General features: G+C 43.6%; 1 long non-coding RNA gene across 1 annotated transcript; it reads left to right on the top strand.

Moving 5' to 3' along the window:
• The first annotated feature begins 35,769 nt into the window (after window positions 1–35,769).
• Window positions 35,770–71,475, top strand: LOC130290283 (uncharacterized). Its single transcript, XR_008847555.1, has 3 exons — window positions 35,770–35,905; window positions 67,515–67,627; window positions 70,925–71,475. It is a non-coding gene; the product is annotated as an uncharacterized LOC130290283 (long non-coding RNA).
• Window positions 71,476–72,089: the final 614 nt, after the last annotated feature.

The following is a 72,089-nucleotide window of genomic DNA, read 5'->3' as shown; positions in this document are numbered from 1 at the left end:
TTAAACGACTCAAGTCTGCCTTTTCTTCGGCTCCCGTGCTCTCCAGACCTGACCCTTCCAAACCCTTCCTATTGGAGGTTGATGCCTCCTCAGTGGGAGCTGGAGCTGTTCTTCTACAAAAAAATTCTTCCGGGCATGCTGTCACTTGTGGTTTTTTTTCTCTAGGACCTTCTCTCCAGCGGAGAGGAACTACTCCATCGGGGATCGAGAGCTTCTAGCCATTAAATTAGCACTTGAGGAATGGAGGCATCTGCTGGAGGGATCAAGATTTCCTGTTATTATCTACACCGACCACAAGAAGCTCTCCTACCTCCAGTCTGCCCAACGGCTGAATCCTCGCCAGGCCCGGTGGTCTCTGTTCTTTGCCCGATTTAATTTTGAGATTCACTTTCGTCCTGCCGATAAGAACATTAGGGCCGATGCTCTCTCTCGTTCCTCGGATGCCTCAGAAGTTGATCTCCCTCCGCAACACATCATTCCACCTGACTGCCTGATCTCCACTTCTCCTGCCTCCATCAGGCAGACTCCTCCAGGAAAGACCTTTGTTTCTCCACGCCAACGCCTCGGAATCCTCAAATGGGGTCACTCCTCCCATCTCGCAGGTCATGCGGGCATCAAGAAATCTGTGCAACTCATCTCCCGCTTCTATTGGTGGCCGACTCTGGAGACGGATGTTGGGGACTTTGTGCGAGCCTGCACTATCTGTGCCCGGGATAAGACTCCTCGCCAGAAGCCCGCTGGTTTTCTTCATCCTCTGCCTGTCCCCGAACAGCCTTGGTCTCTGATTGGTATGGATTTTATTACTGATTTACCCCCTTCCCGTGGCAACACTGTTATTTGGGTGGTCGTTGATCGATTCTCCAAAATGGCACATTTCATCCCTCTTCCTGGTCTTCCTTCTGCGCCTCAGTTGGCTAAACAATTTTTTGTACACATTTTTCGTCTTCACGGGTTGCCTACGCAGATTGTCTCGGATAGAGGTGTCCAATTCGTGTCTAAATTCTGGAGGGCTCTCTGTAAACAACTCAAGATTAAATTAAATTTTTCCTCTGCATATCATCCCCAGTCCAATGGACAAGTAGAAAGAATTAACCAGATCTTGGGTGATTATTTGCGACATTTTGTTTCCTCCCGCCAGGATGACTGGGCAGATCTCCTTCCATGGGCCGAATTCTCGTATAACTTCAGGGTCTCTGAATCTTCCTCCAAATCCCCATTTTTCGTGGTGTACGGCCGTCACCCTCTTCCCCCCCTCCCTACCCCCTTGCCCTCTGGTCTGCCCGCTGTGGATGAAATTTCTCGTGACCTTTCCATTATATGGAGAGAGACCCAAAATTCTCTCTTACAGGCTTCTTCACGCATGAAGAGGTTCGCGGATAAGAAAAGAAGAGCTCCCCCCGTTTTTTCCCCTGGAGACAAGGTATGGCTCTCTGCTAAATATGTCCGCTTCCGTGTCCCTAGCTACAAGTTGGGACCACGCTATCTTGGTCCTTTCAAAATTTTGTGTCAAATTAATCCTGTCTCTTATAAACTTCTTCTTCCTCCTTCTCTTCGTATCCCTAATGCCTTTCACGTCTCTCTTCTCAAACCACTCATCCTCAACCGTTTTTCTCCCAAATCTGTTCCTCCCACTCCTGTTTCCGGCTCCTCGGACGTCTTCTCGGTCAAGGAAATTTTGGCTGCCAAAAAGGTCAGAGGGAAAAATTTTTTTTTAGTAGACTGGGAGGGTTGTGGTCCTGAAGAGAGATCCTGGGAACCTGAGGACAACATCCTTGACAAAAGTCTGCTCCTCAGGTTCTCAGGCTCCAAGAAGAGGGGGAGACCCAAGGGGGGGGGTACTGTTACGCCGAGCGCTCCGGGTCCCCGCTCCTCCCCGGAGCGCTCGCTTCACTCTCTCCGCTGCAGCGCTCCGGTCTCGTCCTCTGACCCGGGGCGCTGCGATTCCGCTGCCAGCCGGGATGCGATTCGCGATGCGGGTAGCGCCCGCTCGCGATGCGCACCCCGGCTCCCCTACCTGACTCGCTCTCCGTCTGTTCTGTCCCGGCGCGCGCGGCCCCGCTCCCTAGGGCGCGCGCGCGCCGGGTCTCTGCGATTTAAAGGGCCACTGCGCCGCTGATTGGCGCAGTGGTTCCAATTAGTGTGTTCACCTGTGCACTTCCCTATATCACCTCACTTCCCCTGCACTCCCTTGCCGGATCTTGTTGCCTTAGTGCCAGTGAAAGCGTTCCTTGTGTGTTCCTTGCCTGTGTTTCCAGACCTTCTGCCGTTGCCCCTGACTACGATCCTTGCTGCCTGCCCCGACCTTCTGCTACGTCCGACCTTGCTTCTGCCTACTCCCTTGTACCGCGCCTATCTTCAGCAGCCAGAGAGGTGAGCCGTTGCTAGTGGATACGACCTGGTCACTACCGCCGCAGCAAGACCATCCCGCTTTGCGGCGGGCTCTGGTGAAAACCAGTAGTGGCTTAGAACCGGTCCACTAGCACGGTCCACGCCAATCCCTCTCTGGCACAGAGGATCCACTACCTGCCAGCCGGCATCGTGACAGTCACCCAGTGCTCTATGCAGGTGGAAATCATGTCTGACCAGTTCCCATCTGAATGTGCTAAAGTGGCTTTCGTGGTGAGCCTTCTTTCCGGTAAGGCACTGGCCTGGGCTACTCCTCTCTGGGTCAAAGGTGATCCAGTGATGACCAATCTGCAATCTTTCCTTTTGGAATTCCGCAGTGTCTTTGAGGAGTCATCACGTTCTTCCTCGTCAGAAACCGGGCTCCTGAACCTCCTTCAAGGTGATTCCTCCGTAGGCGACTACGCGGTCCAATTCCGTACTCTAGCTTCTGAATTGGATTGGGATGATGCAGCCTTGTGTGCCACCTTTATGAAGGGACTTTCTAGCAGGGTAAAGGATGCCTTGGCCACACAGGACCCACCATCTTCCCTGACTGAATTGATTCTTTTACCTACCCGCATTGATGTGCATTTTGCCGAGAGGCAAGAGGAGCTCCGTCAAGAACGTGAACCTGCTCGTTTACGTAGTCTTCCCCATTTGGCTATGGTGTTTCAGTGGCCACCTCTGCCTACTTCTCCTTTCTGATGAAGAGCCCTTGCAGGTGGATCGAGCTCAACTATCTCCACAAAAGAGGACACGCCGACGGGAAAAGAATCTGTGTCTGTACTGTGCCAGCCCGGAGCATTTTCGCAATAACTGCCCTCTTTGGCCTCAGTGACCAGGAAACGCATGCACTTAATGCATGTGGGAGAGGCGTCTCTAGGTGTGAATACTCCCTCTCCTCGCTTATAAATGCCTGTCCGGCTCTTTTCCTCTTCTGGTTCCTCATTTCTGCTTTTGTGGAACATCATGGATGCCTCTCTGGTCCATAAATATCATCTCCCAGTCACACAGCTTGCTAAGCCTCTGTACATCTCCACTATCAACGGAGAGTGCCTGAATTCTGCTGTAAAGTTTATCACTGAACCTCTGAAAATGCAAGTGGGCACTATACACAAGGAGTGGATCAAGTTCTATGTGCTTCTGCACTTTTCTTCCTCGGTTCTCCTCGGTCTGCAGTGCCACGCCCCCGGTTCTTGATTGGCGCTCTGGAGAAGTCTCCCGTTGGGGCCAGGATTGCTGAAACCGATATCTGGTGACAAGTCAACTGAAGCATCCTAGTCCTTCTCCCTCTCTGCTGGATCTGCCTACCCCGTATCAAGACTTCGCTGACATGTTTTGCGAGAAGCAAGCAAAGGGTATTCCTCCTCATCAACCCTATGATTGTCCAATTGATCTTCTGCCAGGTTCTTAGCCCCCTTGGGGAAGAATCTATCCTTTGTCAGCTCCTGAGACACAGGCCATGTCTGAATACATCAGCGAGAACCTACAGAAGGGCTTCATTCAGAAGTCTACCTCTCCTGCCAGAGCTGGTTTCTTCTTTGTGGTGAAAAAGGACAGTTCTCTCGATCCCTGCATTGATTACCGGGGACTTAACAAGATCACCATCAAGAACCGTTACCCCCTTACTCTGATCTCTGAACTATTTGATCGCCTACGGGGAACCAAGATTTTCACCAAGTTGGACTTGCGAGGGGCATATAACCTTATTAGGATCCGGGAAGGAGACGAGTGGAAGACGGCTTTTAAGACCCGTGATGGACATTATGAGTACCTAGTGATGCAGTTTGGTCTTTGTAATGTCCCTGACGTTTTTCAAGAATTTGTCAATGACATTTTCAGTGATCTCCTTTACACTTGCGTTGTGGTATACTTGGACGACATCTTGATCTTCTCGCCGAACTTGGAAGTTCATCGCACTCATGTGCGTCTGGTCCTGAGACGCCTTCGGAGCAATCGCTTCTACGCCAAACTCGAGAAATGTCTCTTCAAGAAGTCGTCTCTACCAATTCCTTGGCTATATTGTCTCTAACCAAGGCCTCCGAATGCATCCTGATAAGCTGTCTTCGGTTCTAACCTGGATGCGACCTTCTGGTCTGCGGGCTATACAACGCTTCCTTGGCTTTGCCAACTATTATCAGCAGTTCATTCCACATTTCTCCACCCTGGTAGCTCCGATTGTGGCTCTTACTAAAAAGGGTGCCAATCCCAAGTCCTGGCCGTTAACAGCGGAAGAAGCTTTTTCTTGTTTGAAGTAAGCATTTGCCTCTGCACCTGTTCTGATGAGACCAGACCTGGATAAGCCATTCTGCCTTGAAGTGGATGCCTCTTCTATGGGTGCCGGAGCAGTTTTGACTCAAAAACCCTCCAAGGGCAAAACGGTGACTTGCGGCTTCTTCTCTAAAACATTTTCTCCTGCTGAGAGGAATTACACCATCGGTGATCGAGAACTCTTGACCATTAAGTTCGCTCTGGAAGAATGGCATCACTTATTAGAGGGAGTAACTCATCCTATCAATATCTATACGGACCATAAAAATCTTCTTTATTTACAGTCCGCTCAACGACTGAACCCTCGGCAGGCCAGGTGGTCACTTTTCCCGGTTTAATTTTCTCATAAATTTTCGACCTGCACACAAGAATGTCAGAGCCGATGCCCTCTCTCAAGCTTCCAATGTGGTGGGACAGGAACCTTTACCTCCTCATATTGTGCCTCCTGATCGTTTGGTTTCAGCAACAGCGGTCATTCTTCTGCAAGTTCCCCCGGGAAAGACTTTAGTACCAACTCGCCTTAGGATTAAGGTGCTTAATTGAGGACATTCTTTCTTATTGGCTGGTCACCCAGGAATACGGAAGTTTACTTTGCTCATCACCCGTCATTACTGGTGGCCGAACCTGGAGTGCGATGTCGCTGACTTTGTCCGTACCTGCGCATGACAAGACGCCTCGTAGTAAACCGGCGAGTCTCTTACAGCCTTTACCCATCCCTGAGTCTCCGTAAACCCACATTGCCATGGATTTCATCACTGATTTGCCATCCTCCTCCAGTTGCACGGTCATTTGAGTGGTCATTGATTGTTTTTCTAAGATGGCTCATTTTGTACCTCTGCCTGGACTTCCTTTTGCTCCTTAGTTGCCAGATCAATTTTTCCATCTTATTTTCCACCTGCATGGTCTACGTCTTCACATCGTTTGTGACAGAGGGGTTCAGTTCATTTCCAAGTTTTGGCGGGCCCTCTGCTCGTGCCTCAAAGCCAAATTGGACCTACCATCCGCAAACCAACGGCCAGTTGGAACTGGTGAACCAAGTACTTGTAGAATATCATCGCCATTTCGTTTCTGTCTGGCAAGACGACTGGTCCGATCTGGGCTTAGTTCTCTTACAATCATTGTGACTTTGAGTCTACAAGTACTTCTCCATTCTTTATTGTTTACGGTCATCATCTTTGTCCTCCTCTACCTCTCCCCGCTTCTTCTGGAGTACCAACAGTTGATGTTTTGGTTCGGGACTTTCAATCTATTTGGTAGGAAACCCGTGTTCTTTAGCTGTCGCCTCCTCCCGCATGAAGTCCCAGGCTGACAAGAAGAGGAGGTCTCTACCAGTTTTCCCCCTGGAGACAAGGTTTGGCTCTCTGCGATGTATGTCCGTCTGAAGCAACCTAGTTACCAATTGGGTCCGCGCTTCTTGGGTCCTTTTAAAGTCCTACACCGCATCAATCTGGTTGTGTACAAGCTACATCTCCCTCCTTCCACGTCTCCATCCTCAAGCCATTGGTCCTTAACCGGTTCTCTCTGAAGAATATCTCCCCTTCCCCTATTACCGGGCCTCTGATGTGTTCGAACTTCAGGAGATACTTGCCACCAAGACCATCAAGAGGAAACGTTACTTTCTGGTTGATTGGAAGGGTTTTGGTCCTGAGGAGAGGTCCTGGGAACCTGAGGAGAACATCTTAGACCAGGATCTCTGGCCTAAAAAGAGGGGAAAACCAAAGGGGGGGGTACTGTTAGGAGTCGTACTGTGGTCAGACATGCTGGCCGACACTGCACGTACTGCGATTTGCATCCTGCGATGTGATCGCATTCTGCTCCTCACCTCCCTCGTCGTCCCCATGTGCTTCCTCGTGTGCTTCGCCTCCTACGGCGCGTGCACGCTGGCTCTGTGAAATTTAAAGGGATAGTAAGGAATTAATTGGTTCTTGCTGCCCCATGACCCTATAAGTACAAGCACTTCCTTTTGACCCTTGATCTTTGTGCCTTATCAGCCTTAGAGAAAGCGTTCAGTTTTGTGTCTTGCCTTGCCATGTATCTGACCTTTTTGCTACGTATCCTGACCTTGCTCCTGTGCCCCCTGCCCACTGACCTTTTGCTATGTGACCTGACCTTGCTACTGTGCCACCAGCCCTGACCTTCTGCCTGTCCAGACTTCGTGTTGCCTCTTCCTTCCTGTGCCACGTTACACCTCGGCCGCCTGTGTGGACAAGTCGTATCAGGGGTAGCGACCTGGGTGCTGCCTGCCGCAGCAATCCATCCTGCTTTGCGGTGGGCTTTGGTTAAAACCAGCGGCACCTTAGACTCTGCTCCCTGGTACGGCCCACGTCATCATCCACACATGTACAGCGGATCCACTTCATCGCCAGTCGTTACAGCCACATCATAGAGACATGACAGTTGTGATCTCTAGAATGAAGGAACATTAGTACTCACCAGAGAGGACCAGTGTACAGGCTGCCTAGGCAGGCTTTTCTTTTTTTTTTTTATGTTGCAAATTTTGTGCAAAAACTACCATAAAAGTCGTAAAAATACACCAACCTAGACTTAGCTTAGGTGTATGTGAAGAGTGAAATTTCAGAAAATATGTACCTCCACAAAATTGATCAAAAGCCCTGAAACCATTTAATAAATTTAGTGCTCCGACACATTATCAACACTGAAATAAAAAGGGAAAAAATGCTTCACTTACACCTACAAGGATAAATTCCCCCATATGTTTTTAAATTGGACTGAACAGTGCATTGCAATCTAATGATTGCTATTGAGTGCTTTGCTTGTTACTCTCTACACCCGTTATTCCCCCCCCCCCCCCACACACACACACATAGGCTCTCATGTCACAATGAAGATGTTTACATATTCAGGAAGGGGGCAAGCAGGGCAAGGAATATTCATGAGGCAGGGGAGCTGGGCGAGCAAACTCCCCGCCTCCATTATGCAAAGCTGTAAAACAGCCAGGACACAGGCAAGATTTAGTAAAAAAAAAATGTGAGTATCCCTTCACCTGCACTGTAGCACAGTATACTGGGTTTAGTGCAGATGAACTAGCTGTCAGCTTAGCTTTAAAATAAAAGGTCACAGGTGTCATTACAAAATATAACTAGTCCTGCAAAAAAACAAGGCCTCATTTGGCTTTGCCGATGGACAAATAAAAGATTTATGTCCCTAAAAGGCGAGGAAGAAGAAAACGAAAACACTAAAATGGAAATGGGCTGTGTCCTTAAGGGGTTACGGAATAGCTATTTATGCAACAAATGAAATGATTTCTATGCAGGGCTAATCTTTAAACCTATTGGGCAGAGAAGGTAGGACCCCTGAATATTTGCATTCACACATTATTGCTGTTCAGATCATATCCCAATCAAAGTTTTTCCTGGATTTTACAGAGAGATTACCTTGAAACATTTTGGCAGCGGCTGTTCTTGCTGATGTGGCACAAGCTGTTGATCCCCTTCATAAACTCTCAAGCAGTTTCAACAGATGTTCCAGTCAGCGTGCCATAATGAAACAATCAAATCATCACTCAGCAAGTTATTAAAAGAATTCATAGAATTATATTTACACGTAAGGACATTGTTGTAATACACAACTGAAGTTATCAGTAATGCTGAAAACTATATACTTACTGTATAAGAGAACTAATGTACAGTGCAATGAATATCTGTGGCATATATTACACATGTATTATAACACTAATGCTTACTGAGGCAGCATCTCAAAGTATATTAACCCCTTTCCAACACAGTAAATTTTTGCGTCATTGTTAACCCCTTATAGATGCAGCCTATTTTGGCCATAGCACGTTAAGGACCAAGGGCATAGGGGTACGCCCTCAGTCTTTGGTTCTTAAGGACCAAGGGCGTACCTGCACACTCTGGTCCCGTTACTGGGTTTGAAACATGCTCACGAGCTTCATACTGCGTTTCATACCCGGTGGGTCTTGGTTGTTCTGAGAAGCCAGGACCCAGTGGTGTTGCAAGGGTTGGTGTCACCCGGTGCGGTAGAAAATGGTGTCACCCCATAACACCCCTGTTCCACCAAAGTAATATTTTAGCCTGTTGTGAGAGACACCAACGTGCATCGCAGAAAAGTGTTTCCAGTATAATAATCAAATATACCAATTTCCAAGTAAGGGGAAGGCACTAAAAAAGCTTTTACAATGTAAAACTACAGGTCCCAGTAGGATGTAACCAGTGATAAGGGGATTCTGGGAGTTGTTGTTTCACCCATCATTACTGCAGAACTTACAAGTGTCTACAGCTCTGATGGGTTATAGTGCGGTACAATGCACAATAATATAAAAGTTATTACAGGTGACATCTTCTCTTTAGTCTTCCCTCATCTAATTCAGATGGTACACACTGCCAGGACTTCATCCAGCAAAATCTTCTCTCTGCAGAACTTGATGCCCAGATGGCTCCTCACTTTGTCAGCACATTCTAATCCTCTATTTGAAAACAATTATTAATATAATAATGCCAGACATTGTTGCCTTTGAATATAATACTACCACACACTGAACCCTCTGAAAATAATACTGCCACACACTGCGCCCCCCCCAAATATAATACTGCCACACACTGCGCCCCCCGAATATAATACTGCCACACACTGCCCCCCGAATATAATACTGCCACACATTGTACCCTCTAAATAGAAGACTGCCACACACTGTGCCCCCTAAATATAATACTGCCACACACTGCACCCTATGAATATAAGACTGCCACACACTGTGCCCTCTGAATATAAAACTGTCACACACTGTTCCCTCTGAATAAAAGACTGCCAGACACTGTACCCTCTGTATATAAAACTACCCAGCAGACACAGTCTGTCAGTACATGCTGGGAGTTGTAGTTTAGCAACAGTTGGAGGCACAATGGTTTGAAAATACTGAGTTAGGTAACAGAACCTAACTGAAGGTTTTCCAACCAGTGTGCCTCCAGCTGTTGCAAAAGTACAACTCCCAGCATGCACAGTCTGTCAGTACATGCTGGGAGTTGTAATTTTTAAACAGCTGGAGGTTTGCCCCCCCATATGAACGTACAGGGTACATTCACACGGGCAGGTTTACAGTAAGTTTCCTGCTTCAAGTTTGGGCTGCGGCAAATTTTTCGCTGCAGCGCAAACTCCTAGCGGATAACTCCCCGTAACACGCCAGTGCGGATGTACCCTAAAAAAAAACTACACTACACTACACTAACACATAATAAAGGGTAAAACACTACATATACACCCCCTTACACCGCCCCCCCAATAAAAATGAAAAACGTATTGTACAGCAGTGTTTCCAAAAAGGAGCCTCCAGCTGTTGCAAAACAACAACTCCCAGCATTTCTGGACAGCCACTGGCTGTCCAGGCATGCTGGGAGTTTAGCAACAGCTGGAGGCACCCTGTTTGAGAATCACTGGCATAGAATACCCCTATGTCCACCCCTATGCAATCCCTAATTTAGTCCTCAAATGCGCATGGCGCTCTCTCATTTTGGAGCCCTGTCGTATTTCAAGGAAACAGTTTAGGGCCACATATGGGGTATTTCCGTACTTGGGAGAAATTGCACTACAAATTTTGGGGGGCTTTTTCTCCTTTTACCCCTTATGAAAAGGAAAAGTTGGGGGTTACACCAGCCTGTTAGTGTAAAAAAAAAAAAAAATCATTTTCACAAGCAGTAAAAGGAAAAAAAGACCCCAAAAATTTGTAACACAATTTCTCGTGAGTATGGAAATACCCCATATGTGGGAGTTAAATGCTCTGCGGACGCACAACAAGGCTCAGGATTGAGAGCGCACCATGTACATTTGAGGCCTAAATTGGTGATTTGCACAGGGGTGGCTGATTTTACAGCGGTTCTGACATAATCGCAAAAAAATAAATACCCACATGTGACCCCATTTTGGAAACTACACCTCTAACGGGACGTGACAAGGGGTATAGTGAGCCTTAACACCCCACAGGTGTTTAACGAATTTTCATTAAAATTGGATGGGAAAATGAAAAAAAAAAAATTTTTTCACTAAAATGCTGGTGTTACCCTAATTTTTTTATGTTCACAAGGGAAAATAAGAAAAAAGTCCTCTAAAATTTGTAACCCCATTTCTTCTGAGTAGGAAAATACCCCATAAGTGTATGTAAAGTGCTCTGCGGGCAAACTACAATGCTCAGAAGAGAAGGAGCACCATTGGGATTTTGAAGAGAAAATTTGTCCGGAATTGAAGGCCACGTGTGTTTACAAAGCTCCCATAGTGCCAGAACAATGGACCCCCCCATATGTGACCCCATTTTGGAAACTACACCCCTCACGTAATGTATTAAGGGATGCACTGAGCATTTACGCCCCACAGGTGTCTGACAGATTTTTGGAACAGTGGTCCGTGAAAATGAAAAATTCTGTGAGGGGTGTAGTTTCCAAAATGGGGTCACATGTGGGGGGTCCACTGTTCTGGCCCCACGGGGGGCTTTGTAAACGCACATGGCCCCTGACTACCATTCCAAACGAATTCTCTTTCCAAAAGCTCAATGGCGCTCCTTCTCTTCTGAGCATTGTAGTTCGCCCGCAGATAATTTTACGTCCTAACATGGGGTATTTCCATACTCAGAAGAGATGGGGTTACAAATTTTGGGGGCATATTCTCCCATTACCCTTTGCAAAAATGGTAAATTTGGGGAAAAACTGCACTTTAGTGAAAATTTTTTTTTTTTTCATTTACGCATCTGATTTTAACGAAAAGTCGTCAAACACCTGTGGGGTGTTAAGGCTAACTGGACCCCTTGTTACGTGCCTAGAGGGGTGTAGTTTCCAAAATGGTATGCCATGTGGGGTTTTCTGCTGTTCTGGCACCATAGGGGCTTTCTAAATGTCCCCCAAAAACCATTTCAGCAAAATTCACTTTACAAAATCCCATTGTCGCTCCTTCCCTTCTGAGCACTCTACTGCGTCCACCGAACACTTGACATACACATATGAGGTATTTCCTTACTCGAGAGAAATTGGGTTAAAAATTTTGGGGGGCTTCTTCTCCTATTACCACTTGTAAAAATTCAAAAACTGAGTCTGCAAGAACATGCGAGTGTAAAAAATGAAGGTTTTGAATTTTCTCCTTCACTTTGCTGCTATTCCTGAAGGGTTAACACACTTACTGAATGTCATTTTGGATACTTTGAGGGGTGCAATTTTTATAATTGGGTCATTCATGGGGAATTTCTAATATGAAGGCCCTTCAAATCCACTTCAAAACTAAACTGGTCCCTTAAAAATTCAGATTTTGATAATTTTATGAAAAATTGGAAAATTGCTGCTGAACTTTGAAGCCCTCTGATGTCTTCCAAAGGTAAAAACATGTCAACTTTATGATGCAAATATAAAGTAGACATATTGTATATGCGAATCAATATATAATTTATTTGGAATGTCTATTTTCCTTAAAAGCAGAGAGCTTCAAAGTTAGAAAATGCAAAATTGTAAAATATTTCATCAAATTTTTGAATTTTTCACCAAGAAATGATGCAAGTATCGACGAAAATGTACCACTACCATAAAGTAGAATATGTCCCGAAAAAACATTCTCGGAATCAAAATTATAAGTAAAAGCATCCCAGAGTTATTAATGCTTAAAGTGACAGTGGTCAGATTTGCAAAAAATGCTCCCGTCCTTAGGGTCATAATGGGCTCCGTCCCCAAGGGGTTAAACAGGACTCTGGACAAATTCTTCTGGTGGACAAACAGCAAGAGTCTGAATAGGGCTCTGAAACACAGGTGCAAGTTTAGAACTCCACTTTGCTGTGGCAGCCAGGCAGGCAGAATGGGGCAAACTGACACTAAAGATAGCGTCAGACATAGCAGAGCTAAACAGATATTTGTTAGCTGTGAGAACAGCTAGCCAAGATGGCTACAGGTGCAGAAAGGATCAGGAACACAGGTACAGTAGACAGGGTTCAGAGACCTTAGCAAAGCTGGAAACACAGCCTTGCTGAGGCATTTACATAGGGAGTGCTAGGCAGGGATAAATGGGGGATCCATTACACACTGTCTCTATAAGATCTGCTTGCACATGGATCCTAGAGGACAGAGCAGGAACTGCAGCAGGAGACACTCCAAAGCAGCAAGACCAGGAAGCCCGGCACAGGGGATGTTGTCTGACGCTGGTAAGGACCAGGACACATGGAACACTGGTGGTTGCCAACCAGCAGCGTTAAAAACCATAGGTTACATACTTTTTTGTCTAGCTTTTGTATGTTTATGTTCTGAATTTAACTCCTTCCTCTGCCATTAACCCCTTAATGACGCAGGGTATTTTCCGTTTTTGCATTTTCATTTTTTCCTCATCACCTTCTAAAAATCATAACGCTTTAAATTTTGCACCTAAAAATCCACATTATAGCTTATTTTTTGCGCCGCCAATTCTACTTGGCTGTGACATTGGTAATTTTTCCCAAAAATCCACAGCAAAACGAAAAAAAATTATCATTGTGTGACAAAATTTAAGAAAAAATGCAATTTTTTAACTTTTAGGGTCTTCTGTTTCTACGCAGTGCATTTTTCGGTAAAAATGACACATTCCCTTTATTCTGCAGGTCCATACGATTAAAATGATATCCTACTTATATAGGTTTGATTTTGTCGTACTTCTGGAAAAAATCATAACTACATGCAGGAAAATGTATACGTTTAAAAATGTCTGCTTCTGACCCCTATAAACTTTTTTATTTTTCTGCGTACAGGGCAGTATGAGGGCTCATTGTTTGCGCTGTGATCTGACATTTTTATTGGTATAATTTTTGTTTTGATTGGACTTTTTGATCGCTTTTTATTCCCTTTTTTATGGTATAAAAAGTGACCAAAAATACGCTATTTTGGACTTTGGAATTTTTTACGTGTACGCCAAAGACCGTGCGGTTTAATTAACTATATATTTTTATAGTTCGGACATTTACGCACCCGGCGATACTGCATATGTTTATTTTTATTTACACTGTTTTCTTTTTTTATTGGGAAAAGGGGGGTGATTCTGACTTTTATTATGGAAGGGGTTAAATGATCTTTATTAACACTTTTTTTGCAGTGCTATAGCTCCCATAGAGAGCTATAACACTGCACACACTCTCTGCACATACTCTCATCACTGCCTGGCAACAGACGGGTATTGATCAGTATTATCGCCACTCGACTGCTCCTGCCTGGATCTCATGCACGGAGCAGTCATTCGGCGATCGGACATGGAGGAGGCAGGTACGGATCCTCCAGCTGTCATGCAAGCTGTTCGGGACACCGCGATTTCATCACGGCGGTCCCGAACAGCTCCACTGAGTTCACCGGCAACTTTCACTTTAGACGAGGCGATCAACTTTGATCGCAGCGTCTGAAGGGTTAATACCGCGCATCACCGCGATCGGTGATGTCCGGTATTAGCCGCGGGTTTCGGCCGTTGATGGCCGCAGAGACCCACGCGATATGACGCAGGGTCAGCGTGTGTCCCCGCATTCTATTGCGGGAGCCCGCTCATGACGTATGCATACGACATATAATGGGAAGGGGTTAAGGTACTGCAAAACTGAAAAAAAAAATATCTGTGGTCTGAAATTGGAAAAAAAAGGCTTGTAATTCAGCAAATTTCATGCCATTCACTTTGCAGTAAAACTTATATGTAATCTTCATTCTGCAGTTCAGTAAAACAATATTCAAGTTGATCCTAATTTTTATAATTTTTTTCAGATTTGTAACACTTTTTTTTTTACACTTTTTTTAGTGCCTCCAAGTAGACTTTTATAGGCAATTTTTTTTGATTGCTTATATTGCTTATATATTTGCTGCCTTACTATTGAATAGCAGTGAACTGTCAAATTGGCAATGTTCCAGTGCAGACTTTCTGGAGAAGGCTGTACAAGAAAATTTGCCCTGGCAGGAATGGAGGCATTCAGAAGGCCTCAGGCTGCCATTGTAACTGATGTGGCTGGGGTACTGATCGGACTCTAGATAGGTGCAACAACTGTCAATTCAATCTTTACATGCCAAGATTGCTATTGATCGTGGCATGTAAGGGGTTAACCTGTCAGGCCGAGTTCACACAAATGGCATCCACTTAGAAGTGCATTGCTGTCTGTGAGGACATCAATCATTCTCCGTGGTCTAAGTTCTGACTACTGTCGTCACTGGCTGCCCTTGGAATCTTTCGGCCGGAGATTCAGTTCGTGTAAATCCTTAGGATCGGACTGACATCCGGTAGTTGCAGCGAGGTGTAAAATACAGCTAACACCTGTTATGTAGAAAGTGTGCTCAACTCCTGAGACTTCTCTATATTCAATGATTGGCAAGCCATTATAAAAAGGGGCATTAGCGTTCATTAAGTGATTAATTGTAACGTTTATGGGCTAAAATTTATACTATTATCTTGACCACAAGTCTCATTTAGGATACCCAAAGTGGACCTAAAGTAGAGGGGGTGGTGGTAATTTGATAATATGCTAAAAACCTCTTAAAAGACTGGCAAGTTTATGACTAGTATACTGTGTTTTATAAAAATTGTTTTTTATGCTCCATTACCATTTACAGGGGACAATGTAGAATGTTTTAATTACTGTGCTTTAGGGTGAAAGTTCATGTGTTGTCTATGGTGAAGGACATTCTTCAACCAGACAACTCTGGCGGTAGCTTATCTCTCTCATATAAAAGGGTCGGGGGGCAGATATCCAAGTGACCCAACCAATCTCTTTCAGAGACACGCATAGATGCCGGTGGAGGTGGGTTTGCCTGACTTTAATATAAGGTCACCTTTAATATGGGCACTTAAAAGAGGTAAATAAAGAGTTAAAGTTTGCACTAAAATTCTTACTGATCAGAAAAATGTCAGAATGCCAAAACTGATGGAAAAATCAACATATTTATTATCATAAGTAACATATTACCGTAAATGTAAGATGTCTCCTAGAAAAAATCCATTACTTTACTGTAAAGATAACAATCAATAGAGACATAGCTGCACAATCTGAGATGGTCATGAGTTTATGGTTATTGTAGGAAGATCTTTATCCAGGCCAAGTAAACACAACAGTCACTGAGTCTCTTAGAGAGGCTTAACATTCTTCAATAATGCATACGATTCAGCAATTCAGCTGATTATTGGATAACATCTTCAAATTTTATTTAGGATAGTGGATAAGATGTCTAGGAGCAGAGTACCCTTTTAAGTAAGAAAGTGCACAATACTGGATGTTTTTGACAACATCCCTTTAAATTACAAGCAGACATATTGTACTATATGTACAATGATTTGCAGATATTAGTGCTCAAAATGTTTAGCACTAAAGATTTGCAATTGTAATTTCGATTATATCAATTCAACAAATTGTACACATTACTGGCATGTGTAAAACTCATTCTCAGGGGCTTGAGTTTCTGACCTCTGATGATTTAGCCCTAACGGTCGTTACGCCCTCTCCCATAGACATGAAGGGAGGGGGCGTGACGTGACGTCATGAGGGGGCGTGGCGTTACATCACATCTCCAATTCTGAAAACTACCGGTTTACGAGCCTGGTGACGCAGCTCCGCGCAAAATGCTGGTGCTGCAGGGAGATCAGACATCTATCCAAAGGATAGGGGATAAAATGTCTAAAGCCGGAATACCCCTTTAAGACTTTTTGATCTGAATTTCTCGCATGTCTTCTGTAATTTTATGTGACAAAAAAAAAAACTAATTCTGGCATTGAATTTTTTTTTACAGTGTTCATTGTTATTGTCATTGCAAAAAAATTTACATTTTCACAAGCTTTAATATTAAATATGTTATTTTTTTGTCATTTAGATTTGTAAAAATTTTTTTATGTATAGCAGGCTATACTAGCAGGTCTGACATGGCAACCACTGAGGCTTTCAGAGGACCTTTGGCTACTTTGACAAACAGCTGCATTGTGGGCTACAGATCAGCACTGAGACAGGAACAGCATCTATTAAATAACTCCTGAGATGCCATGGTTACTATTAACACAAAGGGTCTGTAACAACTGGCACTCGTCTGATCATTGATGCTGGCTGCACACAGTGGTTGTCAGCTGCATATAGCAGCCAACACCAACCATAAATAGAGAAGTCTCAGCTCCTGAGCCCACTCCATACCTCCAGACCTAAGGAATGACATATCAGTTCATAGGGCCAAATTACAATGTCAGGAAGTAGGAGTGCGCAAGAAAACATCTTCGGCCTTTCAGGAGTTTAAGCATGCCTTCTCCTCCTCTGCCATTCTTCTGCTTCTTTCTCCAACGGCCTGACTCCAACAATCCATTCTATAGCCTAGATTTATTCAATTCATGTGATTTTGTTGTTGATTTCCCTTTTGTGTTTGTGCACTTTGCTCTTGTGAGATTTAATAATCTTGCTCAAGTCTCTTGGTAAATGCTGTCACATGACAATGTTGTCCACCGCCACACCTATCCCATCATACATTAATGACATACATTAATGACGTGCACGCGTCTCGCCCGGCGTGAATTCCAGGGGTGAGCTCTGCCTCCCTCCGCAAGTGCCCGCTCAGGCAGGATGCACGCACATCATTAACAGCAGGAGTGCATACACTGAGGACCTGTGTGTATTACACAGCATTCCCAGCGCTGACGTAGATGGGACAGTCTTGGCGGTGGCAGGGCTTTGCGAACCTTGGCCACGCCTATCCGACTGTTGCTGACCACCAAAGTAAATAGATTTTCGGGCCGAAAAAGTGAGGAAAAGCTCAGCCAAAAGGTATGACTGCATTGCATTTGTTGTCACCAGTGCTATTATGGTAGTAGTCTGGGGGGCTCCAAATTGATGACAATTGTGCTTTAAAGCACACTGAAATGTTACATATCCAAAGATACAATGTAATGTATGTTGTTGTAAACATTTTTAATTTGAAAGTAATGGGAATAAAAAGAAAAAAAAAAAGTGTAAAAATACCCAGAAATCTGTGTAAATTAAAGGAGTAGTCCAGTGGTGAACCCAGTGGTGAACAACTTATCCCCTATCCTAAGGATAGGGGATAAGTTTGAGATCGCGGGGGTCCGACCGCTGGGGCCTGTACAGATCTCCTGTATGGAGCCCCGACAGCCCGCTGGAAGGGGGCGTGTCGACCTTCGCACGAAGCGGCAGCCGACACGCCCCCTCAATACAACTCTATGGCAGAGCCGAAGCGCTGCCTTCGGCAATCTCCGGCTCTGCCATTGAGATGTATTGAGGGGGCGTGTCGGCCACCGCTTCGTGCGTAGGTCGACACTCGCTATCTGGCCGGAGAGCCTGGCCCCCGTAAGGAGAGATCGCAGGGGGCCCCAGCGGTCGGACCCCCCGCGATCTCAAACTTATCCCCTATCCTTAGGATAGGGGATACGTTTTTCACCACTGGACTACCCCTTTAAAAGAAATATTGTAGAACAAAATGTAATTTTTTTTTTTTATAATTTGAAAAACATGTAGAGAAAAATTGGGATACTTGACCATATACATTGTAAAAAACATGGGTTTCATTTTAAGCAACACATAAAATGTAAAGCTTCTTAACTTAAGTAGCAGTTAAAAAAAAGACATATATACAAATATATGTACATATATATATATATATATATATATATACATACATATATATATATATATATATATATATATATATATATATATATATAAAGGCTAAATCCCTTTAGCCTGTATTTGTGGGAGGGGCAGTGGTACTTTTAAGAACACGTGGTTGGCGAAGGTCCTGTATGCCGCGGGTTCTTCACATTGTCACATCAGCAAGTCAGCTGACCGGAACTTGGGGTCAGCTGACCAGTATTAGTCTTTGGGTAACAATTTTGTCAGTTTCACGATAATCATGTGGGGAGGTATCAGTGATACTCAAATCTAAGGATATCAGGTTAAACCGTAAACGATCCTTAGCCGAGTTCAGTATGGCTTTTTCCATATATAGAGACATCTTCTGTTCAGTTAGACCAGAAAGATGGAAAAAAGTCGATATGTATCTTTATAAGGTTACTGAGCTCTCACATAAGTATGGGGGACACGTTTTTTTACGACTATCACAAGTCATTTACTGCGAAAGCTGCTGCTGCACTCGCTCAATACAGCTACATCATGAATTGGGCAGTCATCGTTACAGAAATCTTTTGCAACCATTTTGCCGGTCTTAAAGCACCGGTTTGTGCACGATGTCAGTCTATAGTGCATACTACCGAATGGTGCAGTACTGTAAACACTGTATCGGAAGATGTACTTCCAGGAACGTCCTCATCCGTCCCTCAGTCCAGAAATCAAAAAATGTCTAGTTTAGTTGATAAACTCGGCAGACCTATCAAATGTCTTGGGAAATCCCAGATATGTAAGAACTATAACTATGCCGTATGCAACTACAATCAGTGGTGGACGTGACATTCCTGGAATTGTTTTTGCAGGATCACCCTGACCGTCAGTTTGTGAATTTCTTGATGAATGGCTTTCTGTCAGGCTTTCACACAGGTTTCGTGATCCTACCAGGGGGTACTTATGAGTGTGATAATTTAAGGTCTGCTCTGAGAAATCCGGAAGCAGCAAATACTTTGATTCAGGCCGAGATTGACAAGGGCTTCATTATAGGTCCATTTGATGTCTCCCCTTTTGATGTATAGCGAATTAACTTTGTGGGTTTAGTTGCAGGGAAATTCAGTAATAAACTGGGACTCAATTATGACTTGTCCGCACCTTATTCCACATCTACACCTAGTGTTAACTCCCTCATTCCTGCAAAGGAATTCGCATTAAAATACGCTTCTATAGACAAAGCTATTGCTGTTATTCTGAGCATGGGGGGAGGAGCTTTGTTATCTAAAGCAGATATATTGAATACTTTAAAGCTCCTTCCCATAATGCCGGAGTTGTGGAAATGGGACGGGATAAGATGACGCCACAAATATTATTTTGCAGTTAAGTTAACATTCGGGTCCAGGAGCGGCCCTTGGCTTTTTAACAAGTTTGCTTAGGCCCTGCACTGGTTGCTTGAACATTAGTGTTGCTCGCGAATATTCGCAATGGATTTTATTTGCGAATATCGCATATTCACAAATTCGCGAATATTCGCGAATATAGCACTATAGCACTTTCTTTTTTTTTCACAGTACACATCACAGTGATCACCCCTCTCTGCTTCCAGCTTGTGTGGTGTAAAGAAGGCTCTAATACTACTGTGTGAGACTGGCGTACGAATTTTCGCATATGTGAAAATTTGCATATGCTAAAAATTTTACACGGATATTATGAATATGCGAATTTAGCGTATATATGACGAATATTCATCCATATCTTCACGAAATATCGCGAATTCGAATATGGCCTATGCCGCTCAACACTATTGAACATAGGTTTGATTGTTCTCATGTGATACATTACCTGGATGACTTCCTGTTGATTGAACGTGGCAATAGTCGTCTTAGAGACCTTGACGTGTTGTTGGCTGTGTTTGAGCAGTTAGCTGTCCCAGTCTCTAGCAAGATGGTGGAAGGTCCCAGCAAATCCCTGACGTTTTCAGGCATAGTACTTGATACGCAGGCCATGAAAGCTAGGCTGAGGGTCATTCCTCAGGGCAGAACATTGATATCTAGGCTACTTTAAGTCCTGTCATCTTTTCCAAGTAAGGACGATGTGGTACAATTGGATAGACACGCGATAGCAAATCTTGCTATGTGGGGCACGTTTTTTTCAGGGTGGAATGGAGTATCATTTGTTCCAGGAGTCGACAATCAGTGTCCTCTGATTTTCTCAGATACAGTTTCTACCCTGGGGTTTGCTGCTATATGGGAGAATCATTAGTTAGCCAGCATCTAACCCCCAGAGGTTTATCAGCTGTCGGGTTATAGCAAGAACTCGGCATTGTTTGAAATGTACCCAATAGTGGCTGCGGCAAGTGTTTGGGGGCATAGGTAGCATAAAAGAACAGTCCTCTTCATCTCCGACAATGTAGCAATGGTTGATATCTTGCTAAAGTGTAGATACAAATCTCCAGTCCTCATGTTCTTAGCCAGGAGGTTGGTTTGGCTTTCTTTGTGTCACAAGTTTAATTTCACGTGTGCTCATATAAATGGTGTCAAAAATACTGCTGCTGATGCTTTATCTAGGCGTAATTTTGCACTCTTTTTCCAGGTGATGCCAGAGGCTTATCCTGCAGGGTTTCCAGTTTCTCCCTCCCGGGCATTAAAAGGGTACTCCAGGAAAAAACGTTCTTTTCATATAGTTAAACAGGAAAAAACTTTTTTTTAAATAAAGTTAAACAGATTTGTAAATTACTTCTATTAAAAAATCTTAATCCTTCCAATAATTATCAGCTGCTGAAGTTGAGTTGTTCTTTTCTGTCTGACAACCGTGCTCTCTGCTGACATCTCTGCTTGTCTCGGGAACTGCACAGAGTAGAAGAGGTTTGCTATGGGGATTTGCTTCTACTCTGGACAGTTCCCAAGACAGGTGTCATCAGAGAGCACTTATACAGAAAAGAACAACTCAACTTCAGCAGCTCATAAGTTCTGAAAGGATTAAGATTTTTTAATAGAAGTAATTTAAAAATCTCAGTGTGAATTCGGGTAGCAAAACAGACATGGTGCACATCTACAATCTTGTATAATGATCTGATTGCTTCTCAGCATAATATCAAAAACTAACAGGTTGTTAGTATACATTTTTGATCAAAAAGTACAAGCCCACTCGCCACCTTAAGGCCACCTATTTAGAGTGGGTCCCTAACGTCCCTAGCATAAAATGGCGCAGCACCGGGCGGCGACCACCATCGCTGCGACACCAATGCCCACAGGGGGGAACGACCCACCAGCAGAGCGGCCCCAATGCCATTCAAACCAGTCCATGGGCCGCACCCCCCGCAGACATGGCGCCACGGCAGCAATGGACACCGCACAGCACCACACCAGTGTGAACAAGGTGTAATGGCTCACTTACCATGCTCTCCCAGTCAGACTGGGAGGCTGCTAGGAAAGAAATGACCCATGTGTAGCTAACTACTACTTATATAGGGTTGGGCTGAGGGGGTGGGGAAGAGTGCAGCACATGTTCAAACCAAAAAAAAGAGGGGATAGAAATCACAGTGTGAATTCGGGTAGCAAAACAGACATGGTGCACATCTACAATCTTGTATAATGATCTGATTGCTTCTCAGCATAATATCAAAAACTAACAGGTTGTTAGTATACATTTTTGATCAAAAAGTACAAGCCCACTCGCCACGTCAAGGCCACCTATTTAGAGTGGGTCCCACCACATTGTGCTGAGAAGCAATCAGATCATTATACAAGATTGTAGATGTGCACTATGTCTGTATTCTACTCAAATTCATATTGTGATTTCTATCCTTTCCTTTTTTTTTTTTTGAACATGTGCTGCACTCTTCCCCGCCCCCTCAGCCCAAACCTATATAGGTGGTAATTAGCCACACTAGGGCCATTTCACTCCTAGCAGCCTCCCAGTCTGACTGGGAGAGCAAGGTAAGTGAGCCATTACACCTTGTTCACTCTGGTGTGGTGCGGGGCGGCGTCCGTTGCTGCCGTGGCGCTGTGTCTGCGGGCGGGTGCGGCCTATTGACTGGTTTGAGAGGCATTGGGGCCGCTCTGCCAGTGTGTGCCCCCCCCCCCCCCGTGGGCACCTGTGTCGCGGCGGTGGTGGTCGCCGCCCGGTGCTACGCCATTTTATGCTAGGGACGTTAGGGACCCACTCTGAATAGGTGGCCTTGACGTGGCGAGTGGGCTTGTACTTTTTGATCAAAAATGTATACTAACAACCTGTTAGTTTTTGATATTGTGCTGAGAAGCAATCAGATCATTATACAAGATTGTAGATGTGCGCTATGTCTGTATTCTACTCGAATTCATATTGTGATTTCTATCCTTCCCTTTTTTTTTTTTTGAACATGTGCTGCACTCTTCCCCACCCCCTCAGCCCAAACCTATATAGGTGGTAATTAGCCACACTAGGGCCATTTCACTCCTAGCAGCCTCCCAGTCTGACTGGGAGAGCAAGGTAAGTGAGCCATTACACCTTGTTCACTCTGGTGTGGTGCGGGATGGCGTCCGTTGCTGCAGTGGTGCTGTGTCTGCGGGCGGGTGCGGCCTATTGACTGGTTTGAGAGGCATTGGGGCCGCTCTGCCAGTGTGTGCCCCCCCCCCCCCCGTGGGCACCTGTGTCGCGGCGGTGGTGGTCGCCGCCCGGTGCTACGCCATTTTATGCTAGGGACGTTAGGGACCCACTCTGAATAGGTGGCCTTGACGTGGCGAGTGGGCTTGTACTTTTTGATCAAAAATGTATACTAACAACCTGTTAGTTTTTGATATTGTGCTGAGAAGCAATCAGATCATTATACAAGATTGTAGATGTGCACTATGTCTGTATTCTACTCGAATTCATAATTTAAAAATCTGTTTAACTTTCTGGAGCCAGTTGATATATATATATATATGTTTTCTCCGGGATAACCCCTTTAATCATGGATTGAACGCACATCTGTCAGTAGCTAGACATCTTATTGATAGTTCATTGTCACAAAATAATCATAAGGTTTACAACACTGCATGGAACACCTCTACTAGATTTTTTAATAACTACCCGAATGAGAACCCACATACCAATCCCATCATGTTAGCTTTTATCGTGTTTTGCCACTCTTCCCTACAACTGGCACATAACACCATCAAAATATACTTATCAGGCAGCCAACATTTCTTTACTTTGTCATATCCCGATAAGGCATCTATTTTTTCCTCTCACGCAGTTAAGGCAACGTTGAAGGGGGTGCAGAAAAGTCAGATCCACAAACCTCCCTTACGGCAACCTTTGTCGGGGCATTTGTTCAGGATGTTCTGGATCGGGCCCCATTTGGTCTAAATGACAGCTTGTCACTGAAGGCGGCTTTGTTCCTGGGATATTATGGGTTCTTGAGACCGAGTAAGTTCACATGCAGTTCTGACAAATCTCAGTGCCTACGACGTCATCAGCTTTATTGGGATTCAGATCACTATGTTTTGAAGTTGACTAGTACGTAAACATCATTGCCTGGTCAGGAGGTATTAGTGAGGTATTTTCCCACTTCACATAGATGGTGTTCGGGCAAAGTATTACATGTGCTGCTCACCAAGGTGCTAGTCATGACAGCTCGTTGCTGTTATTCGGCTATTCGTTAAATACTTACGTGTTTTGGTTAAATCCTCAGGTTGGGACCCAACCATCATATCCGGTCATTCTTTACGGATTGTTGCTGCTGCATCTGCTCCTCGTCACGGTATTCCTGCCCATGTTATCAGGAAATTGGGAAGGTGGAAATAATCCAGCACTTATATGAGATATATTCCCAATCCTAGATCTGAAATGTGCAAAGCTCATCAGTCGCTGGTTATGTAATTTGTTGTAATAAAGCTTTTCTGTTCTGATATAGAGTCTTACCCTCTATTTTTCAGGTATACTTGTACGCAGCAGTATATGGCACAACTCTAACTGCCTAGTGGGGGATTGGTTATTACAGAATGGTATAGTTTGATTATAGGGTTAGGTAAGTTAGGTACGCTAATCATGTGAGCACCAACCGCAAGTGAGAAGACTAAATCCCTTTAGCCGGTATTTGTGGGAGGGTCAGTGGTACTTTTAAGAACCCGCGGTCGACGTGGGTTCTGTACACCGCGGGTTCTTCGCAACCCACCCTATCCTCCCTTCACTTCTGCTACTTTTATTTCTCACTCTAGGGTATGCCCTCTATTTTTCAGGTATACTCGTATGCGGCAGTATATGGCACAACTGTAACTGCCTAGTGGGTATGGGGGGATTGGTTATTATAGAATGGTATAGTTTGGTTATAGGGTTAGGTAGGTTAGGTACACTATTCATGTGAGCACCGACCACACATATATATAGTTCTCTTTCACACCGTTTTGGTGTGTTATGCTCCAAATGTGTGCACCATAAACTGCATTTCAAAGTTGACAAAATATGTATCATTTTGTTTCTTGTGGTGAGCAAGTCAGATATTCCCTTTTATAGGTTTTTATTTGGTCAATCTGTCTGCTTTTTTGTGCTGCAAAATATTTCCACAATATACGCCAAAAAAGAGTTGCGGTTCTAGTTAGTACATCTGGGAGTGTGTGTATGCCAAATGTTACTGTAGTTTAGTTTTTTAGACTATTTCTTCTTCTGAAAAATAAATGGATGGACCCTTATCTCCATATCTCTTCTTCTGCAGCTACTTCATCCACCTTTTCATCAAACATGTTTTCTGCCTCCATTTGCTCCTTAAAGAGTAGCTATCACTAAATTAAATTTCCCTATTCCCCCTCCCCATCTGTCCCTGACACTAACTACATCTATCCCTGTCTGAATTTCTGCCCTTCTGCCCAAATCCCTATAAAAATACCTTTGGAAAAACGGCTGCGGGAGCTCAGAGTTGAGCTCTCTGGTGAGGGCAGGAAGTGGGCGGCCCCGGCAGGCGCGAGGTCATCTGAAGCCTGGCCGGGGCTCGTCTCCTCTCTCTTTCCTGCAGCTCGCGTGCTGCAATGAATGAGGAGAGGGAGATGCAGGGGGCGGGGATATAAACATTTTGCACGCCGCGCGCACACGATCGCTGTACTCGCTCTCTCTGCCTGTATAGGAAACAGGCAGAGAGCAAGCACAGTGCTCGTGTGCGCGAGGCGCGCCAAATTTAAATATCCTGCCCCCCTGCATCTCCCTCTCCTCATTAAAGTGAACGCGCGTTTCGGACCACGCTGGGCCACGCTGCTCGGCCAGTGTTGGTCCGAACGTGTTTAACGTCACGGGGGGGAAAAGTAATGCTGAGCCATATAGGGTGACACCTAGTGGCCAGGTTTACAAACGTAAAAAAAACACATAAAACATGATTTTTTAAAAATAAAAGACATTAGAAATTTTTCTTTTTACATAATCTATTTAATAAAACATTTTTTTTTTTAAATGAGAGTACCCATTTAAAGGGGTACTCCGGTGAAAACCTTTTTTCTTTTAAATCAACTGGTGTCAGAAAGTTAAACAGATTTGTAAATGACTTATATTAAAAAATCTCAATCCTTCCTGTACTTATTAGCTGCTGAATACTACAGTACCCCTTTAAGTATTAGGTATCTTACTGGGGAATTTAGTTTACTTCCAAGTTCTAGCAAGTACTCTGCAAATAGTTTGCAGTCAAACTAGATTTTATCTATCAATTAGTCCTTATCATCAGTGGCTAAACTAAGGCTAGGTTCAGACTACGGAATCTCCAGGCAGAAAATTTCCGCCCGGATATTCCAAGTGCGGCCAGGCTGAATCAGTCGGCGCTAGGACCGCGCGGACACTGCAGTCTCCAATAGACTGCAATGTGTTCCGCGCGGATTTCCGCCTGGAGAAAGAGCAACACCTTTCTTCAGGCGGAAATTTCTAAGCGGATTTTCTAAGCGGATTTTCCACTTCACAAATTCCGAAGTGTGAATTTGTGAACGGAAAATCATTCACCACACTATACATTTTAGAAAGCGGAATTTCCGCCTGCAATTTCAAAGCAAAATTGCAGGCAGAAATTCCGTAGTCTGAACCTAGCCTTAGAGGTCTATTCACACGGCTGAATTTCCACTTGTGGAATTCCGCTTGCAAAATTCTACCTCAAATTAAAGCCCATAGACTTCTATGGGATTCCGCACTCCCATTCATACTTCTGAATTTCCGCTTGTGGCAATTCAGAAGTGTCAATGGGGGTGCGGAATCCTATAGAAGTCTATGGGCTCTAATTTGAGGCGGAATTCCGCTAGCAGAAATTCTGAAGTGTGAATGGAAGTGCGGAATCCCATAGAAGTCTATGGGCTTTAAATTGAGGCAGAGTTCCACTAGCAGAAATTCTGCTGTGTGAATAGACCCTAAGGCTAGGTTCACACTGCGGAATCTCCAGGCAGAAAATTTCCACCTGAAGATTCCGAGAGCGGCCAGCACCCATTGAATCAGTCAGCGCTAGGACCGTGTGGACACTGCAGTCTCCAATAAACTGCAATGTGTTCCGCGAGTATTTCTGCCTGAAGAATGAGCAACACCATTCTTCAGACGGAAATTTTCAACTGCATTTTCCGTTCACAAATTCCGCTTCACAAATTCCGAAGTGGGAATTTGTGAACGGAAAACCATTCACTATACTATACATTTTAAAAAGCGGAAATTCGGTTGTGTGAACCTAGCCTAAGGGAATAAATAAGATTCCTGGTCTCCCCTCAGAAGGACAACTATGAATATGCTTCCATGGGCAGAGATTGCTAATAAGTATCACACTAGAAATTCATCCAAACTTTGCCCTTTCTCATTGTCTATGGAAACATGCTTCTTCCTTATTTCATGCCTCTGGATTTTCTGCAGCCAAATTCTGTTAGATAATCTACAAATATGGCAAAAAACAAAAAAAAAAAAAAAACAAGGACCCTTTATGAATGCAGACGACAATGTGGACAAGAAGCTTAGGTCTCCTCAGTTTTTGCCTGGAAACAAAGTCTGGCTTTTATCCAAACACATCTGCCTCAAGACCCCCACTTACACGTTTCCTCCTTTATTCCTGGCTTCTTGTTTGAAAAAACAAATCAATGCAATGTGTTACAAACTTTGCATTTCAGTATCTTTGCAGATATCGGATTCCTTCCATGTTCAAACATCTCATTTTTAACTTCTCTTTCAATAGTTCAGAAACCCTCCTGGTGAATTCATCTGGTCTTGATGCTGTATATGAGATATGAGGATATTCTGGACCTCAAGAAATCAAGAGGCAAGTTGTTTAATCTCAGAAAAATAAAAGTTATTTCCCAATGAAAAATCGGTGCCCTGCTCTAATCTGTGACTTTCCCCAACAGTTGGATCTCAATGACTGGTTTTGACCCAGCTTGACCTGCCTCAACCAATGCACTGACTGACTAGATCTTCTCGCTGGGTACTGTGGCTCGGTATTCTGACCTGATCTTTATGCTGTGCCTAGACATCAGCCATTGATAAACCAGACTACATAGTGGGTAGTGACCTGTGTTCCTTGTCCTAGTAACAGAGAAGAACACATATTTTCTTAGTCCCTTCTCCTTAGTTTTGGTCAAGTGCATGAGCAGCCCAGTGGGTAAACTTCACCTGTTGACTTTGTTACATATAATGCTCTTTATATCTGTGCATACAGCTTTTCTGCCTTGGTGAATGACTCATGTAGCTTAATGTGTACTTTCTTAATTTTGTGTAAAAAAAATGTTGGACTATTACTAGTTCAGGCACCTATTCCTCATAAGCTTTTGTGAGCAGGGCCCTCCCTCCTAATGTCTGAATTTTCTATACGTTTCTTAATTTTGATTGTACATCATGTAACCAGACTGGTAGGAGCTTAAAGTTCAGGGATCCTGCTATATGGAGAGATAGCAACAGGAGTACACTCACTATTCCAAGAGTACCCTTATTCTTAGAGGTAGCTTGAGCTCACAGAGGAAGCGAGATTAGCAAGACCACCCTGCCATGACACTATTCTACACTTTCCCAGAGAGACTACTACCTTGGACTACTTCACCTATCCTGCTCCTGGACTCCCCACACAGACAACCTCTTTCTAGAGAAAGCTGCCCCTAGTTAAACCAGTCTAAATTAGTTTCCTATCTTTGGGAAGGGAGAGGCTGGGCTAGTGTAGACTCCTCCCACAACTAGAATGTTCCTGATGTAGTGCTATAAGCAAATGCACATGAATTTGCTCCCTCTCAGGCATTATCACGGTGCAAAACAGTACACAACAGCACCATCAGACACAAACAAGCACCATCAGACACAAACAATAGTGCAACATCATAAACACTTATGCGCTCCGGCCGCACACGCTGGCTGTGAGCGCATGGTCCTGTTACCTGCTGCTGCCGGCGGGGCTGGGACTCGCATTGCAGGGCGTGCCCGCATTTGAGCCCCAGGCCGTCACTCACGTGGTGCTTCTCCTGCCCCAGCCTCTGCCACTCTGCTCCGGCACGCATGTCCCCGTCCCCTAGGGCACGTGCGGAACGGAGCTTTAAGATTTAAAGGGCCAGTGCGCTCATTAGTGTAATTCACCTGTGGCTCATTGATAAATTCCTCCACCCTCCTCAATTCCCTGCCGGATCTTTGTTGCCTTGTGCCTGAGAGAAAGCATTCCTGAGAGTTGCCTTACCGTGTATCTGGTCCTTTGCTCTGTGACTTGACCTTGCTCCTCTGCCGCCTGCCCACTGACCTCCTGCTTCGTCCTGACTACTCTACTTTGCCGCCTGCCTTGACCTTTTGCTATCCTGACTACGAGCTGCCTTTTCCCTCCTGTGTCTTGCATCTCCTCAGCCGCCTGTGTGGTCGAGCCATGCTAGGGGTAGCGACCTGGGTGCCGCCTGCCGCAGCAAGTCCATCCCTCTTTGCGGAGGCACCTAAGACTCTGCACCCTGGTACGGTCCGAGTCATCTGCCACACAGGTCCAGCGGATCCACAGGTTTCAGAGTTCCTGTCTCTCTGAAACATGAGTGTTACAATTTATCAGCAATAAACAAAAAACGTCTGACAACCAATACTCATATGTATCCCACAGGGACACACAGTAGGGCACTGCACATATGGCCTCGTGGAATTCAGTCTCACTATTTAGTGACACCTGAATATCATTCAATGTGTTTTCCTCACATAATTGCATGCCCAGCTACCAATTCATTGAAGATATTAGTTAAGACTCCCAATTCCTTAGGGGCATTATGTTAAGCAGCCACTTGATGAGTGTAATTATGCTAGTGCCAACGGTCTGTTTAATCAATTGAAAAACCACTTGTGCTGAATATATTTAGTATATTTAAGTTATTAAATTTAATTATTGTTCCAAAAAGAATACATTTATGTTATTAGAGGGCTTTGTGTACGTGCCACGCTGTAAGTTTTTATTAAATTTCAAATCTCTTTCTGACAAGACTAATCCCTATTGTATGCCATGCATAGCCATGGATTATTATGTCTTCAATAAAGTAAAGGACAATCCACATCTCATAGAATGCATTCGGTGCCAAAATATGCAGCTAGAAAACTGATTTATGTTTATGAAATTCTGTTAAATGCAGTGGAAATATTCACTGTAATCCTGGAATAAGGGTGCATTCTATGGGCATATCAAATCAATGGTGAAGTGTGTTGTCTAGTCAGACCAAAAGGATCCAGGCATAGGCTCAAGTAATACAAGCCAACACCAGTAAGTGATAAGATGTTTTTGGTGAAGAACAAAAAGCTTCCCTAGAAATTTGCAAAGAATAGGTCTAGGTGATGTTGTCCTGTACACGGTTATGACACCCCATAGTCCAGGCACCCCCCAGTGCATACAGCAGATGTTGGTGAATCTTAATAGTGTCACCATGCCCATGCTGGTTGATGACACCATTGCTAGTTGTAGCCTTGCATCGGACTTGTCAGTGAGTATTGCGGTGACCAGAAACATTGCACTGCAGTGTCTGTAGGTGAGCATGAGATGCATCCAAATGTGTTCTTTTTTTGTTCTATGTCAGCTACAGTCCACTTTCTAAACTGCTGACAATGTTAGATAGCTGTAAGGGCAAGAAGATACATAGTACCCTTCCATATATATAATTTGATATGTATGTCTGCACTTCCATAATGTAGAAAAATGCTTTTATTCTCCTGTACCAAGAGACATATCTAAGTCCCTAAAGTGCTGCAGGATGGAACCCCTCTTCGCTCCCCCTCCCATTTCTGTCCTTGCTTGATTGACAGTCAGATGAAAGACAAGCCCTGTTTCCAAATATCGCACCTGCACACATTTTGTATGCACAAAAAACTTGGCACTGTAAACTGAGCCCTGACTGTCAATCAGGCCGGGACAGGGCTGGGACAGGGAGAAAGGAGATATTCCAGTCCTTAGCACCGGGGCTTAGGAATGCCTCTTCGACACTTGGCATAGAAGGAAAAAATATTTTTTTTCTTTGTTATGGAATCACAGACAGATATATGAAAGGTACTATGGGGGAGATTTGTCAAAACCTGTCCAGAGGAAAGGTTGCTGAGTTGCCCATAGCAACCAATCATATTGTGTTTTTTTCATTTTTGAAAAGGCCTCTGAAAAAAGAAAGAAGTGATCTGATTGGTTGCTATGGGCAACTCAGCAACTTTTCCTCTAGACAGGTTTTGATAAATCTCCCCCTATGTATTTCCTTGCTATTTAACAATGTCAGCAGTTTGCAACAGGTGGTGCATCTGACAGCTTCCGTTTAATAAGTGCAGTGGGACCGGCAGTGAAATTGGGCCAAGATCTGGGCCTAGTCAGGAACTGATGAGAATGCCAGTGGGCTGTCAAATAGGATCAGGGGATTGAGTAGAGTCTGACTACTGAGTGGGACAGTGAGAGTCAAAGGGGTACTCCGCCCCTAGACATCTTATCCCCTATCCAAATGATAGGGGATAAGATGTCTCATTGTTGGGGTCCTGCCGCTGGGGACCCCCCGCAATCTCCCTTCTGCACCTGGCGTTCGTTTAGAGCGTCGGATACAGCGCCGGAGGCTCATGACGTCATGGCCACACACCCTCAATGCTTGTCTATGGGAGGGGGCGTGACGTCCCCTTCCATAGACTTGCATTGAGGGGGCGTGGCCATGACATCATGAGTGGGGCGTTACCATCATGAGCCTCCTCCCCGCATCCCCAGTCATCCGGTGCCGCAGCCGAGATCGCAGGGGTCCCCAGCAGCGGGACCCCCGCGATCAGACATCTCATCCCCTATTCTTTAAGATGTCCTTTAAGGTAGCCATACACCCTCAATAGTTGTGGGTCAAACATTTTGCCCACAGCTCTATCTTCCAATCACCCCATACACTTTAACACTTGGTTCCGCTAAGCTGTCATGTATTCAGAATGGGAAGAGTTTTAGTAAGCTTTTGATCAATAAATCAAAGATACTCAATCATAATCAGAGTCTATGGACATGTACTGTGTTAAAAAGACTGCTCTCTGCATAACTTATCGGCTTGCTAACTACAATCAGTCAATCACACAACAGGACTGGTCAAGGTAATTCTGAAAACTGTGACTTTGCATCGTGGACACCCTGAAGGTACCAAGGCCTCATATGCAAGTACAACCCTGTGCAGTACTTTAATTGGAAATCCTATAGTAAGGAGTCATGTTGTTTAACCCTCAGCTCTCATTTATGGGAGCAGTCATACATAAACAAAATCAGCTGTTGACTGACGTGTAACCATATGTTTCATTAGCAGCACATGCAACACCTGGGTAAGGTAAATATAGCATTCTAGATGGAAAAAGTTATGTCCAGCACTGCATTAAAACTTGACTTTTATTCTGATTCATGTTTTTACATCCAAGATGCAAAAGATAATGGAGGGGTTTACACCAACATGTTTCGGGCATTGACCTAAACTTCCAACTACACACATCTGACACATACATAAATGGTGCTATTAGAAATGTATGGTGCTATTGCCTGAAGTGTCCCTAGGCACCTAAAGATTACTATAAGCCTGACTGTTTATGCTGTGTAAGTGTTCCAGGATCCTAGTTTTGAATCTTCTAGGGGTATGACCAACATATTCAAGATTACATGTCTTTGGGAGCAACTTAAAGGGGTACTACCATGCTGACAACTTATCCCCTATCTAAAGGATAGGGTATAAGTTGCCTGATCGCGCGGGGTCCCGCCGCTGGGATCCGCCCCCTCAATGCAAGTCTATGGCAGGGGAGAGACAGCTGTCTCGCCCCTGCCATAGACTTACATTGAGGGGGCGGAGCGGGACGTCACACGGGGGCGGAGCGAGATGTCACACGGGGGGGAGCTGTGACGTCACGATCACCGGCCCCGTCATCAGACCCGGAGCGGATGTTCACTCCGGGGCCTGATGAGAGCCGGGTGCTGCGTGCAAGATCGTAGGGGTCCCCAGCGGCGGGACCCCGTGCGATCAGGCAACTTATCCCCTATCCTTTAGATAGGGAATAAGTTGTCAGCACGGTAGTACCCCTTTAACTTATAGGCCTTAAAGAGACCACAAGTATCTGCATCCATTATATTGTTTGTCACTTTGCCGACTTAGTGTAGGAGAAACCTCCAAAATCTGTAACCATTTAGCTTGTGTACCACATAAAATAACTATGTAAACACTAAGACCCTGATCAAACTACAGAGATTTAATGTCATTGTGCGGCGCTGTTCACATGTGGGAAGCTCTGTTAAAGGGGTACTCCGGTGGAAAACATTTTTTTTTTTTTTTAAATCAACTGGTGCCTGAAAGTTAAACAGATTTGTAAATTACTTCTATTAAAAAATCTTTACCCATCCAGGACTTTTTAGCAGCTGGATGCAACAGAGAAAATTATTTTCTTTTTTAATTTATTTTTTGTGTTGTCCACAGTGCTCTCTGCTGACACCTGATGCCCGAATCAGGAACTGTCCAGGGCAGGAGCAAATCCCCATAGCAAACCTCTTTTGCTCTTGACAGTCCCTGTCACAGGCATCAGGTGTCAGCAGAGAGCACTGTGGACAAGACAAAAAAAGAAATTAAAAAAAGAATTTACAAATCTGTTTAACTTTCTGGCACAATTGATTAAAAATTTTTTTTCCCACTGGAGTACCCCTTTAAAGGGGTACTCCGCCCCTGGCATCTTATCCCCTATCCAACGGATAGGGGATAAGATGTTAGATCGCCGCGGTCCCCCTGCTGGAGACCCCGGGGATCGCCGCTGCGGCACCCCGCCATCATTACTGCACAGAGCGAGTTCGCTCTGTGCGTAATGACGGGCGATACAGGGGCCGGAGTAGCGTGACGTCATGGCTCCGCCCCTTATGACATCACGGCCCGTCCCCTTAATGCAAGTCTATGGCAGGGGGCGTAAAGACCGCCACGCCCCCTCCCATAGACTTGTAGTGACGGGGCGGGCCGTGACGTCACGAGGGGCGGAGCCGTGACGTAACGATGCTCTGGCCCCTGTACTGTCCGTCATTACGTGCAGAGCAATCTCGCTCTGCGCAGTAATGATAGCGGGGTGCTGCAGCAGCGATCCCTGGCGTCCCCAGCAGCGGGACCCCGGCGATCTGACATCTTATCCCCTATCCTTTGGATAGGGGATAAGATGTCTAGGGGCGGAGTACCCCTTTAAGTGAACTTCTGGCATGGAAATGGATTCTACTGAAAGATTGAACATGTTCAATCTTGCAGTGATATCCAACAGTAGCTGGGCTCATGCCCACTCTCCCTGGTGTCTCCTGCTCCCACATCTGCTCCCCGCACTCCTTCTCCGCCAGCCAGACATTCATCGATACTGAGGCTTTTCTGGTGCTGCGGCTCCTTTCGCAAATAGGTGACAATTGTCATCTCTACAAATATTTGTACCATACACATAGGAAGTTCATGTTGCAGGCTTACATATCTGGTAATTATCGCTACTTTGAAAGGCTTTTCTACATATTTGCTACAGATGTTTCTGAAGTTGCATTATCATTTTAGCTATACCTATCAAACAACTACATTCCTGGAAGCTAAGATAGAACAGACACACATACAAAAGACTGTAAACTATTGCATTTGAGAAGGCCGGAAAAAAAAGTTTAGTGTGTGTATCTTATATGCTGGAGTTCAGTGGTGGCCATAGACAGTGCTTTATAGCTAATATCAAACAGCCCTCCTTTATGAAACCAAGTTTATAAATCCACAACAGAAAGGCTGGTTTGTGCCCTCTACACCTTTTCCACCATCCTTGGTCTAATTGGCATAATTTTAATGAAGTCAATGATGTGAAAAAGTCTGCAGGCATCCAGGGATGTTACATAATAGAGAAGAATTGTTTAATTTACCCATAGGAAAACCTGACCCACAAAAGTTATGTTGCTCCTTCATTCAATCAGAAGGAAAAAAGTTTTCCTTTTCCAAAATCCGTTTATATGGTTTAAAGGAGTAGTCCAGTGGTGACTCAGTGGTGAGCAACTTATCCCCTATCCTAAGGATAGGGGATAAGTTGCAGATCGCGGGGGGTCCGACCGCTGGGGCGACCTGCGATCTCCTGTACGGAGCCCCGACAGCCCGCGGGAAGGGGGCGTGTCGACCTCCGCACGAGGCGGCGGCCGACACGCCCCCTCAATACAACTCTATGGCAGAGCCGAAGCGCTGCCTTCGGCAATCTCCGGCTCTGCCATAGAGATGTATTGAGGGGGCGTGTCGGCCGCCGCTTCGTGCGGGGGTCGACACCCGCTATCTGGGCCGAGAGCCGGGGCCCCGTACAGAGAGATCGCAGGGGGCCCCAGCGGTCGGACCCCCCCGCGATCTCAAACTTATCCCCTATCCTTAGGATAGGGGATGCGTTTTTCACCACTGGACTACCCCTTTAACCGACTGGTAAAAACATTTGACTTGTTTGTAGGGAGTCCCAAACGTGGGTGTTTTTTGACAGGTACACTTTAAAGTGTCAGAGATTACATGTAAGGGCAATCCATGCAGACAAAGGCCAAATAGACTTCTGAAGAAATATCAGATGCAGGAATACAGTGTTCCGTTTGGAAAACAGGTCTACCATTACTGTACAGGCCAATGAAAGTCTGTTATAAAATCTATCCATGCATCCATGGAGAGTCAGTAGTAGCCACACTAAACCACATACCAGTGGGCTTTTGGTAAGAACTCTTTTTACGCACAAGTTGTGCTAGCTAGCTAGCTTGTCTTCAAGGACCAGAAATTATAAGAGAAAGATCCAATGTCTTGCATTCAACCAGATAACAAGCCAACTTGGCGGAATGACCCCAGGAGATAATTTGTATCCATTATGTCAGTAGATTTTTCTCCAGGGATATTACAGCTTTGGACAGAAACTGCTTGTAGCATGTAACTGAGACTGATAATAAAGTGAGGTACAATAGCCACATTAATAGGTTCAAAAGAACACAAGCAAGGTGTCCCTTTAAAAGGGTACTCTGGTAGAAAACTTTTTTTTTTTTTTTTAAATCAGCTGATGCCAGAAAGTTAAACAGATTTGTAAATTATTTGTAGAAAAAATATTTACCCAAAACCTCAAGGACAGTGTATGAAATTTCTTTGGGGATTAATGGAACAGACCGTGCTTCAATTGCTACATTGCTATTTCAGTGAGGCCTTCGCTCCAACAAAGTACCTTGTGATGTCACACGCTGAATCCACGAGGCTGAGGCGCTGCAGCGTGTCGGGGAACCGGCTTACAGACTTCTACCTGACCCGGCAGAAACGTGGACTGATCTCCATCAAATTACCGGTGAGCGCTTAACCTTTACATCAAGAGCGCTGTTTATCCCTGTGCATACAGACGGGCGGCTTACACAACAGGTCCGGTGCAATCCGGACCAGCTGCCATCACCACCGGCAACACTTATCTATAGTCAGCGCTTGCCAGCGCAGACAACTATCAGCGCACAAAGCCCCTAGACTGCCATTCATTTTTCCTATACTCTGCTGAGAATACTAATATCATCTGTCCAGAGGATACCGCAACTCTGCCACATCTCCCCTATTAGAGGATAATACTGCAACACTGTTCAATATTTATTACCATTCATTTTCATTGAAAGACATTTCAGCAACATTGTTATATGTTAACTGTTATTTCTTAACATCCTTACAGCAGTGGCGTCGCTAGGGGGGGGGGGGGGGGCAGAGGGGGCCATGGCCCCCCCTAGATCAGGCTGTGCCCCCCCTTGGGCCCCCCCAATTTAAAATAAATAGGGATGTCCCGATACATTGATGGCTCCGCCCCCAGCACAGGAGAGGACGGGCTGAGAGCTGACAGGTCACACAGCAGAGCGGCCCTTCATGTGAGGTGAGTGATGTCCCGTGTCCTCCCTCTCTCTCCCCTGATCAGCAGTATAACCCGGGGCTGGGTCATGTGTATGATAGCAGTCCAGAGGGGTCACTTTCCCTCCTCCAGTGTCCACAGGTCACCAACAGGCCACATTATCACAACAATTTTTAGGAAAAATCGCGGTAAAACAGCGCGATTTTTGCCGCGATTTTTCCATAAATTGTTCTGGTAGTGTGTTGGTGACCTGTGGACACTGGAGGAGGGAAAGTGACCCCTCTGGAAGGACAATATGTGAACACATTAACCCCTCACTAACCCCTCAAGGATACATTCACATGTACAGGATCTGCTGCATATTTTTGCTGCATATTTTGTGCAGCTGATTTTGCAACCCATTAGCTTCAATAGGTAGCAAAATCAGCTGCAGAAAATATGCAGCAGATCCTGTACGTGTGAACGTACCCTAAGGACTCATTCAGGGGTGGATCCCCAGCATATTTTACGTTGCAGATCCCCCGACAATGGACCCTACAGTGCTGCCTCTATCTGTGCCTGATTATAACGGCAATCCTCCGCTACGAGCAGACACGCTTTGATGTGTATACTCGCGTACATCATGGCCGCTCCTGCTCTCTGAACTAGGCTGAGAGCAGCCATGATGTGTGTGAGTATACACATGAAAGCGTGTCTGCTCGTAGTGGCGGATTGCTGTTTTGAGCAGGCACAGATGGAGGCAGCACTGTCGAGGGATCCGCATATGCTGAGGATCCGTCCGTGTAAATGAGCCCTAAGGACGCAAGGCGTATGTGTACGCACAGTGCCTGCTCCCACTGTGTTGTATAAATCATTAGCTAGAACCCTCAGCTAATGCCTGACATCACCAATCAGGCTGATGTCTGACATTAACCCTTTAGATGCCGCTATCAAAGTTGATGGTAGTGTCCAAAAGTTTTGACGCCTTAAGGACCGAGCGTTTTTCCGTTTTTGCACTTTTGTTTTTTCCTCCTCACCTTTTAAAAATCATAACCCTTTCAAATTTGCACCTAAAAATCCATATGATGGCTTATTTTTTGCGCCACCAATTCTACTTTATAATGACATCAGTCATTTACCCAAAAATCTATGGCAAAAATGGAAAAAAATCATTGTGTGTATATATATACGTGTGTATGTATGTATGTATGTATATATATATATATATATATATATATATATGCACGCACACACGTTTTAAAATTGCCCCCCCACTTTTGTCACTGGCCCCCCATGTGCCCCCCCTAAATATGAATGCTGGAGACGCCACTGCCTTACAGTGAACTATTCATCGTCAGTCACATTTATATGATATATATTTATTCACTAAGTGAACGCACAAAAAAACCTGTTAGTGGCATCAGTAATTGTTTTAATTAATTCTTAGTATATTGTTAGATCCCCCCCATAGTGCCCTGGGATCTGTTGTTTATTACTACTATTTTATTATTGTGATATTTTAATAAATACAACTGTTAATTGAAGCACGGTCTGTTTCATTAATCCCCAAAGAAATTTTATACACTGTCCTTGAAGTTTTGGGTAAATATTTTTCTACAAAAAACTTTTCTTCTGCACGTAGGGTATAGGTGCTCACCCAAGTTAACCTCGGACTAGTGTATTAATTGTGAGCTGCACTTATCCCCTTTTTTTCTTTAAGATTTGTAAATTGCTTCTATTAAAAAGTCATAATCCTTCCAGTACTTATTAGCGGCTGTATACAACAGAGGAAATTCTTTTCTTTTTGGATTTCTTTTCTGTCACAACCACAGTGCTCTCTGCTGACACCTCTGTCCATTTTAGGAACTGTCCAGAGCAGCATATTTTGCATTTTGCATTCACTTCCAGGCAGTGGAAGAGAGAGAGGTGGATTGTGGTAAATATTTTTTTTTCTGTTAATTTTTGCAATCCCCATGTATGGCCTCCATGTTGGAAAAGGCAGTCCAGTGTGCATCTTGCACAATGTATGCAATCCTTGAACAGCAGTTTGAGGGTGCATATTGTTGTGTCAGATGTGTGCAAGTTGTTCATTTGGAGGCCCAGATCCTGGCTCTAGAGGAGCAACTAGCAAAACTGAGATGCATTGACAACCTGGAGAGGAGTTTCTAGCTCACTGAACAAGTACTCTCTGGAATAGAGATGGGGGAGGATAGTGGGACGGAGGTGCAGGACAGTCTGGCAGTTAGCTGGGTTACAATTAGAAAACGGGGTAGAGGGAAAAGTGTCAGGGAGGCTAGTCCTGATCTGGCACACCCCAACAAGTTGGCCCGATTGGCAGATGAGGGGATGCCATTTCAGCGCTAGCGGTACTGCAGCAGTACTCTGCCTCTGACCACCGGGGGGGGGAGGTCTGCTCCAGTAAGGTACTGGTAGTGTGGTAGTGGGGGACTCAATTATTAGGGGGACAGACAGGGCAATCTGTCACAATGCCAAACAGTGTGTTGTCTTCCTGGCGCTCGAGTTCGGCACATCACGGATTGGGTTCACAAGTTGCTGGGTGGGGCTGGAGAGGACCCAGCAGTCATGGTACATATTGGCATCAATGACAAAGTAAGAGGTAGGTGGAGTGTCCTTAAAAATGATTTCAGGGACTTAGGCTGCAAGCTTAAGTCAAGGACCTCCTAGGTAGTATTTTCTGAAATATTACCAGTACCACGAGCCGCACCAGAGAGGCAGCGGGAGATTAGGCAGGTAAACAAGTGGCTCAGAAGCTGGTGTAGGAAGGAGGGGTTTGGGTTCATGGAGAACTGGGCCGACTTTGCTGTCGGATACTGGCTCTACCGTAGGGATGGGCTGCACCTCAATGGGGACGGTGCAGCTGTGCTTGGGGAGAAGATGGCTATAAGGGTGGAGGAGTGTTTAAACTAGGGACTGGGGGGAGGGAACCTACAACATAGAGTGGGAAGATAGTGTAGATAGAGGGGGGGACTTAATAATGTACCTGAGGGTGGAGCGGAGGGAGGGGTTAGAATAGTTAATAGGGATAGGCATCATAGGAAAAGAAAACATACACCATTGAATTGCATGTTGACTAATGCCAGAAGTCTGTCCAATAAAACTGACGAACTAGAGTTGAAAATTTCTGAGGAGGATTATGACATAGTGGGTATAACAGAGACTTGGTTGTACGATAGCTGTGACTGGGTGGTCAACATACAAGGTTATAGTCTATTCAGGAAGGATCGGACAAAACAGAAAGGGGGAGGAGTTTGTCTTTATGTAAAGTCCAGTCTGAAGGCCGCTCTGCAGGAGGATATTTGGGAGGAAAACGATAATATGGAGTCACTATGGGTAGAAATATATGGAGATAAAAATAATAAAATTCTGATAGGGGTTTGCTATAAGCCACCAAACATAATGGAAGAGCCAGAAGATAAATTACTGAGGCAAATAAACAAGGCAGCAAATCAAAATGACATGATAATAATGGGGGACTTTAACTATCCTGATGTAAATTGGGAGACTGAGTCCTGTGAATCTCACAAAGGAAACAGGTTTCTGACTATAGCTAAAGACAATTATCTGTCCCAAATGGTGCAGAGCCCGGCCAGAGGGGGTGCCGTACTAGACTTAATATTAACCAACAGACCTGACAGAGTAATTAATGTGCAGGTAGGAGGACACCTAGGAAATAGTGATCATAATATGATACATTATAAATTGTTCTTCAAGAAGGGAATCTCTCGAAGGGCCACAAAAACAATGAACTTTATCAAGGCAAAGTTCAATCAACTCAGAGAAACCCTTAGCAATATAAATTGGGATAATGTCCTCAAAAACAAGAATACTGACACTAAATGGGAGACTTTAAAAAATATGTTAAATTCTCACTGTGAGATGTATATACCTTATGGGAATAAAAGGGTCAGAAATAAAAGAAAACCAATATCAATGAATAAAAATGTTATGGGGGCAATAAATGACAAAAATAAAGCATTTAAACTACTAAAACAGCACAACAGTCAAGAAGCATTAAAAGGCTATAGAGAAAAATGTAAAATATGTAAAAAAAAAAACAGATAAAAGCCTCAAAAATAGAGACAGAGAGACTCAATGCCAAAGAGAGTAAAACTAACCACATAATGTTCTTTAACTGTATAAATAGCAAAAAAGGTCAAAAATGAAAGTGTGGGCCCTTTAAAAAATGATGAGGAAGAAATTATAAACGGGGATCAGGAAAAAGAAAATATATTAAACAAATTCTTCTCCACTGTATTCACTGAGGAAAATGAAATGCCAGGTGAAATACAGCCGTTGGCTGTCCGGATATGCTGGGAGTTGTAGTTTTGCAACATCTGGAGGTCCGCAGGTTGGAGACCACTGGTCTAAAGGAAAGAAGGTTTCTACACCAGCACAGATGGGGGTTCTTTACTGTAAGAGCAGTGAGACTATGGAATTATCTGCCAAAGGAGGTGGTCATGGTGAACTCTGTAAAAGAGTTCAAAAAGGGGTCTGGATGCATTTTTGGAGAATAATAACATTGCTGGTTATGTATCCTAGATTTATAGGGACAGAACGTTGATCGAGGGATTTATTCTGATGCCATATTTGGAGTCGGGAAGGAATTTTTACCTCTAGTATGAGGGTTTTTTGCCTTCCTTTGGGTCAACTCAACTCAATAGGGACTTATTAGGGGTATAGATTGAACTTGATGGACTGGTGTTTTTTCAACCTTGTGAACTATGTTACTATGTATATATTTGCTATGGGGATTTTCTCCTGAACAGAGGTGTCAGAAGAGAGCACTGTGGTTGTGACAGAAAACAAATCCAAAAAGAAAAGAATTTCCTCTGTAGTATACAGCTGTTTAACTTTCTGGCATCAGTTGAATTAAGAAAAAAATAGTTTTCACTGGAGTACCCCTTTAACGTTTTTGTCTGCGAGACAAAAATTTACTTAGATGTTAGATTGCAAGTAAAATTCACAAGAATTCACAAGACAAGGTCTTCCCTTAAGTCCCTTAAGAGATGGAACATCCAAACACCTACAGAAAAAAAGAGTCCATAGACAGCACACACAGACAAAAATTGCTTATTGGCAGGACCTGTTGACTCCTGATGACTCCGATAGGCTAGGAGTCATCACAGGTCCTAGAAGATCCAAAGTAAGTGTGTGTACAGTCTATGGGCTATGTGCATCTCAGAGAGTTTTAGGGCTGTACTCTAACTAATGTATTTTGCCACCATTTTACCGTGATCTTGCAAAATTGCAGCAAAATGCAGTATTGTGAGTATTGATATAAAACTGTTCAGGGAGCCCCATTTTGGATGGAGGCCCTGGGGAATTGCCCAGGTTGCTCCCCCCTAACGCCGGCCCTGATTACCTGTAAGCTCCATACAGGGATCTGGACTTTAATTCCTTCTGCTACCTGACCGATACTAAGACAGAATGCATGAAGAAAAATGATCTTCCTATCGTATAGTTAGCACACACTAGAAGCTACACCGGTGACGTCTAAAAGGATAGCAATGTCTGGTGGAAGCAGAGCAGTCTGAGAGATAGTATTGTCAGGGCACTTCAATAAATTAATTGGTTGAAAGACTTGTATAACTTAGTCATTGTAAGATAATTATAGAAACAGCAGCCCTGGGAATCCGTGTATCAGGGTCATAGCTACTGAAAATGGAACTATGTCTGCTCTTCATTCACTGGCACTGTTGGAAAGTGGACGGTGAATCACGTCCATTAATGATGTTTGAGGCAGCAGAAGATTATACGCATATAATGAAGTGTAACTCTTCTGTCTCCCTAATATTGAAAGGTCTTATAAAGGTAAATATAAAGATTGTTCATATTTCTAATAAATAGCACTGCTCTTACAATTCTTCTACTGCTATAAATATGTTTATAGTTCTACCGTCATCTGATGAAAGATTTCTACATTCAGTAATACATACCAGCTAACAAACTAAGGGACGATTTAGGGGATAAGATGTCTGATCTTGGGGGTCCATCCGCTGGGGCCCCCTGCGATCTCCCCTGCAGCCCCTAGTCATCTGCAGCACGGAGCCGAAGTTTGCTCCGTGCCTGATGACTCACCATACAGGGGCTGGCCCCCTCGTGACATCATGCCTCACCCCTTAAAGCAAGTCTATGGGAGGGGGCATGATGGTGGCCATGCCCCCTCCCTTAGACTTGCATTAAGGGGGCTGTTCTGTTGCGTCACGAACTGCCGGCCCCTGTATCGTGAGTCATCAGGCACCGAGCACACTTCGGCTCCGTGCTGCAGATGACTAGGGGCTGCAGGAGAGATCGCAGGGGTCCCCAGCAGTGAGACCCCCGCGATCAGACATCTTATCCCATATCCATGGATAAGATGTCTAGGGGTGGAGTACCACTTTAAGGGGTTTTATTAGATTTACAAGATAGAGCTGGATATATATATATATATATATATATATATATATATATATATATATTCTAGTGTAGACTGATGGAGCTACCCTGCACAATGGTAGAGCCCAGAGGAGGAAGGAGAGATCACTGCTTTTCCAATAGTTGCCTCAATTTATTTATTTCTTGAGTCTTTTTTGTAACTTTTACTAGGTATCTGCAAACCTGTGATCTGCCCAATGCCCTGTTGTCTATAAGAGGATTTTTTTCTGAATAATTGTAACATTTTGCAACCAGTGTTGTGTTGGCTACCCTTGTGTGTGGAATCTAAGGGATCCCTAATTTTTCTTTTAACCCTTGCATAAATGTTTGGACTTTCCTGCAAGTAATTCCCAGATTAGGGTCACTAGAAAATTCACTGCTTGGTTTCGCAGAAGCAACAGCGACAACCAAAATTGGACAGGGAGCTTGGAACAGGATCAGAACAATCAAAGGTGATGCATTGAACAAGACCAGAAAGACCAGCCCTTGAGCATGGAGTAAAATAAGAAAGACCAGGCGGTGACATAACCTGATACAAGCTAGGAGTACTTATCTTCGAAAGGAACCAAAAGATGAAGCCATGTGTACAGATACCAAGAACTTACCAGGAACTGGAACCAGAAGATCAGATATCGAGAACAAATCGGAAGCTAAAACCAGTAATACTGGGACCATGAACAGATCAGGAACTAAACTAGTAATACTGATACCATGAACAGACCAGGGGCTAGGACTAGTAACACACACACCAGAACAGATCGGGATCTGGATCAGTAACATGATACCCATTTGGCCAGAAGTTTGAAAGTGGTCACAGGTTTGGTCATCATACGAAAGAGCAAACAAAGATGAGTTCAACCTAATGTACCCAAATACATGCTGCCATAGTGTTCACAAAAATTACATGAACTACACACAAGAGAAAAGAAGACACTTTAAATGGTGTACACTTAATGGAATGAAAAATAGTACCAAAAAGGCTTTAGTATTTCCACAGATATCACATAAATATGTACACTAACACCACAACCAAAAGGGGATAGTTATGGACCCCTTCCAAGTGACACATCATATTTATCATAATAAAACATACATTAAGCAAATCAGAGTGGAATACTAGTACATGAAAAGGACCAGATGGAGGATTTCCAGATACTATACGTGCTGGATAAGTATTCACAGCATTATGCTGATGTTGTTGCCGACCAGTGTAACAGACATCACTCATCTGACGTCACTATAGGTGGCTGCTACTATCTAAAGATAGTATCTATCTACAGGGGCAGCTATCTACAGTTTGCACCTACTGCAGGGAAACTATGTGAAGGGTATACTAGCATTATTAGTGATCTCTCTCTCTCTCTTTCCACGAAAGGGCGATCCCTGACACTTCTCACACAGTATAAAGGTAATATATATGGTAATAATCCTCATTGTATACTGGTATTGTTTTGGTAATATTGGTCCCAGAAAACAGGATTTGGTCTGTAAAAGTATGATGGTAATATGCAGGGTGATAATATTCCTCCTTATATACTATTATTATTGGTAATATCGGTCTCAGTATACAGGATTTTGTCGGTAACAGTATTAAGGTGATATGTATGGTAATAATAATATTCCTCTTTGTATACTGGTATTTTTGGTAATTTTGATCTCCGTATACAGTATTTGGTCACTTACAGTATGATGGTATTATGTATGTGTGGTGGCCCAGTACAGGAATTGCACCCCTGTACCCTTGCTGTCCTGTCTGGTGGTCTCTATTGCAGTGTCCCCTGAGTCTCCCGTTAATCTGTGTATCATAAATGGTTTACAAGTACTTCATGTTCTGTATGAGAATGCCTTTATAATGTTACAGTGGTCCCTCAACATACGATGGTAATTAGTTCCAAACGACCCATCGTTTGTCGAATCCATCGTATGTTGAGGGATCCGTGCAATGTAAAGTATAGGAAGCTGTACTTGTCCTTGTCGCTCCGGACCAGGTCCTCACCGCTCCCGATGCTGTCCCAGGGGCTCCCGATGCTGTCCCGCTGCTCTGTGTCTTCTTCGCGATCCTCCGGCTTCCTCCGCATCTTCTGCAGGGTCCGGGCCTCGCTTTCTGGTGACGTTATTACGCTGCTGCGCCGGCACGGCGTGCGTAGTGACGTAATAACGACGCCGGAAAGCAAGGCCCGGACCCTGGAGAAGATGCGCAAGACAGCGGAGGATCGCGAAGTGGACCCGGAGCAGCGGGAATAGGTAAGCGAACCTGCCAGGGATGCTTAAACTGCTATCCGACAGCAGCTTAAGCATTTTGCGCTGTCGGATAGCAGTTAATGCGATGGCCCCGACATATAAAAGCATCGTATGTTGATGCTGACATCAACATGCGATGGCCTCTGAGAGGCCATTGTATGTCGATTTTATCATATGTCGGGGCCATCGTAGGTCGGGGGGTTACTGTATATACCTTTCAATGTTGTTACCAAGTCATGTAACCAGGGAAGGTGTCAGTGACTAGGTGACTTGTGAGGTGACCTATAGGACTCCCCAAAAGACCTCCTATATAAACCAAGGGAGGAGCTAGTTCAGTTAGTTGAGATGAGTCTGAAGAACAGAACAGTTAAGACCTGAGAGTGTCTGTCTGGTGTCCTGAAGAGACCCAAGGCCTAACCACGCAGCTACACTTTCACCAACCAAGTGCCCCACAGGTGAACGTCAAAACATGGTAAACTACTCAAGGGGTGAAGTCTATTCAGTCCTAGTCAAGTCTGTCTAAATTCAGCGTGGGTCTGCAAAATTCAGCCAAGTCTACTACAAGTCCCAGCGAGCTTGCAAGTCTCCTAAGTCACTTGTCATCTCCTTGGCCTAACTGAGCTGTACAGACTATTCCATCTTTCTGCCTCAGTAAAGCTGCCGTTGTTCCGCAACTTGACGTCTCAGTCATTATTTGCCCCGTGCCTAGCCCAGGATTCAGCGGCCATACCTCGGGTGTTGCAGAGGCTAACCACACCCTGGCATCATGAATACAAGGGGTTAATGCCATCTGCCCCTAGGGTAATAACATCTGCCCTCATCACACCCTCACCACATATGGTTATAATATTTCTTGCTTAAATTCTGGTGTTATTTGGTAGCTATGATTTATTGTGAGGTACAGATGTTTTTCCCCTTATTAACCCTATTATACACAACCATGATTGACATTGACTCATGACCAAAATGGACTGCTAAGTATAAAATGCCTGGGCCAATTTTTTATCCCAGTCCGGCCCAGCTCTGCAGTCATTGGATATCTGCATTGACTGCCTGGCAATGTAGGTGCCGAATGGCATGCGGCAGAAAGTAGGGGACATCAAAAGGAATGAACAGATGGGAGAACAGGGGGCATCAGTCAAATTAATATGGACCACCATCGATACAAGTAGGCACCAGTAAGTAAAACATAATGCATTTGAACAAATTTTTTTTGTCATGCTCATTGGCTAAACCCTTTAATAGGGCTGTCAGCAGTTTTGAGAGCTTAAAACTGCTGGAAGGTTTCTTTTAAGCATTTTCTATGTTGTTATTTGTTGTAAAAGGTCCTTGTTTTGTGTTTTAGTTACAGTACCTGTATTGGAGCAAATGAGAGCATATGAAATCTGTAATGACTATTCATTGTCATGAACATTTTTGGAAAAATAAAGTACAATGCCTTACAGCTGTGCTTTTCCCCCCCTACATTTTCCTTTCACTGCTCATCTGCTTATAATTGATTAAGTTTTTCCTTTATCTCATATTATTTTCTTCCTGGCTTTATTCCCAAGCACTTCTGACTGTGCCCCTTTGGTCTTGGCTTTAGTTATGTGGCATTTTCCTTTGGGATACTTCAGCTTCAAGTTTATGACAGTATTTTAGGTATACTCAATAATCCATCTAAACTCACAGCTGGAAGTCAATTGATAGTACCTTGTCAAGATCTGTACACCCTATAAATATTTATTAAGACTCCTAATGTGAATATAATGCCTGTAAATTAAACAAGATATTCAGCCAAAGTACACTCTTTGTCATTGAAATTGCAATATACAAGAAGTAAGGTTATGAAAATCGAGGAAGTAGCAGGTACGGCTAAGACCTGCAACTGATCAAATATTCAAGCACCTAGCTTCAATCTGGGGCAGGTGGGAGGGGTTTAAGGGGTATAAAATCCAGGTTAAAAAAAATAGCCACATGAAACCTGAGAATTTGGATCAAGTCAGTACAGTATGATTGTCTTATGCTTCCTGTTCATCAACATGCCAGTTATCTCCAGTTGTTGCAAACTGAAAGGGACATAATCCTTGGTTTATCGTTCTGGCAAATCTTTATTTACGGTGAAATGTCAGCACTGTTCAACTTTGCATGTCCTAGTGGTTGGGAGGCCAATGGTAAACTTGAATGACAGTGACCCCCTGCATTGACAGATTGTCAGATTAGAAGAATGGTGCATAGTGATCCATTGTGTACTGCAAGTGAAATTGAATGTTACCATCAAGCCTAGGGCATCGAACAGTGCCTATACAAACCATCACCAGATGCCCAGCTACAGGTATTCCATTGACCTCATGCCACTGCTTTCAAAGGCTATAATGCTGAAGATCAATATAACAATGGAAGCTTGAATGATGGTCTATCCTCTTCAGAGACAAGTCCCACTATTGATAGCTAGAAATTGGTCTCAAGACCACATGAACAACACCATGAAGAGACCTCCATGAAGGAACATCAGACCAGTCCTACTCCCAGGAGGATGATGATGATGGTGTGGGGTGTAATAATGCATGGTAGCCAGATCTCTCTAGTTTCCTGCATGGCCTAAATTTGCTACCATGGCTGGCTGCGTCTCTGGACTTGACTCGGAGCACAGACTTGTCTTTGAGCACATCAAGGACCTCATTGGTCAGCAATTGCAAAGATAGCTGCCAGCTGCACATCTTGATTTGCATGAAGTGCATTCAGCGTGGCAGAACATTCCTCAGACAACCATTCTTAACTTCACTTATAGCATGCCAAGGCTTGTAGGTGTGTGTATTTCTGTGCAGGGCGTTCATATTTGATACTGAATAAATCAAAGTGTTTTGAATATTTTCCATTTTTTATTATTTGATCAGTAACATGTCTTTTGATCCTGTTATTTCCATAAATTGACAACTTTTTCAGTTGCAGTCTCAATTTTGAGGTGCATATATATTTAAAAATTAGCATTTTTTAACATATATAGATGTTATGTGTAGTTGTTTTTACTTTTTGAATGGTCATCAGCAGCATGAGACTGGTGTCACCCATGGCAGCTTTTTTTTTTTTTTTTTTTTTAACAGTCAATGCATTTTTTGATGCAAAGCCAAAAGTGCATCAAACAGGAAAAAGGAGAAGCATACATCCTTTCTTTATTTTTTCCATTCCTTTTGAGTCCACTGCCTTTGGTTAAGAAACTGCAGTAGCAGTTTTCCAAAAACCCTCAGTGTGCGACACCAGCCCCAAAGTACTGTGCCTTCCCTTCAGTAGGAAATCTGCACCATTTTTGCACTGGGATCTGTAGCAGAAAATTCACAACAAACTGAATATTTTTATGCAAATTTGTTTAATTTACAGCATTCAAAATATGGGGCAGATGGTTTTCATCTGCCGACACATTATCGGGGAGATTTATCAAAACCTGTACAGAGGAAAAGTTGACCGGTTGCCCATAGCAACCAATCAGATCGCTTCTTTCATTTTCCACAGGCCTTTTTAAAAAGGCCTGTGGAAAATGAAAGAAGTGATCTGATTGGTTGCTATGGGCAACCGGTCAACTTTTCTCCTGCACAAGTTTTGATAAATCTCCCCCTATATGTTTCTACTTTTATTCCTGCAGCCAGGGCATAATGGATATAAAAAAAAAAAACACTGGAGTTCTCCCTTAAAGAGGTACTCTGCCCCTAGACATCTTACCCCTATCCAAAGGATAGGGGATAAGATGTCTGGTCGTGGGGGTCCCCCAGTCTGCGGAACCCCAGTCATCCAGAGCATGGAGCAAATTTCACTCCGTGCCGGATAACTGGCAATGCGGGTCCCGGAAGCTTGTGACGGCACATCATGAGCCTCCAGCACTGCACCCGATGCTTTAAACAAATGCCAGGTGCAGCTGGGAGATGGCGGGGGGCCCCATCAGCGGGACCCCCATGATCAGACATCTTATCCCCTATCCTTTGGATAGGGGATAAGATGTCTAGGGGCGGAGTACCCCTTTAACCTTTCCAGAAATGGCCTGCAGTGGATGGTGGTCATTGTATATTGGGACACCACTTTAGGTTTTGCAATGGAGCCTTGTTACACACATGCTCCCAATAAATATAGTGCAGATGATACTGTAGAAAAATCAGGCCTAATTTTACGACCTGAGATTATGAATATTTTCAATTTAATGTACAATGCTTTCTATAATATTGACTGAAATATCATTTGCACCAATATGACTATAAATATGACTATGACAAGTAAAACAGCGGCAGTTACAGACATCAAAGAAAAAACTCACCTTTTCTAGGCGACGTGAAGGATGACATATTATATATAATACATATGCTCCAAGAAAGGGGAAAACCATTACACAGTGTTGGAGCATATCCATTATTGAAAAGCCCATCATTGTTGAGTAATGGTAGGTTGTTCTCACAATCGGGAAAACATAAAGCAAGATATCTTGACAAGTTTATTTTCTGCCGCTTCTTATCTGAAAGAATGATTCATTTTTCACCTTTTAGATCTGTTCATAATAAATACCATCATTGGAAAAAACAAGCTATTTGTCATTATCATTACCGTGTACAGGACAATGATAGCATACCTCTCTGCTATATGATTCGTGTCTGAACTCATATGCCGGCGTTCAATATAACATTCAGATGGTTACATTAGTTCAGGTCTTGACTATTACATGACTAATAACCCAAAAGAGAAAGGAGATATTCACACAAATATATGTACAAAAAGTGTCAATCTTTATTGTTGCATAATGCAAAACACACAATAAAACTCAATTCGTTAAAAAGACAGGGAGGAATTCACAACAAAAGGGCGGCAGCCTGGGACTATTATACACAAAAATTTATATAAAGCCATGTATCAAAGGAATGGGGCTAGACCATTCTATAAATAAATAGCAGCAATATATGCAAAAAGTGCATGATAATTTATAACAGAAATAAATGATAAGGTGCTAGTGCAAGTCAAGTATATTGCTACAGGTTGAGCCACATTAGAGGTAGAATAGTGTTGTTACATGGATACCAACCACACAAAGTTCTGAAAATCAGGAAGTCCCAGGATGCTGCCACCCCAACACGTGTTTCAGTCTTAAGACCTTCGTCCGGGGGTGTCGACATTCCAGATGAGTGCAGGTTTATATATCATATATGGGCCAATCACATTATCCATACACTGATTAAAAGATAGTGTCTCACCTGCTCTGACTGTGCCGCGCGAGCGTCCAGCACCCCGGACTTCCGGGTACGCACGCCCCACAGGCATCACGTGACAAATCACATGACAACCTGTGCGGCAGCGCGCCATCGGAGCCGGGAGCAGGATGCAGGATGGAGGTGAGCGCGGCCCAATCAAAGACAGCGCGAACACGTACAAGTAATATTTACTGCAAGGAGGGTGGCGACATCTAGTGGGGAGTAAATTTATTACATCAAATGGCATTTCATGATGGATACTATGATGAAGCAACACCGAAACAAACAAAAAGATTCATGATAAATAATGAAAGATAATAAGTATAATAATTCATCATAAATAAAAATAAAGAAATAAATATATAAATAAATCATATATAATTCAAAGTGCCAAATCATAAGTGAAAGTGAGCAAAGTGCCAAGTGTGAAACACACGTGAACATGCAAAATTATATATATAATACTAGCTGAGTACCCGGCATTGCCCGGTTTTTCATTCCTAATCCTTGTTGTGGAGGAAAATCAACAGAGGAAGCTTTTGACTTCATATCCTGTCCTCATATATTGTTGTCCTATCCCGACCTCCTTTCTCGACCTCCTATCCCGACCTCCTATCCCGACCTCCTATCCTGTCCTCCTATCTCTACCTCCTATCTTGACCTCCTATCCGTCCTCATATCCCGACCCGTAATATGTGTACCAGGTATTGAAATATGCCCAGCTGTAGAGAAGTTATGTGGGAACATACATTTCCCATTGATTTGCATGGGACTTTAAACAAAAACCCGACTCTCACAAATGGGGGTAGTTATGGGTTAAATTAATTATCCTATATTTTAAGTGGACATATAAGAGGGAGAGTACCAATCAGTGCACACAAATGCATAAAATCATTATAAATCTATATACTTTATTAAACTCACAAAGTTAAAACATACATAGAAAAGTACAGAATACATAAAATAAGAGGCACTGGATCACTATAGAAAGGCAGGTATAGGTCTGTATGTGATATAGTATGCAGGAATAATCACATGTATATATGGCAATAAGGGTTAAGGATACAAGTAAACCGCAGTATAAGACTGTAACAGACGTGTGTCAAATTGAAAAGAACATAGCCCAATGCCCAAGCAGATTGTCAAGAATGCCAGACCATACCTACCAACCCCAACGATCATTCGCTTCTAAAATGCTTCCTCAGGGGGTGTTACCACACCCCCTGAGGAAGCATTTTAGAAGCGAAACTGCCGGTTAGCTTGCAGGACAGCTGGAGGGTCCCTACCTGCCTCCTCGCTGTCCGATCGCCGAATGACTGCTCAGTGCCTGAGATCCAGGCATGAGCAGTCAAGCGACAGAATCATCGATCACTGGTTTCCTATGAGAAACCAGTGATCAATGATAAAGATCAGTGTGTGCAGTGTTATAGGTCCCTATGGGAGCTATAACACTGCAAAAAAAAGTGAGAAAAAAGTGAATAAAGATCATTTAACCCCTTCCCTATTAAAAGTTTGAATCACCCCCCTTTTCCCATAAAAAAAAAAAAAAACACAGTGTAAATAAAAATAAACATATAGGGTATCACCGTGTGTGGAAATGTCCGAATTATAAAAATTTATCGTTAATTAAACTGCTCGGTCAATGGCGTACGCGCAAAAAAATTCCAAAGTCCAAAATAGTGCATTTTTGGTCACTTTTTATATCATTTAAAAATGATCAATAAGTCCTATCAATGCAAAAATGGTACCGTTAAAAACTTCAGATCACGGCACAAAAAATGAGCCCTCATAGCGCCCCATACACAGAAAAATAAAAAAGTTATAGGGGTCAGAAGATGACAATTTTAAACGTATAAATTTTCCTGCATGTAGTTATGATTTTTTCCAGAAGTACGACAAAATCAAACCTATATAACTAGGGTATCATTTTAATCGTATGGACCTACAGAATAAAGATAAGGTGTCATTTTTACCGAAAAATGTACTACGTAGAAACTGCATTTTTTTTTTCAATTTTGTCCGCACAATGATTTTTTTTCCGTTTCACCGTAGATTTTTGGGCAAAATGACTGATGTAAGGAGCAAAAAACGAAAATGCAAAAACGGAAAAAACTGCGGTCCTTAAGGGGTTAATTCTACATTCGCAAGAGCACCTACTGGCTAAGTGTTACTTGAATGTGAGAAATATATTTTTTTGTGTATGTACTGAAGACTAAAATAGTACATTTAAGTCAGTAATCTAGAGTACTGAAAAGTTATAGGCAGAGCATTGAAGTGGGTTATCAAAGGTACTATGTGTGCAGGCACTAAATGTGAGTCCTGATACCTTATGGGTAGTTTGCCCTGTGTATTCCTTTTGAGACCGCCGCAACACCACCTCCAAGTCGTCAGGAGTTCCTTCACTTGGGGATTCTTCAAGAACTTCAGTCCCCGAGGGACCAGCTGGAGGGCTGGAAACAGAAGCAATATCTTCGGTTGGACTGGGGGGTTCTCTGAAGACAGGTGGAGTAGGGGCATCAAGACCTGGAGCAGTCACAGGAGCAGTACTGATGTTTGGTGTAGCAACCAATGGTGGTTGACAGGGAGCAACAGCTATTGGCAACTGTCTGGGTGGAGCTGGAAACGGTATACCCCAATACATGGTAGGCTGCTGAGATGGGAACAAGGGAATGTCCATAGTGGGATGGATCCCTTCTCCCGGCACATACTCTCTCACTGGCCTTGTTGGAGGTGGAGTAGGAGTAGCAGGAGGAGTAGAAGGAGATGGGCCAAGCATATCTTCTTTCAGGCACACTTTTATCCTATTTCAGTGGACCACCTGTGGCTCGAACCCATCTTTCTGTATCTCGTACACGTCCGTTTCGGGATAAGGGACTGCAGTAATGGTGTATGGTTCCGTTTCCCACAATAAGTCATATTTATGGGTTCTAGGGAATTTTCAGAGCCACACTTTATCTCCAAGCTTTAAGGGCTGAGCCGAAGCATGTCGATTATAATCTTTCTGCTAACGCTCATGAACTTCACCCATTTTCTTCTCAACAATGTCTTTGGCTTCCTCAATTCTTCGTTAATGCTCTGACACCCAACCTTGGGAAACCTGAGGGGAATTGTTGAAAGGTGCCTGCAGCCCGAAGGTCCGATCCTTTGGCAATTGGCCGTGTCGGCCCATCATCAGGAAAAAAGGTGTATACAGTGGTCCCTCAAGTTACAATATTAATTGGTTCCAGGACGACCATTGTATGTTGAAACCATTGTATGTTGAGACCATAACTCTATGGAAACCTGGTAATTGGTTCTGAAGCCCCAAAATGTCATCCAAAATAGGGAAAAAAAAGTGAGGATTAAAGAAAAATAAGTAGATAACTAATATAGATAAAGCAAGTCCTTACATATAAAAGTAAGAAAGATCTGCTGGAAGCTGTAAATCACTGTCTATGTCAGTGTTTCCCAATCAGGGTGCCTCCATCTGTTGCAAAACTACAACTCCCAGCATGCCCGAACAGCCGTTGGCTGTCCGGGCATGCTGGGAGTTGTAGTTTTGCAACAGCTGGAGGCACCCTGGTTGGGAAACAATGGTTTATGTAGAGGACAGGAGCTTCTTCAGGGTCCTATACAGTACACACAGTGTCCCAAATGGAGCCGCCCTTACTTGGTGTCCAAAAGGAGATCCCATATACACACTTGAACATCAATTCTATACGCCAGTAATAAACTTTATTGAAAACATCATTAGGTAAAAACAATTAAAAAAGGGACAGTATAGCCAGACAAAAAAGGAGTTGGTAAGGTAGGTAACATATCATAAATTAGCATAAATGTATAAGTGCAAAACATGACATAGTTATTCCTATTTAAACAATAGGGTCACCAGTACAACAAAATATAAGTTACACATAGCAGTCATGTAGAAAGTGCACAGAAAACAATAGCTAAATAAGGAGGTCACTGAATAGATGGCCTCCAGCGAGTGGTCAGGAGGAAGGGGAAAAGCAAATGATAGTGTGCAAATAGGAGCTCAAAAGAGCTGCGGGATACCAATCAATGCCCGATCATCTTGAGCACAAAAAGCAGCATTGCCATAAAGCTTCCCCACTCACAGAGCACAAGCTAGGAGACATAGACAGTGTACCTACCCACACAACACCAGCACCCCAACGTCGTTTCGCCGTTTGGCTTCCTCAGGGAGTATGACCAAATCTAGTTTGTGGGGGTATATATACATCATATCAGCCAATAGGGTTTTCACAAATAGATAATTCATATACAATTCACCTGGTTAGGTAACATGGTCCCGGTGTCTGGCGCCATCTTGGCGTGCATCGCGCATGCGCGGTGACGTGGTGCGTCCACCACCGTCATCCCGCGAGAACCAGGAAGTAATCCGCGCATGCGTGGTGCACACCAAGGATCGGGATATTGTCATTAGAAAATGCGCAAGCGAATATCATAACATATCATCCCAAAGACAATAAGATAGTAGTAGATAAGAGAGAAGGCGCCATTGAAAGAGAAAAAGACAAAAAACAAAAAACAAAACACAAAACAAAAATAGAAAGGCCATCCATGGAGCAGAGGTAGTGTGACGGCCAGGCATAGATACACACACCCTGGCGGGGGTTCAAACCCCATACCGGGAACAGAGAAATTTTTGCTTTTTCTTATAAATTAAGTAGTGAAAAAGTGCCGAGTAAAGTGAAAGTGAATGTAAGTGAAACATGCACAAATAAAAGTGAAAAAACCGTGCAAAAAGAAAAAATGCTGAGCACCATATAAATCATAAGCATATTATTGCTATATTGCTGGGTCAGACCCTAGCTAAATAAAGATGGGCGAAAGGGGGTATATCAGTTCACAAATAGAGTGAAATAGTGATAATTAATGATAGTCAATTAGTTCTAGTGTATGCTAGGTGAATAGCATGTAAAAAAATATATGTATATAATATATATAAAACCCATAATTATGTGCAATGGAATAGAAATTGATAATTATTGAAAAAAATATAAAATATATATATATAAGAAAACCATAGTGTAACCCACAGAATGTGTGAAAGTCTATAGTCAAGTGCAAACACTCCTAATTAATGTGTGTGAAATCATACAATATACTACCAATGTATAAAAAAAAATAATAATAATAATAATATATGAAAAAGGTGAAAAATATGTAAAATTAAATAATTAGTGACTATGTGTATTAATTACAAAGTGTGTATCAGACAATGCAACTATTAATCCACACCTCAGAAGACAATTTATCATAAAAAATATATCAATCATTTTATTAGAGAAAAGCTATATATAACAAAGTTCATATAATACACAGTTGCTGGTGGCCCTACTGTATAAAGTGACTAGTGCTTTGCTGCTGGTGATCATCAATACTCTCTTCAAACTTCCAAACTTTATTGGATACAGGACCAATTTTCAAAACCCTACAGAGTATGAAAAAAATTTATATATATGTAATAAAGAAAAAGAAGGTAGAAATTAAAATCATTAAAACCTCAAAACTAAAAAGGGGATCAGATAGCAATAGTTAATATTAATAGAAAGAAATTGATACTATCACAGAAAGTCACAAGTACGAGGCAAAGCTATTGTGTTCATTAAGGCCATAGGGAGTAGTGGTTCTCAACTTATAGATCCACATAGTTTCCTTCTGTGCCAAAATCTTTCTCCAGTTCCCCCCCCCCCCCCTTGGTCCAGGTACCACTCTGTCAATGCCTCTCACCTTGAAGAGGGTGCTGTTACAGTCATGATATTGACGAAAGTGGCGAGGTACAGTCTTTAGCTTCTGTAGATCTGTTTCCTCCTTGGCTGCTTCAATTCCTAAGACATGTTCACGTATTCTCCGACGAAGTTCCCTGCAGGTAAGTCCAACATACTCCTGTGGTAATACAAGTAATAGGGTGTGTGATCACATATCTCTTGTCTGTACTTGAGTTCCAAAATTCATTTGTGGTTTCCACATTTGGACAGGCTACACCCCCCCCCCCCCCCCCCGCAGGGTTTACAACCCCATTTTGGTCCTTTTGACCCAAATAGTCGCTGCACTGTTTGTCCTTTGTGATGACTGTGGACCAACATGTCTTTAAGGTTTTTGGATCTCCGATACGTAATTGAAGGTTTATGCGATATATATTGTGACAATATCGGGTCCATTTGTATAATTGGCCAGTGCTTACACAGGGCTCTTTGTATTTGACGCCACCTGGTATTGTAAGCAGATATAAATCTTACCTGCTCATTTCCCTTTTTCCTCTTGGACTGAGTAAGTAAATTGCCTCTCGATGTATCCTTAGCTCGTGCATAGCCTCTGGCATAGCGGGATGGCGGTGGTGGACGCACCACGTCACCGCGCATGCGCGATGCACGCCAAGATGGCGCTAGACACCGGGACCATGTTACCTAACCAGGTGAATTGTATATGAATTATCTATTTGTGAAAACCCTATTGGCTGATATGATGTATATATACCCCCACAAACTAGATTTGGTCATACTCCCTGAGGAAGCCAAACGGCGAAACGACGTTGGGGTGCTGGTGTTGTGTGGGTAGGTACACTGTCTATGTCTCCTAGCTTGTGCTCTGTGAGTGGGGAAGCTTTATGGCAATGCTGCTTTTTGTGCTCAAGATGATCGGGCATTGATTGGTATCCCGCAGCTCTTTTGAGCTCCTATTTGCACACTATCATTTGCTTTTCCCCTTCCTCCTGACCACTCGCTGGAGGCCATCTATTCAGTGACCTCCTTATTTAGCTATTGTTTTCTGTGCACTTTCTACATGACTGCTATGTGTAACTTATATTTAGTTGTACTGGTGGCCCTATTGTTTAAATAGGAATAACTATGTCATGTTTTGCACTTATACATTTATGCTAATTTATGATATGTTCCCTACCTTACCAACTCCTTTTTTGTCTGGCTATACTGTCCCTTTTTTTAATTGTTTTTACCTAATGATGTTTTCAATAAAGTTTATTACTGGCGTATAGAATTGATGTTCAAGTGTGTATATGGGATCTCTTATTAGTTGCTAACACACTTGACCTAAAATATATTGGTATTATTTTGCCCTTTCTTTGGATTTATTATTGGTGTCCAAAAGGAGCAGCTAACCCTGGCACAGGTAAGGAGTAGTACAGAGTAGTTCCTCCCTGTACTGCGGGGGGCGCTACCAGATCACCAGTCAGTGCATGCACTTCAGAAATACAGGTGATTTACCAGTGAATGCCCGTTTCACAGATCCTGACTGTCTGTACATTGTATGTTGAGTCTGGTTTCAAGTTACGATGGTCCAGAAAAGACCATTGTATGTTGAAGCTATTGTATGTTGAGGCCATTGTAAGTTGAGGGATCACTGTACCCCGTAGAGCAGTGGACAGTGTTGTTGTAAATTTCTAGGAGTTTAGGCAACAGCTGGGGCTACTCTTCGTGCTTTGAGACAGAGGCAGCTCTGAGCATTTGGATGAACACTTGATTGATCCTCTCGCAGAGCCCATTCCCTTGGGGATGGTAGGCCGTCGTCCGGAGCTTTTTGCAGTCATGCAACGGGCAAAGTTCTTGGAACAACTGGGCTTCAAAGGCGGTTCCCCGATCCGTGAGGCCCGATTTGGGACACCCCAAAGGTTGGATCCAATGACGATAGAAGAGCTGAGCAGCAGTCTTGGCGGTAAGATCCTTGACGGGGACCACGACCACCCACTTGGAATAATGATCCACCGTGGTTAGAGCATGACAATAGCCAGATCGAGTGGGGGCCAGCTTCACATGATCCAAGGCAACAATCTGGTTCGGCCTCTCCGTACAGATGGGATGTCAAGGGGCTCTTGCGTCCTTTTGGGGATTCTTAATCACATTGAACACGGGGCACTCAGCACACCATTTCTCGATGTCTCCCCGCATCCCAATCCAGTGAAATCTCCTTCTGACGGTGGCCTGTGTCTTATGGACCCCGAAGTGGCCGGATTGATCATGACCATGGCTGCATGGCATTCAGGACCATGGCGGCATTCCTTCTGGGAACCACAATCTGGTGTATGCGGTCTCCGGAAACTGGGTCCACGGAATTTCGGTATACCAACCCCTTGTGTAGGAATAGGCGATTCCTCTGCCACCATAGCCACTTCAATTCAAAGTCCCCTTGTGTCTTGTGCACCCGAGTGGGCACTTTCTTGTGGAGGCAATAGTCTAAGAGGTCCCCGATAACCCGGCTTTCATCCTGAAGTGTCTTCCATGTAAACAAATCTTCAGGGACTTTGGGAGATTCAGGTCTGTCACCCGCCTGGTCAGTTAGAGCACTCTGGATCACTAACCTTCGGTAGAAGGGAGGCATTTTCACATCTTCCCACACATCTTCAGCAGAAGGTGCTTCTCCCGGGGCCATGCGAGAAAGTACATCCGCATTAATATTGGTTTTTCCACTGCGGTACTTAATGTTGAAATCATAGTTGGCCAACCGAGAGGCCCAGCGCTGTTCAAGAGCTCCCAACTTAGCAGTGTTCAAATGGGCCAAGGGGTTGTTATCAGTGTAGACCGTGAAGTGGCAGCCAAATAGTCCTTAAACTTCTCAGTAATGGCCCAGACCAGGGCCAGGAGCTCCAGTTTGAAGGAGCTATAGTTGGCTTCATTCTTCTCAGCACCTCGGAGATGTCGGCTGGCATAGGCAATCACCCTCTCTTTGCCATCTTGCACCTGAGATAAGACTGCCCCCAGACCTTCGAAGCTAGCGTCTGTGTATAAACAGAATGGTAGGCTGTAGTCCGGCTATGCCAAAATGGGGGGGTTCCGTGAGGAGGTACTTCAGGGCTCGAAAGGCATCTTCTTGTTCTTCAGCCCACTGTATGGGGAGCCTCTCATTATAATTGTCCCGGGCAGTAACTCGGTTAAGGGTCCAGCAATTTGAGCAAAATGGGGGATGAAGCGTCGGTAATAACCAGCAAATCCCAGGAAACTTCGGACGTCTCGTACCGTCCTGGGTGTAGGCCACTCTTTCACAGCACTCACTTTGTCTGGATCAGGCTGGACTCCTTGAGCACTGATGACATGTCCCAGATAGTGTACTTGTGGCTTTAGCAAGTGACATTTGGAAGGTTTAAACTTGAGTCCATGTTGGATAAGGACTTGGAAAACTTCTTTCAGGTGATCCAGGTGTTCTTGATATGTTCGGGAATAGACAACGACTTTATCTAAATACAACAGAACACTCTGGAAGTTAAGATGCCCCAAGAATCGCTGCATTAAGCGTTGGAAAGTAGCCGGTGCATTGCACAGTCCAAAGGGCATACTTTTGAACTCTAAGAGACCCATGGGGGTCATAAATGCGGTCTTCTCTCTATCCTCTTCCGCCATTGGCACCTGCCAGTAACCGCTCGTCAGATCCAGTGTGGAAAAGTAGGCGGCAGACCCCAATGCAGTCAAGGATTCTTCAATACGGGGGAGAGGATAGGCATCCTTATGAGTTATGCCGTTCAATTTCCGGTAGTCCACGCAGAAGTGGATAGTCCCATCTCTTTTCTTCACCAGGACCAAAGGTGCAGCCCAAGGACTCTGGCTTTCCTGGATAACATCAGCCTCTTTCATCTCCACTAGTGTTGAGCGGCATAGGCCATATTCGAATTCGCGAATATTCGCGAATATATGGACGAATATTCGTCATATATTCGCGAATATTCGCATATTCGTTATATTTTCGTTTTATTTTCGCATATGCGAATTTTCGCACGTCAGTCTCACACAGTAGTATTAGAGCCTTCTTTACACCACACAAGCTGGAAGCAGAGAGGGATGATCACTGTGAAGAAAAAAAAAAAAAAAAAAAAAAGAAAATTCGTAATTACGAATATATAGCGCTATATTCGCGAAATTCGCGAATTCGCGAATATGCGATATTCGTGAATAATATTCGAATTGCGAATATTCGCGAGCAACACTAATCTCCACGAGCATTTTCTTTATGGTCTGATACATCCCAGGAGCCACAGGGCGATGTCTCTCCTTAATGGGTGGACTGTCCCCAGTGAGAATCCTATGTTTGATCATGGTGGTCCTGCCAAAGTCTGTGGGGAACTTGCTGAAAGCTTCTTGGTATCTCTTAGCTACCTGGATGACTCCTTCCACGTGTTCCTTGGGGGTATCTTCACTTCCTATTTGTAGTTGGCTCCACCAAGGTTCCGCAGGATTCTGGTCAGGTCCTCGTTGAGCCACTTGTGACTTCGAGACCACATCTCTGACATCTAAATGGTGAAGGGTAGCCACCGGGGTATACTTGGGTAGTGGGAGGGCAACTTGAGAGAGGTTAATAAGTCTCACCGGAACCTTCCCATTACGTACTGTTACCAGGCTTCTAGCGGCTCCCACCAAGGGGCAATATTCTAGTAGAAGGGGTTTCAAGAGCGCTTGATAATCTTGATTTTTCACCCCGGTTCGGGCACTACACCAAATAACTGTCTGCGGCTGTAGACTAACGGCTCGTATATCTTGAATCCTTACTCGACAGATTTCTCCTTGATGACTCACGAACTTCTGTTCTGCTTGGAGGATTTTGAGGTGGTGTTGGGCAGCTTGCCGGCCTGGGGGTGACAAGTGAGGGAGAGATGCATGCAGTGCACAGACAATATCATCAAAACAGTGCCTCATAATATTCATGCCTAAGATGAAATCAGCTGCCCCTTCATCCCTAACATAGGTGACAATCACACCCTGCCTTCCTAACACATGCTTTCCCACCTGCACCTTGGGCTCCCAGTAGCCATGCCTGGGTACTGGTTTCCCGTTCCCTGCAATTACTCTAAACTCTGATTCCTGAGGTTCACACAACCTATCTGGGCCCCAATACTTATAGAAAACCCCCTGTGGAATAGTGGACACCTGAGACCCCGTATCTATCAGGGCTTGTAACCGGATACCTTCAACTATCACGTGTACATAAGGACAAGAAGCTACATACATAGACAGTCCCTTCTTGTCGCTGGTTGATTCTGGACCTTCAGCCGCGACCCCAGGGGACGCCCGTTTAAAGCCCAACATTGGCTCTTCCAGTGTCGATTCTTGTTACAATAACTACAGACAGGTCTCTGACTCCCAGGTGGTCTCACAAGAGGGGTATTAGGTGGATCAGCAGGGCGGGGGTCAGCTTTCTTAAGTGGTGGTGTTGCAGATCTAGAAGGATTTGGCCATACAGCCATTTCTTTAACCCCTTAAGGACCAAGGACGTACCGGTACGTCCTTGGTCCTGCTCTTCTGATATAACGCGGGGTTACACAGTAACCCCGCGTCATATCATGGCGGGCCCGGCGTCATAGTGAAGCCGGGACCCGCCTCTAATAGCGCGCAGCGCCGATCGCGGCGCCGCGCGCTATTAACCCTTTAGCCGCGCGCTCAAAGCTGAGCCGCGCGGCTAAAAGTGAAAGTGAAAGTTCCCGGCTAGCTCAGTCGAGCTGTTCGGGATAGCCGCGGCTAATCGCGGCATCCCGAACAGCTGACAGGACAGCGGGAGGGCCCCTTCCTGCCTCCTCGCTGTCCGATCGCCGAATGACTGCTCAGTGCCTGAGATCCAGGCATGAGCAGTCATCCGGCAGAATCGTTGATCACTGGTTTCTTATGAGAAACCAGTGATCAACATAGAAGATCAGTGTGTGCAGTGTTATAGGTCCCTATGGGACCTATAACACTGCACAAAAAAAGTGAAAAAAAAAAGTGAATAAAGATCATTTAACTCCTCCCCTATTAAAAGTTTGAATCACCCCCCTTTTCCAATAAAAAAAAAAACACAGTGTAAATAAAAATTTAAATAAACATATGTGGTATCACCGCGTGCGGAAATGTCCGAATTATAAAAATATATCATTAATTAAACCGCTCGGTTAATGGCGTGCGCGCAAAAAAATTCCAAAGTCCAAAATAGTGCATTTTTGGTCACTTTTTATATCATTTAAAAATGAATACAAAGTGATCAATAAGTCCTATCAATGCAAAAATGGTACCGTTAAAAACTTCAGATCACGGCGCAAAAAATGAGCCCTCATACCGCCCCATACACGGAAAAATAAAAAAGTTATAGGGGTCAGAAGATGACAATTTTAAACGTATTAATTTTCCTGCATGTAGTTATGATTTTTTCCAGAAGTCCGACAAAATCAAACCTATATAAGTAGGGTATCATTTTAATCGTATGGACCTACAGAATACATATCAGGTGTCATTTTTACCGAAAAATGTACTACGTAGAAACGGAAGCCCCCAAAAGTTACAAAACAGCGTTTTTTTTTTCAATTTTGTCGCACAATGATTTTTTTTCCCGCTTCACCATAGATTTTTGGGCAAAATGACTGACGTCATTACAAAGTAGAATTGGTGGCGCAAAAAATAAGCCATCATATGGATTTTTAGGTGTAAATTTGAAAGAGTTATGATTTTTTAAAGGCAAGGAGCAAAAAACGAAAATGCAAAAACGGAAAAACCTCCGGTCCTTAAGGGGTTAAAGGCCTTGGCTAACTGCTCAATGTCCTGTTTGATGTCTTGTAGGTCAGCTGTCCAAGGGCTAAAAGAAGTTGTTGGCAGGCAGACTGAGAAGGGACAGGTGGCTGGGGCGAGGGCCCCGGAGATTCTGTAACCGAAACACTAGCCTTCCCTGTCTGAGGTCCTGACTCACTTTAACCGCTAGTCTCTTAAAAGCTGGGAAAGCCCTGTCAGGATTTTGCACAGCCAGCATCCTTAGTTGGGCCTTGTCCCATTTGTTCAGTGCCCCTTATATAAAACGGTCCATCAGTACTCGATTTCCCTGATCGGGCGTGATGCCGTCCAACTCCTGTACCACTTCTAATGCGCTCGGTAAAGCTACTGCATATGCTCGGAGAGTATCACCTGTCTTCTGACGCCATTCATATAGTCTCAGGCATACTTCCGACGGAGAGTGAGATTCAAACACTTGAGAAAGTCCTTCAAAAATCTGTCCCACTGTAGCTTTATCAGCCGCCGGCCAGGTGCGAAGTTCCTCCAAGGCGGGTCCCTGGAGCTGTCCCAGAAGCAGCTGTATCTGTTGGTGAGGGGGTAATGCATAAAATCCAAAGAGGCTGTACAACTTTTCTTTAAAGTCTCTCAATGTAAAAGGGTCACCATTGTAGGTGGGAAGCACAGGATTCCCCAAGAAGACAGGTGCAGCAACAGGGGCTCCCAACACATAGGGAGAGACTGGAGGTGGACTTGCTGGGATCACAGGCGGAGCACGTCTTTGTGAGGTAGAACGTGCTGGTGAAGGCAGCAACACCCTCCTGACTTGGGGTGGAGACCCCATTGGTGGGGTCACTGGAGCATCGCCCCCCCTGCTGTTCAGATGGGGACTGTGGCGCTGCAGGTTCTGACATCTCTGTATTTGGTATGCTGGCCCTTTAAATAGATCTTGAATTTCTATGTCCCGAGGAGATACGCAGTTGTTCTCTAATCTGGAACTTGAGAGCGTAGATTTCAAATTTGAGAGCGGTGACTTGAAACTCAATAGCTTTTAATTGAAATTTGAGTGCATTGATCGGCAGCTGAAGTGACTTTATATATGACTTCAATTCGGCAATCTGGTGTCTCAGAGTCCTGTACTGTTCCGACTCCTTACAGCTTCCAACCCGTTGTCGCACTCTGCGCCTTTTCCCGTGATGAACTCTCTCTTTGTTGTTTTCTGGCACTAGACTCCAACAAAATGGCCGCTGCGGCACAGAGGGCTTCAGTGGGCGTGGTCTCTGGATCACGTGCGCAGGGCGGTCCCGCGCAAACTTCAGTTCTTCCTTTCACAGCTTGTGGCTGTTCGCCTCCCCCTTACTTTACATGCGCACTTCCTCCACACAGCACCGTGTGCACAACCCCTTACTCCGGAGTATAAGTCACAGTACATGAATAAAGTTTGTTTTCTGGGGGGGAGTACACTGTCTCTAGTGGCAACTGTAGTAGGCACACACCCGAATCCTGTTCGTGCGACGCCAAAAAGGCTTTGTGGTAGGCCTCTGGGGTAGTGGTAGTGTAGTCAGGGTTTTACTTTAGTATATCAGGGGTTAAGGTTAACCCTATTGTTCGTGACGCCAGGCTGAGGGTTAGTATGCTGAGGTAATTCTCCGGCCTATCGCCGCCCTTCCCAGTAATGATAGGTACATGCGAATAATGACTGAACAGTCTCATGCAAACAGTTTCTATACACTTCAGTGACTAACAGTTGTTGCGGACCTTGACTTTGGATATAAGTCTCTGAATTTAGGGTTAATTGCGAACTCCATCCGGATTTAGGGGATAGATAAGGTCCGGTGATCTTGCAGAGTGCTTAGGGATTGATACACTCACGGTTTTGTAATCAGCCGTCGCCGCAAGGCTCGGGCCTAACTCACTGATGACAGCAGCGCAGATCCTTCTCTCACAACAGCTCACGAGGAAAGAGATGTTGCTTGCTTGGCTGCACAGGAACAAGCGTGCGAGCAATGGCCGCCGCGCCCTTATATGGGCAGGGGCGGGGCCGTTTTGATTGGTCCGAATAACTGTCACTCACCGGTACAAGGAACGATGGGTGCAATACGCCATAGGGACCTCCAAAGGTCCTTAAGCAAAAACCATAGAGTTTACCTGATCACGTGACCCGCAGGTCCTGCTACGCTCCGTACAGGTAATTAACCAATTATATACATTTGTACAATTAGATTTGTATAAATCCTGAATAAACTGTTAAATTACTAATACCTAGATGAGAGGTGACAAGGGGCGGACTAGATGAGAAGGACCCCGACGTCCTAGGGACTCTGGCTATAGGGACCTATACACTGGTACCGTATAGGATGCGGTACCGGGACACCACAAACTAAACATTTTGGGTTTGTGGTTGCTTGTGGTCAAAAAGAATTTTGTCGCAGCCAGTCCATCTGCATGTCTTATGCTCGTGTATAACGATTCGATATCGCAAGTTACTAGTAATGTATTCGGTTCCAAATGTATGCCTTCCATGTGTTGTAATAAATCTGTCGTATCCCCAACATAGGAGGGTAGAGATTCAACTAATGGTTTTAATTTATGGTCTATAAATTTCGCCACATTCTCAGTTAGATTACCATTACCAGATATAATTGGCCTACCTGGTGGTCGGACTTGATTCTTGTGCACTTTCGGTAGAAGGTACAGGGTGGCGACTGCTGGGTGTGGGACTCTCAGAGCTTCAGATAGATCTTTTGATAGGATTTTTTCATGTGCAGCAGTATCTAAGATGGAATACAATTCAGATTGAAATTTGGCCAAATAATTAAACGTTAATTTCTTGTAGCATTTCTGATCTCGAAGTTGGCGGTAACCTTCAGCTTCATACTTTTTTTTTTTAGGCCATATTACAATGTTTCCGCCTTTTATCTGCAGGTTTATACACTATGTCATTCAGGCTACAAAAGGTGTTTAAGTGACATCTGCTGTTTTTGGTTAAGTTGTCATGCCCACTCACTTCGGGGAACAATTCAAATTTTTTTGTAACAAGCTTGACAAATAGTTCCACCGGAGGGCAAAGTGATAAGGAGGGAAATTTTTCAGAACGCTTCTTAGTGCACATAGGTACCTGTTAGTCTTGTGAAAGTTCCTGTTCCTGAAGAAGATCTTCCAGGATCCGAAGAGCTGCTCACTCCTCTGGTGTTGTAAATGCCTCTCGGTGAAACCATTTTTTGAAGATTAAAGATCTTGCAAAGAGGTGTAGGCCTTTTATCGCTGTGAATTTATCAAAGACAGCGCAAGGAGAAAACATTAATCCTTTTTCTAATACACTTAGATCAGTAGCAGAAAGAGTATGGTGAGATAAATGAATTACCTTCAGGTTATCTTCTCCCGATGTAGCTGAAGCTTGTGGTTCCTGTTTCCGTTTCGCTGCTGTCTGAGAATTTTACCGATTTTGGTAATTCAGACGTCTTGGGCCATCAGTATTTTCACTTGCAGAGGAGATGGATGAGATAGAAGATGATCTGGATTCCATGACACGTCTGGTGTTATCCCCGTATGGGCGTGGCCATCTGTACACTCGTTTAAGTTGTACATGCTTTTACAGTCTGCTATGTCCTTTTCCCAGTTCTCAAATTGTTTATGTATACATGTGTTGAATGTGTCCATCTCTTCTGATGATAGCTCATTTTGCAACTGAGTTTGGGCTTTTTCAATATCAGATTCGATTTTGTCCAAAGAATTTTTATTCAAACCAATTAGCAGTTCCATAAACTTGTTGGATGCAGTGTTAAACACTTCCTCCGACCATAGAATAAATTCCTCATTCTCAATAGGAAATGATGGAAATACCTGCACTTGCAGACCTCGGGGGATAAGATCCCGGCGTAGATAATCTTCTAAAAATGCCTTATTCCAGAATACCTTGAGTCGTTTATGCAAGAGATTGCTTAGAGAATTTTCCAAAGGAACAGTGTTTCTCCGACCATCAACCGTCCCAGATTGTGATTCTTCTCTGAATAACTGGTTGACTTGTAATAGCCATGATTGGTCCTGACCAAATACATCCATAGCAGACATGCTTATGCCTGTAATTAAATACAGAAAATTAATATATAGCCCAAAAAACTTGCAGAATATTGCACACCTAAGGGGAAAAGAGGAATTATTGTGATAATATAAGTGGACTCTATAAAAAGTTAAAGGGTGCCCAGAATCTGGCTACCTGTAGAGATTATATATGATAACGAAAGATATTATTATTCAATTTTCCCAATAATGTGGGTGCGAAAAGCCTATAACATAGACTCCAAGCAATGTAATAACCCAAAAGAGAAAGGAGCTATTCACACAAATATATGTACAAAAAGGATCAATCTTTATTGTTGCATAATTCAAAACACACAATAAAATTCAATTTGTTAAAAAGACAGGGAAGAATACACAACAAAAGGTCGGCAGCCTGGGACTATTATACACAAAAATGTATATAAAGCCATGTGGAACATGTATCAAGGGAATGGCGCTTTGCACTTTGATTTGGCACTTTGAATTATTTATATAAATTAATATGTGTGTATATAATATGATTTATTTATATATATATTTATTTCTATTTATTGAAATATGAATTATTTATATAAATTATTATACTTATTATCGTTCATAATTTTTTATGATTTTTTTTGGGGGGGGGGTTTCTGTGTTGCTTCATCATTGTATCCATCATGAAATGCCATTTGATGTAATATATTTACTTCCCACTAGATGCCGCGCGCCTCCATCCTCCATCCTGCATCCTGCTCCCAGCTCCGATGGCGCGTACCCGGAAGTCCGGGGTGCTGAACCGGGTGGATGCTCGCACGGCACAGTCAGAGCAGGTGAGACACTATCTTTTAATCATTGTATGGATAATGTGATTGGCCCATGTATGATATATAAACCTGCACTCATCTGGGATGCCGACACCCTCGGACGAAGGTCTTAGGACTAAAACATGTGTTGGGGTGGCGGCATCCTGGGACTTTGTGTGGTTGGCATCCATGTAACACTATTCTACCTCTAATGTGGCTCAACCTGTAGCAATATACTTGACTTGCACTAGCACCTCATCATTTATTTCTGTTATAAATTATCATCAACTTTTTGCATATATTGCTGCTATTTATTTATAGAATGGTCTATCCCCATTCCTTTGATACATGTTCCACATGGCTTTATATAAATTTTTGTGTATAATTCCTCCCCGTCTTTTTAACAAATTGAATTTTATTGTGTGTTTTGCATTATGCAACAATAAAGATTGATACTTTTTATACATATATTTGTGTGAATAGCGCCTTTCTCTTTTGGGTTATTACATTGCTTGGAGTCTATATTAAAGGCTGGTCGCACCCTCATTATTGGGGAAAATTAAAAAATAATATCTTTTATTATCATATATAATCTCTCTAGGTAGCCAGATTCTGGGCACCCTTTAACTTTTTATAGAGTCCACTTATATTATCACAATAATTCCTATTACATGACTGTAGTTATTGCCTTTAACCTGTTAAGGACCCAGGGCGTAAACTTACGCCCTGAGTCCCGATCCTGCGATATAACGCGGGGTTACACGGTGACCCGAACAGCTGTAGCACAGGAGGAAGGTCTCTTACCTTCCTTCCTGCAGTCCGATCGCCGAATGAATGCTTCAAGCCTGAGATCCAGGCATGAGCAATCAATCGCCGAAAACACTGATTGATCCATTCCTATGAGGATGCATCAATCAGTGTTAAAGATCAGTAAATGCAATGTTATAGCCCCCTATAGGAGCTATAATATTGCATAAGAAAAGTGTAAAAAAAATCATTAACCCTTTCAATTATCCCTTCCCCTAAGAAAAGCTTGAATCACCCGGCATTTCCAAGAATAAAAAAAACTGTGTAAATAAAAATAAACATATGTGGGATCGCCGCGTGCGGAAATATCCAAATTATAAAAATATACTGCTTTTTAAACCGCACGTTCAATGGCGTACGCGCAAAAAAATTCAAAAGTCCAAAATAGCGCATTTTTGATCACTTTTTATACCACAAAAAAGTTAATAAAAAGTGATCAAAAAGTCTGATCAGAACAAAAATGGTACCACTAAAAACTTCAGATCACGTCGCAAAAAATTTGCCCTAATAGCACCCTGAACACAAAAAAATAAAAAAGTTATAGGGCTCAGAAGATGACAATTTTAAACGTATAAATTTTCCTGCATGTATTCATGATTTTTTTTTCTGAAGTGATACAAAATCAAACCTATACAAGTAGGGTATCATTTTAACCGTATAGACCTACAGAATAAATATAAGGTGTCATTTTTGCCTAAAAATGTACTGCGTAAAAACTGAAGCCCCCCAAAACTTATAAAATAGTGTTTTTTTCATCAATTTTGTCGCACATTGATTTTTTTTCCTGTTTCACCATAGATTTTTGGGTAAAATGACTAATGTCATTACAAAGTAGAATTAGTGATGCAAAAAATAAGCCATCATATAGAATTTTAGGTGAAAATTTTAAAGAGTTATGATTTTTTAATGTTAAGGAGGAAAAATTGAAAATGAGAAAACGGAAAAAGCCCGGGTCCATAAAGGGTTAATATTGTGTTGAGAACGGAATATTCCATTTGTGGGAATTGGCCTGTGATTTAAGGTTGACAATGTTTTGTAAAGGCTATTGCATTTTCCCTGCATTCTTTGAAGCGCACAGTATAAATGACCTATAAGATGGGGAACGTCACACTCCATTTCCTTGTAATAAAGCCTAATGTAGTGAGGTCCGTTGCTATGGTACATTTTTGGGCATTATCATTACCATTTATTTTGTGTGCCATAGCTTTCCTATGTTAGTTTTAAGAAAATTACATTTAAAATGGTACATGTTCCCTAATCACCACATACACGTCTGCTCACATCAGTCACCCTTCATAGACCATACCACAACTATAGGGCGTCTTAAAGGACATCTGTCCCCTGCACTAACCTGTTGGTACAAACAGATAGTTCAGGTGACACTGATGACAATGGTACTTACCTTGTCCCGTTCCGTGATGGGGATCTCCAGTAATCTTGTCCGTTAGCTCTAGCTCCGGGCACCCGGCTTGGGGCATGGGAAGAGGTTAGTGACGCCACCGCTGCTGCTCCCGGCTGAGTCCTGCTGCTAGGGAAGAGCAGCGGTGTCGTCACTAAGCTCCGCCCATGCTCTAACCCGGAGCTGGAGATCTTTGTCACGGATCGGGACAAGGTAAGTACTGCTGTCATCAGTGTCACCTGCACTACCTGTCGGTATCGATAAGTTAGTGCAGGTGACACTGGTGACAGATTTCCTTTAAAGAGCATTGAAACTCATCTTGAGCGGAGTTATCGCAACCACTAGAGAGAGCTCACTGCAAATGAATTGCATTGTGGCTGTATTGAAGGTGACTGCAGGAAGCTAGTGTTTTCTCATAAGCTAGGATTTAGACTTGTATAGAAATAAGGCAGTGTTTTCCAGTGTGTCTCCAGCTGTTGAAAAACTGCAACTCCCAGCTTGCCATGCTGAGAGTTGTAGCTTTGCAACAGCTGGAAACACACTGTTTGGAAAATACTGAATTAGGGTATCATTGCATTAATGCCCTTTCTTTTATACAATAAAAAACATGGACGCACATTTAACAAAAACATGGACGCACATCAATTAATCTGTGCCTTTATGGTGCATTTTAATCCAAAATTATGTATTATCTGCTGTGAGGCACATTTATTAACCAATTACACCAGAAACCAGAGCCACCTGCGTATGAGCAGAGAATGAATGACTCTTTGGTATAAGTTGTTTTCTTTTTTTTTTTTTTCAGCACTGAGACACTGACCAATCAGAACTTTTTACATGTCTATGTGACATATTTAAAACCTTTTTTACTGCACACACAGAGCTATGGCAGGGAAGCCCTGTGTGTCTGCTCTTAGCAAAATACGCTGCATATTTTCCACTGCCCCGCAGATTTCCTGCAGCATGAAATATGCAGAGTATGCACTACATGTAACCCTACTCAAAAGCAACAAAGTGGAGGGGTTTCTATCAGTGTATTGGAAATTGTCCTAATACACTTTACCTCTAGCCTATGGTGGCACCAGTGTTAATATATATATATATTTTTTTTTTTATAGATCTTTGTTACTACTGATGCACAATGCCTGCAGTGTACCAGCATCACTCTCCTGTGCAGGATGAAACATATCCATCAACAGATAAAATACCACTGAAGGCTTTGACAGGACTTGATTTTTTTTTCCAACATATTTAACAAAGAGAGAAATTTGATAACAAAAAGTTGCCCTTGGTACTTCTGTAAGCCTCCCTCACTGCTTTCCACTTTATTTGCAGAAAATGGGCCAAGTGCTTTATAAATATGGCATTCTGTCTGATCATGTTAGTTTTCTTTTATTGTACATTTGCAAGACAACTGGCCAAAATGTATTGCTACATTTTCTATATACATCTCTAAATTCTAGTACATGACAAAATACTTGCTGCTCGACCACTAAAGGTAAATCAGTGTATATACGTTTATACAGCTACTAGTGAAATAAATGGAAGCTGAATACATTTTTTTGCAGTGAGCTCCCCCTTGTGGTGTTTTCATGGCAATCGGAAAATTCTACAATTCCAGCAAGATTTCAGTGCAGAGCATCTCTCCGTGAGCCCCATAGCAATGGTGTGGTGTGCTTCTGTTGTGGGCATACAATGACTAAGATGACCATGCTTGTATGACACACACACACAAAAAAAAATGCTACTGATGATAGAACTTAAATATCAATAAAGGCCCAAAACATACCACAGCAACATACATTACTATATTGGGCTTTATTACAAAGCAATGATGTGTGACATGCCCCGTGTGCTATGTAATTTATACTGCTTCAAAGTATAATATAACCACACGCAATAGCTTTTGGAAAATATAGTCGATCTTATAGAATACCTGTCACCAAACTAAACTTTTAATATATTGTTCCTTATGTAATTATAAGACACTTTGCTATTTACTTGCTGTTAAAATTCTCAACCTTTTATATGTTTTTAATGTGATTGAAAAATTGGCCACTAGGTGTCTCCTTTCTGTTCCCTACGCAAGTCAAACAGTTTGGTCTCCTCTCGGCCTGGCAGGAGACCAAACACAGGAAGTGCATTTGGGGCATGGAAAGGCACAGCTCTCGCAAGCTTCAGTGATGTCACACCTGCATGAGAACACCCACTTTCTCCTGCCAGGAGATCACACAATGGCCCTCATTTACTTAGAAAATTGGGTTGTAAGTCTATGTTGCTTTC

The sequence above is a fragment of the Hyla sarda genome, chromosome 1 (genome assembly GCF_029499605.1).
Source record: "Hyla sarda isolate aHylSar1 chromosome 1, aHylSar1.hap1, whole genome shotgun sequence".
Classification (NCBI taxonomy): domain Eukaryota; kingdom Metazoa; phylum Chordata; class Amphibia; order Anura; family Hylidae; genus Hyla; species Hyla sarda.
The sequence above is the reverse complement of the archived record's forward strand: the minus strand, read 5'-3'. Positions and strand labels throughout refer to the sequence as shown.